Source organism: Rutidosis leptorrhynchoides, chromosome 11 (genome assembly GCF_046630445.1).
Source record: "Rutidosis leptorrhynchoides isolate AG116_Rl617_1_P2 chromosome 11, CSIRO_AGI_Rlap_v1, whole genome shotgun sequence".
In the NCBI taxonomy this organism is placed as follows: domain Eukaryota; kingdom Viridiplantae; phylum Streptophyta; class Magnoliopsida; order Asterales; family Asteraceae; genus Rutidosis; species Rutidosis leptorrhynchoides.
The window spans coordinates 211,477,639-211,549,727 of NC_092343.1; the positions used below are offsets into that span (position 1 = coordinate 211,477,639).

At 34.8% G+C, this 72,089-nt stretch overlaps 1 protein-coding gene across 1 annotated transcript; it reads left to right on the forward strand.

Annotated features, from left to right (window-relative positions):
- The first annotated feature begins 27,461 nt into the window (after positions 1-27,461).
- Positions 27,462-31,437, forward strand: LOC139877629 (serine carboxypeptidase-like 16). Its single transcript, XM_071865055.1, has 14 exons — positions 27,462-27,598; positions 27,697-27,842; positions 28,474-28,550; positions 28,736-28,858; positions 29,100-29,202; positions 29,697-29,734; positions 29,948-30,049; positions 30,134-30,220; positions 30,301-30,375; positions 30,566-30,637; positions 30,731-30,879; positions 30,963-31,076; positions 31,198-31,252; positions 31,342-31,437. Exons 1-14 carry the CDS (start codon positions 27,462-27,464, stop codon positions 31,435-31,437), a joined length of 1,374 nt encoding a protein of 457 aa, XP_071721156.1.
- The last annotated feature ends 40,652 nt before the right edge of the window (positions 31,438-72,089 follow it).

Consider the following 72,089-nt stretch of genomic DNA (forward strand, 5'->3'; position numbering starts at 1 on the left):
GTACATACTTAATCGTTTGTACGTTTGTAACTCGTTAGATATATGTGTGTGTGTGTGTGTATATATATATATATATATATATATATATATATATATATATATATATATATATATATATATATATATATATACTTGTTAATGTGTTCATAAATAAGTCTATAAATGAGTTTCGGTTAGTGTTAAGTCTTGTGAGACTTAGATATGAGATTTAGATGTGTATTGGAAGCTTGAACGAATTAATAGTTGTGTAAAACGATTTTTGGTTTGAGTGTGGCCAAAGTGCCCAGTTCTAGCCTTAGGCCGCGCCGCGACAAATGGGTCCGCGCCGCGGCATTTCAAGCAAACCAGGATCAGAAAGTGAGTTAAAGAGGGGTGATTTTCCCGTTGTATGTCGCGCCGCGACGAACTAGGCCGCGCCGCGACATTTCTGCCAGACTGGTGCCAGTTTTAGCTCAAATTAAATGACTTCAAGGGGCAAATTGGTAATTTGGCGTACAATTCAGATGGGAGCATTAAATCCCAACCACTCATCCATTTCATTTAATTTCTTTTATCTTTTCTTTCATTTTCTCTCCCAAAAACTCTACACCCATTTAGAGTAAAAGTTAGATTTGAGAGGGAAGGATTGAGGGTTGATCTTTGGAGCAAGAATTAAAGTTGTTCCTTGTGTCTCTAGCTACGAGTTGATAGTCTCGGTAAGTTCTAACTCTAAGTTTTGAGTTTTAATTGGTTGTAAGCTAGGGTTTTGCTAATGAAGATCTTGTATGACCCGTTTGAGGGTTTAATGGGTGGGTTTTGGGTTAGAATGGTGAAAGTAAACCCAAATGGCCATAACCTAGAGTTTGGTCTTATGATTTGGGGTAATAAATGTTAAATGGTGTTTTTAGTCACTAAAACACTTGTTAAAGTTGAAAGAGATGTTAATTGGGTCATGTTTGACAAGTTTGGTAATGAAAGGGTTAAATGGATCCAAAATGAGCTAGTTGACCTAGTTTGGGTGAAATGGGTATAAATTACCCTAAGTTGGTGTTAGTTGAAGTTAGTAGACTTTAATTCACTAGCTTTAGTGACTAAAGTCGAGTCTTGGCCATTTAAAGGCGGTTGTGGTGTGTTTGAGTCATTTAATGCGAATTGGGTCATTAAATGCTCAAGTAGGTGTAATGTGGTTAATTCCACTAGTTGTGTATTGAAATTGTACTTAATGTATTAGGTACTTTGCCTTGAAGCTCGGAAGTGCATAATCATCACCGAAGTGCTAAGGTGAGTGGGATAATTATGTGCGTGCATATATGATGTATTTATTTGTGTAGTATGAGTTGTGAAATGTCGAGGTATTAAGACACCACTTCTCATGTGATGGGTGAAGCATCGAGGTGTTAAGATGCCACTCGGGGTGAAGCATCGAGGTGTTAAGATGCCACCTAGGGGTGAAGTGTCGAGGTGTTAAGACACCACTCCGTAGAATAGATGGGTGAAGCATCGAGGTGTTAAGATGCCACTCGGGGTGAAATATCGAAGTGTTAAGATGCCACCCGTGGGGTTAGTGTACGAGGTGTTAAGAGCTCTAACGGTTGTTGCGAACTCCAACGGTCTTTAAACACCGTTCCCTTGTTCGATTGGTTAACCATGGTTGTGTGTGGTTTGTAGCATATTATATTGTTTAAAGTATATGCTATTGTTATGCTAGCTTATGTTGTTGGAGGGTTAGTATTATACTAGCGATGGTATGATTACTTATATTGCTAGCATGTATGCGGAAATGTGTAAGTGATTGCAAGTAAGTAGGTTGTATATGTTGACATATAATTATTGCACTCACTAAGCGTTAGCTTACCCCTCTCGTTGTTTATATTTTTAGATGCAGGTGCGGATAAGGGCAAGGGGGTTGTTGGGCACAAGGTGTCCCTTGTTGACGTTATGTTGAAGTTTTTGGAAGTTGGCCTACGTTTTGGGTAGTTTAGTCCCAAACCATGCTCAAGGGGTCATTTGGATTATAAACTATCATTTGTAGTTGGTCAAACTTGTATCGCATTCGTTAATGGCCTTTGTGCCTTTTTGTAAACATTAAACTCGTAGTATGTTTTAATGAAATGTGTGGGATGGTTTACATATTTAGATGGCGCGTAAATGTGTATCAATTTTTAAAAAAAAAATATTATCATACGGAGTACGGGTTGGGTTGTTACACATACATGAACTATAAAAGTAATATTGAATTATAAACTTGAAAGTAACTAACTAATCAAGATCTTAAGATGTAGAACATAGTTCCTAGTTTGATCTTGAAGATTCAAGACTCAAAAGTCTAGATCTAAAGTTATTAAGTTAAATCCTAAGTAATAATACTTGAATCTTTACTTTAATGAAACCATAAGATACAAAACTTAGATTTTCATCTTGTAAAGTGTATGTAAGCTTACAAGCTTTTGTTAATGACAAAATAAGTAGGCCATAAGCTATAGAACTTAGATCCATTACAAGTATATGAAGTTATAACTAAAGAGTTACACTTCTATGTTCTTGAACTCTTTTAAAGTTAACTTTAGTTCAAGAAAAATGAGATCAAAGTTAACTTGTAACACTTGACCATTAAAACCAACAAACATGAAATTAAAGTACATAATATAAAGAAATAAACTAAGTAAACAAGTAATAAGTTCATGGGTTTCATACTTTTAAAGATTCAAGCCTAAGTCTTTGATCTTTAGAAAGTAAACCTTAAGTTTACTTCATGAACACAAGTATGGTTTTTTTTTTCAACACATGAACTTTAATCCTTTAAAATTTTAAATGTAGAGCATAAACTAGTAAATTTAAGCTCTTATATGTTCTTGTAAATACAAGATAAATGAATAATTAAACTAGGTAGTTTGATTCTTGTAACAAGTAAGTAACAACTACAAGTAAGTAAACACTAATCAAAGACAAGTAACAACAAACAAATGATGATGATGAGAGTGTGTTTGGGTTCGGTTTTGGTCAAGAGAAAGAAAGGAGAAAAGCTCTTGTTACTTACAAGTATTAGAGAAAAAATGAGAGGGAAAGATGAGAGAAAAAGTTGCAAGTAAATGTGTGTTTGGAATGAGAGAATACTAGAGATACGTTAACAAAGTTTGAAACAAAAAAAATACTCCCAAGGCCTACCTAGGCTGACGGTCAAGCAAGGAGAGGGGGGAAGGAGAGTGCCTACTAGTTAATGCATGTAATTGTCTTTAAAGTTGGTTAATGGATGGCATTTGCATGGAAAGTAGATGTAACTAACTAGTAACAAGATTCCATACAACTAAACTAACTAGTTAAGTCCCTAAATGATACTTACATGAAGTAATGGGCTAAATAAGTCCATATAAGATGTAGGGTGGGCTTCCAAGCCCACTAATCACTAATAAAAGTCCAAGTTCCATTAATTAACAAGTAAATCCAATTAAAGCCCAAGTAATTAACTAATAACCTTAGTTAATTAAAATAATTAATAAAACTTAATCATGAATGTAAATAATACTCGAAAATATTATTCGTGTAATCTACGTATGTCACAAAGACGTTTCGGGCATTTAAAGTCAAGTATGATCAATCATGGTAACAAGTAAATGTAATAACATACATTCGTTAAATCACAAGTATTAATAATAAAAATTATTAATAAATAAACGTTGGAAAATCCAGGGTCGTTACATTACCCACCTGTTAAAGAAAATTCCATCCCAAAATTTTAAGCTGAGGTAGATGGAGGAGTCGGGAAAAGGTGAGGATACTTCCGCATCATTTGATCCTCTCGTTCCCAAGTAAACTCAGGTCCTTGTTTGGCATTCCATCGTACTCGGACGATCGGAATCTTGTTGCGTTTCAAAGTTTTGATCTCACGATCCATAATTTCAACAGGCTCTTCCACAAAGTGGAGTTTTTCATCAATCGTAAGTTCCTCAAGTGGTATGATAAGTTCAGGTGCAGCAAGACACTTCTTCAAGTTTGACACGTGGAAGGTAGGATGAACTGAGCTCAATTGAGCTGGAAGATCCAAACGGTAAGCAACGGGTCCAACACGTTCCAAGATTTCAAAAGGACCAATGTATCGTGGGTTTAACTTTCCACGTTTTCCAAAACGGATCACACCTTTCCAAGGTGCAACCTTCAACATTACGCGGTCACCAACGTTGAATTCAAAGTCTTTACGTTTAAGATCGGCATAACTCTTTTGACGATCGCGGGCAGTCTTAAGTCTAGCTTGAATCTGAGCAATCTTCTCCGTTGTTTCGTGTACTACCTCGGGTCCGATGATTTGCTTTTCGCCTACCTCGGCCCATCAAATAGGAGATCGGCACTTGCGGCAATACAACTCTTCAAAAGGTGCGGCATTAATGCTCGAGTGATAACTGTTGTTGTAAGAAAATTCGGCGAGTGGCAAATGCCTTTCCCAGGCCTTTCCAAAATTAATAACACATGCACATAACATGTCCTCCAAGGTCTGAATCGTTCGTTCACTTTGCCCTTCGGTCTGTGGGTGATAAGCAGTACTCATGTCGAGACGGGTTCCCATGGCTTCTTGTAAAGAACGCCAAAATCTGGAAGCAAAACGGGGATCGTGATCTGAGATGATCGATAAAGGTACACCATGATGAGATACAACCTCCTTGATGTATAATTGAGCAAGTCTCTCCATCGTGTCCGTTTCCTTCATCGCTAGGAAGTGTGCAGATTTAGTAAGGCGGTCAACAATAACCCAGATGGTATCGTATCCCACCATCTTTGGTAGCTTGGTGATGAAATCCATAGTTATCCTTTCCCACTTCCATTGCGGGATTTCCAGTTGTTGAAGTAACCCAGAAGGTCTCTGATGCTCGGCCTTAACTTTCGAGCAAGTTAAACACTTACCAACATAGGTTGCAACGTCTTTCTTAAGATTCGGCCACCAATACTGTTCTTTAAGGTCGTGGTACATCTTGCCCGCTCCAGGATGAATCGAATATCTCGATTTGTGTGCTTCATCAAGTATAAGGTTCCGTAGATCTCCATAAAGAGGTACCCAAATTCTTCCGGCATAACATCGGAGTCCAGACTCCCTAACCTCGAATCGAGAGACAAGTATGTTCAAATGTTCGTGAGATATATTCTCCTCCTTGAGAGCCTCATCTTGGGCTACTCGGATCTGACAGTTGAGATTCGAATGAATGGTGATGTTCAGAGTCCTAACATGAAGAGGTGCCGTCCTCTCCTTTTGGCTTAAAGCGTCAGCTACAACATTGGTCTTGCCAAGATGATAACGAAGTTCACAATCGTAGTCGTTCAGCGTCTCGATCCATCGACTCTGTCTCAAATTCAGTTGCTTCTGATCGAAGATGTGCTGGAGGCTCTTGTGGTCGGTGAAGATAGTGCTCTTAGTCCCATACAAATAATGTCTCCACAATTTGAGCGCAAAGACGACGGCTCCCAGTTCGAGATCGTGAGTAGTGTAGTTTCGTTCGTGAATCTTCAGTTGACGGGAAACATAGGCAATAACCTTTGATTGTTGCATCAGTACACAACCAAAACCACTCTTCGATGCATCACAATAAACAACAAAGTCGTCACTGCCCTCATGAAGTGATAGGATAGGTGCGGTGGTTAACTTCTTCTTCAAAGTTTGAAATGTTGATTCGTGTGAGGGTTCCCAAATGAACTTCTTCCCCTTGTGAGTCAGCACGGTCAAAGGACGCGCAATCAGAGAGAAACCTTCAATAAATCTTCGGTAATAACCGACGAGACCTAGGAATTGGCGAATATGAGTTGGAGTGGTGGGAGTCTCCCACTTGCTGATAGCTTCAATCTTGGCGGGATCAACTTTGATACCCTTGTCGCTCAAAACATGACCCAGAAACTGGACTTCCTTCAACCAAAATTCACACTTGGAGAATTTGGCATAAAGCTGCTCTTGTCTCAAGAGTTCAAGCACTAATTGAAGATGTTGCTCATGCTCTTCTTTGCTCTTTGAGTAGATGAGGATATCATCTATGAAGACGATAACGAACTTATCCAGGTATGGCTTGCAGCCACGATTCATGAGGTCCATGAACACGACAGGTGCGTTGGTTAATCCGAATGGCATCACGAGAAACTCATAATGACCATAACGAGTTCTGAATGTAGTTTTCATCACATCACTTTCCTTCACCCTCAACTGGTGATAACCGGACCGCAAATTGATCTTAGAGTAAACACTCGATCCTTGAAGTTGATCAAAAAGATCGTCAATGCGGGGAAGAGGATACCGATTCTTGATTGTCAATTTGTTGAGTTCACGGTAGTCGATACACATATGGAAGGATCCATCCTTCTTCTTCACAAACAACACAGGTGCGCCCTAAGGCGAGAAAATTGGTTAGATAAATCCATAGTCTAACAGCTCTTGTAGTTGACTCTGTAATTCTTGCATCTCGAAAGGTGCGAGTCTATAAGGTGCGCGAGCTACAGGTGCAGCTCATGGCACTAAGTCGATCTGAAACTCTACTGCTCTCGGCGGCGGTAATCCAGGCAATTCTTTAGAAAAGACATCGGAGAATTCGTTCACAATTCAAACGTCGTTCACACTCTTCACCTCGGTTTCTACCGTTTTCATATGTGCTAGGACAGCAAGACGTCCATTCTTCATGATCTTTTGCGCTTTCACGCAACTGATGAGGTTCAGCTTCGAGGTACATCTCTCTCCATAAATGATCAGTGGCTTACCATCTACTTGTGGTATGCGAAGAGCTTTATCTCCACAGATAATATCGGCCTTTACCTTGGTCAACCAATCCATACCGACGATCACATCAAAACTTCCCAATTTGATAGGTATTAAGTCAATTTCGAAATCTGCACCAGCTATGTTGATAATAGCTCCTCGACTAATGTGGTCAACTTTCTCAAGTTTACCTTTGGCGACTTCGACAAGCATACTCTCTTTTAAAGGGACTAATGACCAATTTATATTATCGCAAAAGTGTCTACATACATAACTTCTATCGGCACCAGTATCAAATAGGACAGAAGCTAAAAGATTGTTGATAGTGAATATACCTGTCACCAAGTCGGGGTTTTCGCGTGCATCCCTTGCATTAATGTTGAAAGCTCTACCACGGGGTGGTCCACCGTCTTTTCGCTTGTTTGGACACGCATTTCTGAAATGGCCCGTCTGTCCGCATTCGTAGCACTTTTTTGGTCCATTGGGGTTCGCCTTCACATTCAAAATGGTGACCTTGCAGTCCTTACCGATGTGTCCCGTCCGTTGGCACTTTTCACAAACAATGTTACAAGACCCAGTATGGTGCTTATAGTACCTCTTGCATTGTGGTAAGGTTTCCTTGTAGTTCGGGTTTGAGTTGGTGTTCGGATTGGGGTTTCCACCGTTGTTGTTTCCTTTGAAACCCTCATGTCATTTCGCCGGGTTCTGATCATAGGTCCTTCCCCTGTTGTTATCCCATTTGCGCTTGTCACTACTACCCGCTTCAGACTTAGCCTTCTCTGGTTCATCGATGATAATTTGATTCATTAAAGTATGCGCATCGCTTCCGGGACATTTGGTGGCTTGGACGAGGTGACGTTTCCCTTAATGCTCTTAGGAAGTCCCCAGAAGTACCTTTCCATTCGTTTGAACTCCGGTGTAACCATGGTAGGACACATCAGGGCTAGTTCCAAAAATCTCCGGTTGTAGCTATCAAGGTCGTTCCCAACGGCCTTTAACTGCATAAATTCCATTTCCATCTTCTAGATCTCGGTCCTAGGGCAATATTCCTCAATTAGGGCCCCTTTGAATTCCTCCCATGGAGTAGCAAATGCCTCATCAATACCTTTTGCTTGAGCCAACGTGTTTCACCACGTTAGTGCACCATCAGACAGCGTGCATGAAGCAAACTTGGTCTTATTCTCCTCTGAACAGTTACTAACTCGAAACACAGATTCTAACTTCTAGAACCATCTAGTGAGACCAACCGGCCCCTCTGTTCCACTGAAGTTGTGGGGTTTGCAGCTTTGGAACTCTTTGTACGTACACCCATTACGAACGGGCTGAATAACCGATGGCGGTGGCGATGGAGCTTGGGGTTGCATTTCCGTAATGGCTGCAGCTACCCTTTCGGCAATCATCTCCTCGATTTGGGCTGCGGTAGGTGTTGATGTTGATCGTCCGTTGGCCATGGTGTTCAAACCAAAAATTTTGACTCAAGTCAAAATCCAGTATGCAAATAGTAATAATACAGTATATGTAACCAACATGGAATCAACACATCACATGTTTATTAAGTAACGCATCTAGGTACAAATACCACAGAATCATATAGTAACGTAAATAGAACATCGTGCAAGAATTAAATAACGCAAAGTTCCATTCATTAATAATAATAAGTTGCATACCTCTGTATAAGTCCGTACAATACATAAGTGAAACATAAAACTACAGCTAGATTACATAATGAAATCTACTACAAAAGTCCTATGGTGAAGGTGGGTGTAGGATGTCCAATACGTGGGACATCTGGTCCTCGAGCTCAGTTACCCGAGCACGGAGGATCTCCACATCCCTCATCAGTTCCTCGACAGAGGGAGTGGGTGGGGCAGTCGGAGCAGTCGGTACGGGTGGTGCTGGTGGAGCTGGTGGTGCAGACGGTCCGGCTCCAGAAGTAGAGGCTGCGAGGCCGTAAGGCTTACGGATGAAGGGATCGGCAGGATACGGCACAAGCCGCTTACGGGCGGTAACCCTACGACGCCGTCCAAATGCGTCAGTGAATGCTCGACCTCCGTTGATCCCCAGAATAATGGTGCCATCGAAACGGTACCGCTTCTTCGACGGGGTGGAGGGTGGCTGAACAGGTGCATCATTGGGATCCTCCTCGTCGGAGTCATTGGTGGAATCCTCGCCACTAGAGTCGTCTGAGGATGTGTCGTCAGATGACGGGTCATCTGAATCGTATGGAGGTGGCTGCACGGGTGGCTGTACTGGCTCCCCTCGGGCGGCCATCATCTGTCGGTATCTGAAGGGTGGAATAGGCACGAGACGTCCGTCAGGGGCGCGTCGACACCAATGGCGATACTGGTTACGGAATGGACCCTCCCCAAAATCCGCGGGAATCACAACCTCACTGGAGCGAGGCTGTGACCCCGAGGGTCCTAGGGCAGATGGAGCTGGAATCTCCGGGGGGTCCTGGGCTCCGTCAGAGGTAGCCACTGGGGCAGGAGTATGGCTGCTAGCTCCGGAAGTCAAAGCGCCTGGGTCACTAGAGTGTGTCGCTGACGGGATAGGGGGATCAGCAACAGTGGTAGGTGAAGTGGCTGAAGTGTCTGAACTGCCCAAAATGATAGCAGGTGGAATATCCGACATCTGAACAAGGAAAAATAAATTTTCCATGTCAGTAAGTCATAAAGCAAGCACGTATTAGGCCAAGTAACTACAACAGTCTAAATCATGTGTAACAGTAAGTAGCATGGCAATAACGACAAGTATCATGCAATCAAAAGCAGATAATAGCATGCAGTAGTGAAATCATGTAATAGCATATGGCATATAGGAGTAAAAGTAAGCAGCAGCATGCAGTAAGTTCAACGAAAACAAGTAAATTAGCAAGTTGTAGATTAGTCCTATTAGTGAATCCTACTCGGGTCGGTCTTAGACTCACTAATGCAACCTAATTCCCTACAACCAAAGTTCTGATACCAAATATGATGCCCCGTACAAAACCATCGTGTACGAATCATCAACAACAGGATCATTACAAGGTCAAACACTATATGCGTTATCAAAACAAGTTTGCATTCATGATAAAAGCTGACGTCATAACCAACGTCAATTGTTTTACAACCAAAAGTATGCTTCTATGAACAGAAGCAAAGATAATAGTACGTGACCCTTAGGTCGTTACAAATCATTGTTCAAAAGTATTAAAGTTTATGAATGCAAGATAACGTTCATGCAGTGACATCTCTAAAGCAGCGGGTGTCTACAGCAAGACTAGGACACAGCGGAAGCAACCTCAAGCACCTGAGAAAAACATGCTTAAAAACGTCAACACAAAGGTTGGTGAGCTATAGTTTAAGTATAACAGTATGTAAGGTAGGCCACGAGATTTCAGTGCTACAAAGAGCGTTTCAAAACAGTATGATAAAGTATATGTTAACCGTAGGCACTTGGTAACTAACTTAACGTTTATACCCCATGAAAGTACACTTGGCAAGTGCGTATGTATACAAAGTATTAAACACTCGTTAAATGCTAGCGCGACTAGCCCGAGTGGGGATGTCAAACCCTATGGATCCATATCTAAGATTCACGTTCACTGGTTCAAAAACCAATGACTAAACGTTACCGAGCTAAAGGGAATGTTTATGCCATTGTATAACCCACACATATATAAAGTTTAAGTACACGTGCCTAGTATGTAAAACGTAAAATGTGCATGTATTCTCAGTTCCCAAAATAGTTAAAGTAAAAAGGGATGCTATAACTCACAATGATAAAGTAGCGGTAAAGTATGACTCGGGAAATAAGCAAGTGTGTAGGTCCGGAAAGTCCTCAACCAAAGTCAAATAGTACTAAGTCAGTAAATCATCCCAAAAGGTTTAAATGTATGTAAATTAGGTCTTAAAGGTCATCATCATTCATCATCAAACAAAAGGTGTAAAGTAAGTTTTGTTCATGAAAAGAGTTTAAAACAAAGGCTGAGTTCGATCAGTCACCACGGCCTCTATACCTACTGAAATAAGGTGAGACCAGTGGCCATGGCTCCGTATATGAGTCCTTTAGTTGTGGTAAAAATCCCAGAAGCAAACTCGTCTTCGTTTGACCGTGGCGACGGTCTAAGTACGAGTAGGTCAGAATTTTCAGCACAATGTTAAAAGACATAGTGACGATCGGAGGGCCATAAATCCTAAACCGTAACTCGGATTAAGACTAGTCCTAAATGAAAAGTTATATACTCGAACAGAGCTATCTGAAAATCATCTTTACCATAGCCCAGGTCATAAGGGTCAAACACAGAAACAGTAAAACAGTAGGTTCCGGTGGTTCTTGGTACTCGATGCTTATCACGGTTCTCATTCTTGATGCATATAGCTTCAAGTGTACAACTCGTTAATGTGTTTGCATCATATTAACCAAGGTTTCACCATCATAACACTTGTATAAGTCCAAGACATGTAGCACAACTCATTTAAGTGTTGCAAGTGTTTTGATGAACCAAAGTTACATCAAAGTCTTAGATCCGACACATACATGAACTATAAAAGTAATATTGAATTATAAACTTGAAAGTAACTAACTAATCAAGATCTAAAGATGTAGAACATAGTTCCTAGTTTGATTTTGAAGATCCAAGACTCAAAAGTCTAGATCTAAAGGTATTAAGTTAAATCCTAAGTAATAATACTTGAATCTTTACTTTAATGAAACCATAAGCTACAAAACTTAGATTTTCATCTTGTAAAGTGTATGTAAGCTTACAAGCTTTTGTTAATGACGAAATAAGTAGACCATAAGCTATAGAACTTAGATCCATTACAAGTATATGAAGTTATAACTAAAGAGTTACACTTCTATGTTCTTGAACTCTTTTAAAGTTAACTTTAGTTCAAGAAAAATGAGATCAAAGTTAACTTGTAACACTTGACCATTAAAACCAACAAACATGAAATTAAAGTACATAATATAAAGAAATAAACTAAGTAAACAAGTAATAAGTTCATGGGTTTCATACTTTTAAAGATTCAAGCCTAAGTCTTTGATCTTTAGAAAGTAAACCTTAAGTTTACTTCATGAACACAAGTATGGTTTTTTTTTCAACACATGAACTTTAATCCTTTAAAATTTTAAATGTAGAGCATAAACTAGTAAGTTTAAGCTCTTGTATATTCTTGTAAATACAAGATAAATGAAGAATTAAACTAGGTAGTTTGATTCTTGTAACAAGTAAGTAACAACTACAAGTAAGTAAACACTAATCAAAGAAAAGTAACAACAAACAAATGATGATGATGAGAGTGTGTTTGGGTTCGGTTTTGGTCAAGAGAAAGAAAGGAGAAAAGATCTTGTTACTTAAAAGTATTAGAGAAAAAATGAGAGGGAAAGATGAGAGAAAAAGTTGCAAGTAAATGTGTGTTTGGAATGAGAGAATACTAGAGATAAGTTAACAAAGTTTGAAACAAAAAAAAACACTCCCAAGGCCTACCTAGGCCGACGGTCAAGCAAGGAGAGGGGGGAAGGAGAGTGCCTACTAGTTAATGCATGTAATTGTCTTTAAAGTTGGTTAATGGTTGGCATTTGCATGGAAAGTAGATGTAACTAACTAGTAACAAGATTCCATACAACTAAACTAACTAGTTAAGTCCTTAAATGATACTTACATGAAGTAATGGGCTAAATAAGTCCATATAAGATGTAGGGTGGGCTTCCAAGCTCACTAATCACTAATAAAAGCCAAAGTTTCATTAATTAATAAGTAAATCCAATTAAAGCCCAAGTAATTAACTAATAACCTTAGTTAATTAAAATGATTAATAAAACTTAATCATGAATGTAAATAATACTCAAAAATATTATTCGTGTAATGTACGTATGTCACAAAGACGTTTCGGGCATTTAAAGTCAAGTATGATCAATCATGGTAACAAGTAAATGTAATAACATACATTCGTTAAATCACAAGTATTAATAATAAAAATTATTAATAAATAAATGTTGGAAAATCCAGGGTCGTTACATCAAGGCTCAATTCCTCAAATTGATTGCTAATTTATGAGTCAAACTTTTTTTTTTCGAAAGTCAACAGTTTGGTTCATGGCAAAATTCGTGTTTGTTGTTATGTTTTAGGATAAATTGATGATTTTTAGAGTTTCTAGGAACGATTAAAAATATAATTCATGTAGAAACTTTTGTACAAAACGCCTTAAAATCGAAAATCTATTTTTTTTTAAAAGCTGCGACAGCAGCTGTTCTGTTTCTATATTTTTTTATTTGTTTGATATTATAGAAGAATCCAACACTGGTTAATTAATCTTAGGTCCTAACTTAACTTTGAAATTCGTTATAGTTTTTGGGTTTGAGCTGAATTCGTTTAGTTGGAAGGAAGAAGAAGAAAAGGGAACAAAGCATATTCGGGTTATAATAAATTCTGGGTCATATTATAGCAGAAAAGCAGAATAGCGTGGATGGTTTGGGTGTTGGGTTGGTTAACGGGAGGTCCTGGGTTCGAGACTGGGGAAGGGAAGCTATTTTTTTTGGGACTCCCTCTTTGTGAGGTAGTTTTATATTTTAAGAATCATTACTATTTTTATTATTATTATTGATAATATTATTATTGACAAGTATTATTATTCGATGTTATTATTATCATTATTATTAACTTAGTTATTATAAATGGAATAAGTATTATTATTATTATTATTATTATTATTATTATTATTATTATTATTATTATTATTATTATTATCATTGCTAGTATTATTATTATTATTATTATGATTTCAAGGTTATTAAACAATTCAATAACACAGATATATAATAAAAGTTGGTATGTTAAAGATTATAGAAAATTGTGGTAATTATATGAATACATGTAAAAATTATAATTTTAATACATATTAAGGTTATGAAAAACTATAGTTATTAACTACGAAGATTATGATTTTTATGACCATGAAAATAAAGGTTTTCATAATATTGTTAAAATTAAATATAGAAATTTTGATATAAATATTATTATTATGAAAATGACTAGAATCTTAATCAAGACATGAGTTAATGGCATTAGAAAAATTATTATAACTATTCTTATCATATTTATTATAATAATGATACAATATAATATTAATATCATTATTAATATCATTATTTTTATTAATATTATTATTATTATTATTATTATTATTATTATCACATTTATCATTATTATTATTATAGAATAACATTATTATTACTAATATTGATGTTATCATAATTAATAATTTAACAACCAAATAGAAATATATTTAACACACATACTTAAACTATATTAATATCTTATTTATTAAAATATATAAAATGAATAAACCTAATTAAATAATGAAATATAAAAGTAGTAATATAAAAACTATATCATCAATAATAATATTAAATCTGTTCGATTACGATTATATGTTTTAATATATATATATATATATATATATATATATATATATATATATATATATATATATATATATATATATATATATATATATATATATATATATAAAACTGATATAGGTTCGTGAATCCGAGGCCAACCCTGCATTGTTTAATATAGTCATATGTATTTTTACTACAAAATACATTAGGTGAGTTTCATTTGCTCCCTTTTTAAATGCTTTTGAAATATATATTTTTGGGACTGAGAATTCATGCGCTGCTTTTATAAATATTTTACAAAATAGACACAAGTACTTAAAATTACATTCTATGGTTGGATTATTAACCGAATATTGCCCTTCAAGTCTGGTAACCTAAGAATTTAGGGAAATGGCCCCTGATTGACGCGAATCCTAAAGATATATCTATGGACTTTGACAAGTCCCATTCGTGGTACGAATGCTTTAGTACTTCGAGATTATTATTATATAGACGAGAGGTTCTATTTGGGGATATTCTATGCATTAAGTTAACGTCATTTACCAGGTTTTCAATCCATATGAATGATTTTTGTCTCTATGCATGGGACGTATGTTTATGAGAAATGAAAAATATGAAATCTTGTGGTCTATTAAAATAATGGAAATGATTGTTACGATAAACTAATGAACTCACCAACCTTTTGGTTGACACTTTAAAGCATGTTATTCTCAGGTACGAAAGAAATCTTCCGCTGTGCATTTGCTCATATTAGAGACATTACTTGGAGTCATTCATGACATATTTCAAAAGACGTTGCATTCGAGTCATCGATTTCATCAAGATCATTATTAAGTCAATTATAGTTGGATGTATTATGAAATGGTATGCATGTCATCAACTTTCAATGAAATGAAAGTTTGTCTTTTAAAAACGAATGCAATGTTCGTAAAATGTATCGTATAGAGGTCAAGTACCTCGCGATGTAACCAACTATTGTGAATCATTTATAATCGATGTGGACTTCGTCCGGATGGATTAGGACGGGGTGTTTCATTTGGTATCAGAGCATTGGTCTTAGCGAACCAGGTCTGCATTAGTGTGTCTAACTGATAAGTCGATAGGATGCATTAGTGAGTCTGGACTTCGACCGTGTCTGCATGTCAAAAGTTTTGCTTAACATTTCGTGTCGAAAATTATTTGCTTATCATCCTTAAAGTCTAGACACGTCTTACTACCTCTATTGTATAGACAGTGTATAGATAAATTCATATCTAAGCGTATATGCTAATTCATATTTTAGCGTATCTGTTATTGTTACCTTTGCCTGACAGATTTCGTAGATTCCTCCGTAACTTCTGGGATTTTAGTATTATATATGCATATATAAATTATGTATTGCAGGGTACTAATCTACATCCTATAATCTGTTTCTTATCAAAAATCCTTCATCTGATTGTACGAGATGAATCCCTCAACCAGTTCGAGTCTCTCAGATTTCGATAGCTATTCCGATAGTTATTCCGACAGCTATTTCGACATGGATATTCACCTAAGCTCTGAAAGCGGTGTCACCAGAATGAATCAATCAATCAGCCATCCCCAATTCACCTGATGCATTCGTAGTTGACTTAATCAATGTAGACGCGAAGAAGGCGAACCCTTCTACCAACCGAATTCACCTCTTGACAATGAACCTAAAACGTTTACCGGCGAACCTGTTCGAGACACCATTTTCTCTCTCATTCCAGAGTATCTCGTCACGATCATATACTATCTCAGATTCTAAATCTCATTCATCTGCTCGTCCGAACCGACAATCACCCCGGAATAATAGAAGAAGTCAACAAACTTCGCGCTCGAAAAATAAATTTGGAGAATATGGTGCAAAATGTACCAGCTTCAGCAATATCATCGGCACCAACAGTACCATCAGTAACAGCACCAGTACCATCAACAATCCATGCCTCAACATCTCATTATGTACCTCGAGTATAATCATCGTTCTACGTATCGTTTTACATCGATTATCTTCGTTCTTCATGACGATTAAGTAATCTCTAAATGTTTTAGAGATTATGTATTCTATTTCTAACGGTAAACCAAATGAGTTTAATATTATAGTAACTCAATGAATCCATGATTACATCTGAAGAAAATATATATGCATATATGTTTTCATAAAGATTGTAATTAAAAATTCTTTCGTACAAAGTGGTAATTGTGAAAATATTTTAACGGGTAGGTAATACCCGAGGAATATTCAGATTTCACATTAATAAGTTACAATGTACATTCTTCAAAGCTGATTCAACAGTTGTTTACTATCCTACTTACATCAACCGATATACAAATCCATTCACCAATGAATAACCATATTTATCCAATTTCATATTTGGATTTTGATTTATCAGAATTCAACAAGTGGCATAATGAAGAAAACATTTGACAAAGTAAAATTTGTTAGAAACAAACAAATTAACTATGAGAAATTTTGTTAAGAATCCATGCTAACTGTTCCTAGCTAATTGTTCCTAGCTAACTGATTACATTTTATTTATCGCAATTTAATTATCGCAATTTACATTCTCGCAATTTATTTATCATCAATTTAATTTCTGTTATTTACGTTACGCACTTTATTTATCGTTATTTAATTTATGTTATTTATTTTACGCACTTTAAATATCGGGACACGTATACAAGGTTTTGACATATCATATCGACGTATTTATATATATTATTTGGAATAACCATAGACACTCTATATGCAGTAATGATCGAGTTCTCTATACAGGGTTGAGGTTGATTCTACAATAATATATATATAATTTGAGTTATGATCGAGTCTGAGACATGTACACGGGTCACGATACGTATTAATTAATTCGAATATTATAAATTAAACTATATATGAATAATTGAACTGTTAACTGTGGACTATCGACTGTGGATTATCAAGATTGGACAATTAAAAAAATGAATTAAAATATTGATTATAACATATGAAACTAAACAATTCTTCAAGTTTGCCACTTGATCTCATCTTAAACCTCATTTGTATCTTGACGATTACAATCTGCGTTCATACCTTTCATGATTCTTGAAAACACCTTAATCGAGAGGATGAACAAACTGCACTTCATCTACGGAAGAAAAGATTGATGCATATAGTTCTGCACCTGAAAACACTCAGAACCTGAGTAAACGTTTAACACATATCCGTGCTAACTCTTTGGCATTGTTATTACCGAAAAATAAGTTTGCAATTCCCTTTCAAAGTAGCAAATTTTATCACAGCTCCAACAAACCAACTTCGACTTTTCGTTCGAAACAACCTTATTATAACCTTGATATATATGCGTGCTCTTTTATTGTTACCAGGGAACCTTTTACATTCCATCATATTACCAGCAGACGTACCAGCAACCTCGTTGCTCCTTGGCTTAAATCTCTCCGACAAATCACTATATTTATCTATTGAAGTCTCATCATGTACTCATCCACATCTTGTAACAAGAATTGCCATACCAATTACTGGGAATCAGCAAATCTGTATTGTGAGTCTCTCAACGTTTCCACATTAACAGTTATATGTATCCATATAACATTTATCTCTTCGAACTAGGATCTTTTATACTGAAATTCTGAAAAGCACCCAGTCGGCGAATTAATACTCTGAATTTTGAAAAGTTGAATGAAGCAACAAAAACTGTACACGACCTTAACCGTCAAAGGTTTGATGATAAATAATGGAGTATTGGAAACACTCAATAGAAAATTTAGTACCGAAAAGAGGATTATGCGAAACTATGAAGGAAGCCGTGGACAAATCACAAAGATTAAGTTTGACTTCAAAGAATCCAAATGATTCAATGCCTGCTGAAGTCTTTAGCGAATTCTTGCTCCTTACTCTAAACCCTTGCGGACAATAGTCTCCATCATCCTCTGATCTTAGAAATTCAAAGATATTATCGTATCTTTCATTATAAATATCCTCGATATTTCTAAATATATTTTCATAACTATTCTTATCTGAAATCATTAATCTCTTCGTGATATCAGTGTTACATCATATAGAAACTGTTAGTTTCTATATTATGTAAGCTTTCGAGCTTAAAATATGAATGTTATTGAAATAATGTTGGGAACTGATGCATGAGTTAGTATAATATAATGACACTTGATCAACGTGATTATATTATAGTAAGTCATGCTGAGTTTCTAATGGAACGTGATGATTCACAAATCATAACGTCATTATGTGCCATGTTACATGACTCTTTCATTCTGCTTAACTTCTGAACATATCAAAAATGTACATTCTTGATAGTTCTATTCTCAGTGATTCTGGTAATTTGACAAATCAAATCGTGCTATTACGTTTATTCTTGTTTAGAACATTAAGTTCATTCGAAACTCCATAATTACGAATTCTGGACCATTATTCGCTTGACTTAAAGTCGGGAAGAGAAAACAAAAGCATAGAGCTCCAAAATATAAGAGAAAATATAAAGCCCAATAACAACACGGAAATTACAAACCGTGTATATCAATGTTTATCGCAACATAAAGACACGGGAGAATTAAAAACATTATAACCCGAGGGTGAAGTAGAAGAAAATAGATTCCTCCGGTGGAAGTTGGAAAAGAAGAAGGATTGTTGCAATAGTAAGGATAAGGATAAGGATTAGAACTGGATTAAGCATTTTCACAATCTTTTGGACGTATGAAATAAGAAAGAAAGTATAGGAATGGTGAGAATAATATAATGGAAAAGTTTAATTTATAATGGGAATATCAGACGGAATAATCGAGACAGATCACCGTATTTAATTATAGAGATCTTAATTTCCTTATTCGCTGAAGAATCAAATCTTTTAGATTTCGAAGATTTTCTTTAAATCCTTTGAATTCCGGAATTCAAATGTGACTCCGTCAAAAGCTAAATCTCTATCTCAATTTTCACTTGTACGCTTCACATAATCGAATCGTTTCGTCTATATTAATCAATGATGATAAAACTCTAATTTCTAACTCGTATGCGTCATGAAAACATATTTATTGTTAGCCATGACCACCTCACTCAAATTTCGGGATGAAATTTCTTTAACGGGTAGGTACTGTGACGACCCGGAAATTTCTGACTAAATTTAAACTTAATCTTTACATAAGATCGACACGATAAGCAAAGTCAGTAAAGTTGAGTCTCAAAAAGTTTGAACTATTTCATGTATACATTTACCCTTCAACTATTCCCAACAATTCACGAACAATTGTTTGTAAATAAAAATGTATATATATATATGTATAAATGTAGACATATGTAGTAATTTGAAATTTATAAAATATAATTTAAACATTGGAATTAGATATGTAAAATGATACAAAATAATTAAGTACAATTTAAAATGAATCTATATATAAAGACATATGAAATCTATGTATAATAATATATAAAAAAAATTAAATAATAAAGAATCAATAAGGGTTATTATATAAAATATTATATGATATTACATAATTAATAATATATTAATAAATTGAAACATAGTTGTTATAATAAGATTATTATTACTTTCATTATTATTATACTAATATTAATATTAATAATTAACATCAGTATTAGTTATACTATTATGGATAGTATATAAATAAGAAATTTAATGCATTTAGTTTGTTACCTTTACTAATATTATTATTACTTTCATTACTATTATTAGAATATGTATCTAATATTAATAACAGTGTTACTATTATTATATTGTATAAAAAAATTGATATGGAATTTGATATAATTGATTTGTTATATAACTACTAATTATTATCAGTATTATTAGTATTATTGTTATCATTATTCATATCGTAATTAGTTGTAAGATTACAATTTTAGTTACTACAAATGATTATGTATTATTATTATTATTATCTTTATCAAGATTATTATTATTAATATCATTATTATTATAATTAGTAGTAAAAATTATAATTTTAGTTATTATGTTTATTATTAATGTTATTACTAAATATAATCATTTTTTTTATCATCAATAAATTCATTTCTTATAATTATTATTATCTTTATTATTATCTATTATTATTAATATTATCAACATTATATCTCTAATAATATTGGAATTCTAATTAAAATTACTAATAACATTATATAAATAACTAATAATTACGAAATGTAATAAAATAGATATATACATAAACAGATATATATACATAAATACAATTTTATAAAATACAGTTTTTTTTAAATAAATATAAACAGATATATAAAAGAAAATTCATTTAATTATATATAATACAGATTATATACGCGATATTTCTAGTTACCATATTCTATTATTTATCTTTTTTCTATTTTCTATTTGACCTGTGAACTAATGTCCGACCTTTCCCCCATCTATATCAATTGATCGACTCGTATTATTGATAAAAGAGACTCTTTCCATTTTCCATTTTCCATATTAATTTTAATCATTTTTTTCTATTATCTGTTTTGATTAATTTGTAAGTCAAGAAACTGACCAGTTTTTCTGTTCGCGTCTGGTATGAACAAGGAATTGAAATCGTGCGAATTTTCAAAATTCGTTAATTTAATGATGTTAGAGGTATTTCATTTAAACTCTATGTAAAATTTCAAGGCTCAATTCCTCAAATTGATTGCTAATTTATGAGTCAAACTTTTTTTTTTCAAAAGTTAACAGTTTGGTTCATGGCAAAATTCGTGTTTGTTGTTATGTTTTAGGATAAATTGATGATTCCTAGAGTTTCTAGGAACGATTAAAAATATAATTCATCTAGAAACTTTTGTAAAAAATGCCTTAAAATCGAAAATCTATTTTTTTAAAAAGCTGCGACAGCAGCTGTTTGTTTTTTTCTTTTTCTGTTTCTATATTTTTTTTATTTTTTTTTTATTTTTTTGATATTATAGAAGAATCCAACACTGGTTAATTAATCTTAGGTCCTAAATTAACTTTGAAATTCGTTATAGTTTTTGGGTTTGAGCTGAATTCGTTTAGTTGGAAGGAAGAAGAAGAAAAGGGAACAAAACATATTCGGGTTATAATAAATTCTGGGTCATATTATAACAGAAAAGCAGAATAGCGTGGATGGTTTGGGTGTTGGGTTGGTTAACGGGAGGTCCTGGGTTCGAGACTGGGGAAGGGAAGCTATTTTTTTTGGGACTCCCTCTTTGTGAGGTAGTTTTATATTTTAAGAATCATTACTATTTTTATTATTATTATTGATAGTATTATTATTGACAAGTATTATTATTCGATGTTATTATTATCATTATTATTAACTTAGTTATTATAAATGGAATAAGTATTATTATTATTATTATTATCAGTATTATTATCATTGCTAGTATTATTATTATGATTTCAAGGTTATTAAACAAGTATTATGATTTTTATGACCATGAAAATAAAGGTTTTCATAATATTGTTAAAATTAAATATATAAATTTTGATATAAATATTATTATTATGAAGATGACTAGAATCTTAATCAAGACATGATTTAATGGCATTAGAAAAATTATTATAACTATTCTTATCATATTTATTATAATAATGATACAATATAATATTAATATCATTATTAGTATCATTATTTTTATTAATATTATTATTATTATCACATTTATCATTATTATTATAGAATAACATTATTATTACTAATATTGATGTTATCATAATTAATAATTTAACAACCAAATAGAAATATATTTAACACACATACTTAAACTATATTAATATCTTATTTATTAAAATATATAAAATGAATAAACCTAATTAAATAATGAAATATAAAAGTAGTAATATAAAAACTATATCATCAATAATAATATTAAATCTGTTCGATTACGATTATATGTTTTAATATATATATATATATATAACTGATATAGGTTCGTGAATCCGAGGCCAACCCTGCATTGTTCAATATAGTCATATGTATTTTTACTACAAAAATACATTAGGTGAGTTTCATTTGCTCCCCTTTTAAATGCTTTTGAAATATATATTTTTGGGACTGAGAATTCATGCGCTGCTTTTATAAATGTTTTACGAAATAGACACAAGTACTTAAAATTACATTCTATGGTTGGATTATTAACCGAATATCGCCCTTCAAGTCTGGTAACCTAAGAATTTAGGGAAATGGCCCCTGATTGACGCGAATCCTAAAGATAGATCTATGGACCTTGACAAGTCCCATTCGGGGTACGAATGCTCTAGTACTTCGAGATTATTATTATACAGACGAGAGGTTCTGTTTGGGGATATTCTATGCATTAAGTTAACGTCGGTTACCATGTGTTCAATCCATATGAATGATTTTTGTCTCTATGCATGGGACGTATGTTTATGAGAAATGAAAAATATGAAATCTTGTGGTCTATTAAAATAATGGAAATGATTGTTACGATAAACTAATGAACTCACCAACCTTTTGTTTGACACTTTAAAGCATGTTATTCTCAGGTACGAAAGAAATCTTCCGCTGTGCATTTGCTCATATTAGAGACATTACTTGGAGTCATTCATGACATATTTCAAAAGACGTTGCATTCGAGTCGTCGAGTTCATCAAGATCATTATTAAGTTAATTATAGTTGGATGTATTATGAAATGGTATGCATGTCATCAACTTTCAATGAAATGAAAGTTTGTCTTTTAAAAACGAATGCAATATTTGTAAAATGTATCATATAGAGGTCAAGTACCTCGCGATGTAACCAACTATTGTGAATTGTTTATAATCAATGTGGACTTCGTCCAGATGGATTAGGACGGGGCGTTTCATTCTCACTTTTGGCTTTGGTTGCTAGTTGGGGGTAGATGAGCCGGGAGTCTGGTTTTGCTGCTGGTTGTTATGGGTAACAGCCAGTAGCAGCTGCTCTAGCTTTACGACCAGTAATTGAGTCATGAGTGACTCGGTAGATGATTCCTCACTCTTAGTCATATTAGATTTTCTCTTAAGGGCAGCTTTCTATTTGAAACCAGTACCATCATTGTGGTTGATTGCTGCTTTGCCTTTATCTTTTGGTTTGCTAGTATGGGAAGACTCTGTTGACCCAACAGATGAAATTACATCTGGTTTATCTAGAGATACTAGTCGACCAGTTGGGATTTCAGCAGTAGGCTTAACAATTGTAGAACTTAAAGAAATTAAGGGATTAACCAACTTGGTATTTCTTTTATTATTTTTAGTAATCTTCCTTTGAATCTTACGTTCTTTTAGAGACATGTTGTAAATACTGGAGGGGTCATTAGTCTTATCATTTGAGTTATTGGCTTCTCTAACTTTAACTTCATTCTCCAAGTTTCTTTCATGGACGGTGGTAGGGTCTCTGTAGATCTGACAAATTTATTTGTCAAGACCTTTTACCCTTACATATCTTGGCAAACGTATTTGGCAAGACATCTTCAGGATCAGTTTCAAGAATAGGGTCCATGAATACAACTTCTGCATGAGCAGTAACAACATCATAATCACTAGTAAAGAAAGCTTCTACTTGGGCAGGCCCTTACTCATTGACACATGTAGTAGAACGTCGAGTAGATGTACAAAAAGCTAGTTTTTGACTTCGGTTGCTTCTGAGTGAAGAGATTGAAAGCATAATTTTGATTTTCAAGTTTTGAAATTTCACCAGTTAAGGTTTTAACTTCATCAGTTTTGCTTTTAATTTTTTTCATTTAAAGATTTGATTTCTGTTTTAAAAACTTCTTCACGTTTCTGCCTCTACAGAGATTAGTTCACAGACAGTCAAACATTTCAGCCTTTTCATCATCGCTATAAGTTCGAAAATTTTCAACCTTATACAGCATTTCAGATTTTCATTGAGGTGAATCCCTTCTTTGGTCTGCTTCCTCATATCAACTAGAAATGTACTACCACTATCTTCCTCATCAACTTTCTCATCAATTTCTTTGGCCATTAAACACAAATTTCTTCCAAATGAATAACCAGTGCATTTCTCATCACTTTCACTGTCTGAAGATGAAGATGATGATTGGTTTCATCTCAACCATGATTTTCTGCAACTAAAACCTTCTCTAGTTTCTTATCCTTCTTTTCATCCTTTAAGTTCTCCTTCAGCTGGGCCTTCATAGCTTTGTACTTGTTCTTGTACTTATCAGCTTTTGAAAATGAGTTGGCATGTGTGGAAGGTTTTCTGGACATGCACTCAGATGCAAAGTGTTCTACATTTCCACAATTATAACATTCATATTTGGGGCCAACTACTTACTTGCTTGAATACCTAGAACTGGGCTAATTGGTGATTATGTATGCCATACCCACAGCAAACCCTTCCACATCATCACCATCACTGCTTTCCTCCAACTCATTCAAACTCACTTCATCATCCTCTGCAGCCTCTTCTTCTGCCAACAACTTATGAACTAGTAAGGCTTTCTGTGCCTTCTTTTTGGCAGCAACAATAAGAGCAGCATCTTCCAAATTAGAAGATTTTGAGGTGATTGGGGTAGATTTAAAATTTTCTTTTAGGTTCAAATCAAGTTTTGCTTCTTCCCTCACATAGTTCTAAAGAGTGCCATACAGAGAGGAAATGTCAAAATTTCTTAAAGTCTGGGTTGTCCTAAGAGGGTCAGTGACAAGTTTCCACTTGGCAGACATTGAGTCAATGAAATTGTAGACCTGCTGAAAGTCGGTGTAAGTGACTTTCAAGCAGTTCATGTCAGTTATCAGAGAATTAAATTTGATAAAGGTTTGTTTCAAGGTCTCATTCTTGTAAGTGAAGAAGAGCTTATATTCCCTTTTCAAGGCAATGATTTTATTTTGCCTCACCTCATCTTTCCCATCATAAGTGATGTCAAGATAGTCTAGGATAGCTTTTGCAGTTAGTTTTCTTTTAGTCATTTTAAACACATGATTAGGTAGAGTTATAGCTATCATAGTTTTAATTTTTGGCTCAAGTCCAACACGACGCTTGTTTTCATCATACCATCTTGATGGAGGAAGAATGACCTATCTACTTTAACAGATGGAGAGTCTGCACTTACACGTCTAGCATCAATGGTGGATATGGGAACATATGGGTCATTATTTTCAATGTCAGCATGAGTGGGTCAATTGACTCAAGGTTAAACACGAATCTATCTCTCCAAGTTTCATATTCATCTTATTAACAACCGAAAGTTTGTAAGGGGGTGAATACAATTGTTTTTTGTTAATTAAGATTATTTAATAGTTTAGGTATATAATTAACAATCATTTAAATCAGAGTCATAAGTAATTTTCAACGTTATTCTTATATTGAAATAATCTCAAAGAATCACAGTTATCCTTTAGCTAAATAGATAACCCGTTAATACAGATTACACCTAGATAGCTTTCAAACGAATGAAGCTTTTACAAGGTTTGTACTCTATCGATTTAATACCCACACCACTAATTTATACAATAGTGAATTCAACTATTTATAGAAGCCTTAATAACCGTATAATAGATCTATTGTCCACTGGTACAAAGGATATTTGTACTCAGCCGACAACTATGTCAGGAAGCACGTGACTCCATTTCCTCTTAGGTAGCTATTTGCAGGAACACCCCATTGAACTTCCTATTTGAATAAACAAATGAAATGTTGGATTCCCTAAGCGTTGACAAAGTATTAACCATGAACTACGCATGAGTTAAACTTATGCATTCCATTGTTGTCTTGTAAGATCACTTTGTCAGCCGTCGATGCACGTGCTTTTCGGTTCAACTTCGTCTTCAATGTTAGTTGAATAGTACCCTTTAATGTAGACAACAGATGAAACGATTATCCTTGTAATGGAGCATAAATTGTCGAAGTGTTGTGTGTTGCTCCAGACTCTACTGGTTCTTCTCATGCTAGTTCTTCATAAGATCTTCTTGTTGGTTCTGCATACATCCTATGCTGGTCGTGAAGAACTCTTGAATCTATACCTATCTTGTGCTGATAGTAAAGGCGGCACACCAACTCACTCAGATACAACATTCATTGCTGTTAAACATAGAAATAAATAAGTATACTTATGCTGGCCTGCACATTAATTACACCTACTGTTTATAATCATATTTTTTCATAATTAAATCCTCAATTATGTAGGAGACTCAACAAAGTCTCACACACTTCAATGATGGTGTAGAAATCGAGATGACGCAAGATAGTACCTAAAGATTGGATTATTACTCAGCGGTTTTTTTTTTTTTTGTGTCGAATGACTTTTTTCCCATAGACGGGTAAGCGGTGGAGAAGTGCGGCGTGTCCCGGATAGTTTATCCAGCAGTATCAAAAGGATTCATGGCCAGCCAATCGGGAGTTGTTATGGGTGTTTGACATAATTGACAGTCGAGGCTGATTACGTTTTAGCGAGTGTAGTTGAAGTGATCTTTATCGAAAGCTGCTAGCTTGATCAGTTTGATGGGTTGGAATGTGTGTGTCCCAAGAAGCTTTCTTGACGGTATAGATGTGAAAGTTAAATGAAGTCAAGACAGGTGATCGGTGTAGGGTTTGTTTAATTCTCAAGTGGGAGATTGTTCTGTTTGAAGATTAAACTTAGAGACCGAGTCTTGTTTAAATTAGAAACAAAGTTGAACAACTTGGTGGGCAAGTCGAACTTGGTGGACAAGTATAACTTGGGGGACACGAAAAAAATTCTCTGGTTTGCGTCCGTGGACTAAACTCTTTTCCGTGTTTGAATTTGCGATATAACCACGTTAAATTTCTTGTGTCATTTACATTTATTTTTATCGTTTTATGCTCTAGCTAATTCGTTTGTCGTTCGTGGGTTAGTGATTGTGATCAATCACTTGTCTTGTTTGATTGTCTTGTTTGGGGTCCGCGAATTCCTAACACTTTAAGAATATTATATCCGGGTTCAAATCTACTCGGGGGTTCTCACCGATTTCGGTTGCCTAACGGGACGAGTTGGTTTTCTCTGAAACGTGAGTGTGTTAAATATGAACGAGTTGGTGGTTTCTATTCCGTCAATTATTCTAAAATGGCCGTTTAAAAAAAAAGGAGAATCGGTGCAAGTGGTAATATTTTATAAATTGTACAAACGACTAGAATGCTCTACTTTCAACGTTGAAACATGAGTTTTGATTACTAGGATTAAAAAATAAAGTATATAATCAAGATCCATACCACTACTGATTTTCATCTTATTTTAAATTGCCTAGTTGCATGCTATTAATTGAATATTAGTTCACACCCAACATGCAATAGTTATAGTTATATTATATTTAAATTTAAACCATTATGTTTTACAGATAATAATACAAGTTAAATTAAGTACTTATAAAGAACTCAGAATGCAAGCTTCAAGGCCGGAACTTGAGTTGTTATTACTAGAAATAGAAAAGAAATAAAAACTAGAAAATGGAGTCAAGATACATATCACTACAACTTTCTATATTCATATTTTTTGTATGTTTCACACAGTTTTCAAACTCCAAATCAATTGTAAAAAAGCTTCCTGGCTTCCGTGGTGATCTTCCTTTCACTTTTGAAACTGGGTATGTTAAGTTTTACTTTCTTTTAATATAATTCTTTAAAATAAATAAAATTATATGATAAAAACTTGTTTATGCTTATTTGTTTTAATTTTTAAAAGGTATGTTGGAGTGGGGGAAAACGAAGATGTGCAATTTTTTTATTATTTTATTGAGTCTCAAAGAAACCCATCTCAAGATCCTCTTCTTCTTTATCTTACCGGAGGTCCAGGCACTTCTGGACTCTTTCCTCTGCTCTATCAAATAGGTAAATATTATTAAGATTTTAATGTGTTTTTAATTTTTGTTATAATTATAATTTCAGTGGCAGATGACCCTCAAAAGATTTCAAAATTATTATAATTTTTGTTTGGGTAAATATACTCATAGATGTGACATTTATAAACAATGAGTGAAATAGTTATTGTAACCCATGTATTTGATATTTGATGATAAAAGATAACCATCCTATTGGCCCAGTCTCATGTTAAAACCTGACCGATAGATAAAGTTGAAAAAAAATAGTGGCGAATCTAGGATTAAAATTCAATTGGTCACAAAAAAATTTATGCTAATTGTAGTTGAAGAACTTTTTTATGGCTCTTTACCAAAACAAACTACAAATCATTAAAATATATCATGTCATGTAGTTTTATAGTCGTATTTAGTGGTGTGGTATACAATTTGAAATTACTTTGTTAAAAATATTTCCGAACTAATGATGTCACGAATTGCCCCTGAAAAACACAGTTACGAGATAATCCGAGTAATTAAAGTTACTAGAACGTTTACGAGATAACCCGAGTAATTAAAGTTACTCAGATCGCGCCATCGAAAACCTCATCCCTTTAGGTTCTATTTGATGATGATTATATCAATAAATCTTTATGTTGATGCAGGTCCACTGAGTTTTCATGTCGACAATTCATTGAAGAAAAACGTTACTTTGCAACTGAATCCGTATTCATGGACAAAGGTTGACACTCATTTTATAAGATAATATATATATTTATTTATCAAGTTAACTCGTGCCTTTAAAGTCAAGTTTCTTTAAATAAATAAACACTTTTAGTCGAATTGTGTAGTCGTATACAACGTAACAAATTGCTAAACCAAACATCAATAAGATATGTACCGACAAAGAATGTTTGAATTTTGTAGGAAGCAAATGTTATATTCCTGGATCTACCAGCTGGTGTAGGATTTTCATATGCTAAAACCTTTGAAGCATCACAGAGTAGTGATTCTCTGTTAGCTATACAAAGTTATGAGTTTCTAAGAAAGGTGAGATTTTGGTTGTATTTAACACATTAGATTAATTTTAGGTTTTTGCTGACGACAACTTTAAGGGCTGCTGTTATAATGCATAAATGCTTGTACATGGAGGTTACTTGTGGTTATTGAATTTACAATACTTTAATGCATGTTAACGACGGCCATTACGGGCGTCGTTAGCAAAATCTTTTTTGATTTTATTTGAACAATTTTTTAAGTTTTATGTGATGGGTTTATGTAAATAATGCAGTGGTTTGTGGAGCACCCCAGGTTTCTCAAAAATCCTTTGTACATATCTGGGATTTCATACATGGGCATTCTTGTACCGGTTGTTACTTTCGAAGTATACAAAGGTAAGCTAATCTTGCGATACAAATATGCGAAGTTTAACGCAATGATGGTATGTTAGGCTTTAGGTAACTATCCTCATATAACCTAGTTATTGGCACCTGATTTCCTTACAAGAAGTGTCAGATTCAAACCTTAGTAGCAGCATAACCTCAGTAGCAGCATATCTTGAATGACTATAGAAAAGGGTCTGAAATGGGATAATTCCGGTTTGACCGGAAAAAAAAATACTCCTTTTCTCCGGATAGTTGAACAGGAAACTTGTCCATTTTACTTGTTATAGATGTAGTTGGCATACTCAGTGTAAATTAAAAAAAAAAAAAAAAAAAAAAAGAAAAGAAAAGAAAAAGAAAGATGTTTCGTATACAAATGTAGCCGTAAATCTAATTTAGGTTTAATTGATGATTCAATGAAATCGCTATAAGGACCATGAAAGTCGATTTATTCACATCAGAATTCTATTAGTCGCACTACGTAATATTTCCTGATTTATATGCAGGTAATGAACAAGGAAATCAGCCCCAACTGAATATCAAAGTATATATCTAACTCTGTAAGCTTTATAAAACAATTTTACCATTGATAAGTATTAATTGCTTACTACATTCACATCTCATTTAATTTGTAATTAGTTTACTACAAACTTACTCCTTTGGATTGCAGTTTAAATGACAAAATGACAGAAACATTTAATCAGCTAAGAATTTATTTATAGAATACAAATATAACTATCATTTTTCTATTTTACAGGGATGCCTAATTGTAAGCCCTCTCACGGATAAATTTATCGACTTCAATTCAAGAGTAGAGTTTTCTCACCGGGTAGCACTTATATCAGACGAAATATATGAGGTAACAAAAGAATATCATCATAATATTATGACAAACATAGTGAATTTCTTGTGTCATGAAATTTTTTTGTTTGTTGTATTTCAGTCAATAAAAGCTACATGTGACGGCAACTATGTATACGTCAATCCAAGCAACACCCTATGTTCGGATAATCTTAAGAGGATGGATGATGTAAGCCTCTGCCTTAATAACTTTGATCTGATATGCAGATTTTTATATATTGCTACTCTAATCCGAATTCCCTATTTCAGTGCTTAAGCGATATCAACTTCTCGGATGTATTGGAGCCTGTGTGTGACGATTTAAATCCGGCCCCAGATTGCTCTGTAATTTTTCTATCAGAAATTTTTTTCTGTTCTGTTTTTTTACCCAATATAGTTTTTATTTAAATCTTTTTTATTGCTTTTACCTGTTCTGTTTTTTTTTTTTTTTTTTTTTTTTTTTTTTTTTTTTTTTTAAGTTAGTTTGGTAATGAGGATACTCGGAAAATATGACATTTACAATTTATATTTTTAGGCTGCTACCAAGGTAGTTTTAGATGCGTGGGCAAATGATAAAGATGTCCAGAAAGCTCTACATGTTCGCGAGGTTCGTTGTTTACTTTGTGACGACACAATTACAACTTATAACTTTATTTACTTCAACGCATATAGTTTAAAATGTCGTTTTCTTCTTGTGCAGGGTACGATTGGCTTGTGGGAAAAAACCAACGAAACGATACATTGGACATTAGGAAAAAATGACTCATTAGCTTACTCATATGACGTCTTCAGTGTTGTTTCCTACCATCAGGAACTTGTTAACAGAAAATCCGAAGTGCTAATCATAAGGTACGATTGATATCTAAAGAACATATATATGAGCTTTATTTTTAAAATTAAAACTCTCTTGATTTTTTAAAATATAATTGCAGCGGTGATCATGATCTAACATTCCCATACGTGGGAACAGAGAAATGGATAAAATCGCTCAATCTTTCGGTTGTAAGTCCATGGAGTCCATGGTTTGTTGATACTCAAGTCGCTGGGTGAGTTGGTATTTGACCTTACAATTACCATATTTTCTTTTTAATAAACCATGTTATTTAGTAGTATGCAAAAGCTTCATTGAAAACTAATCAAACTGATTATGGAGTACTATTTTTGCAGATATAAGACCGGATATAAAAAGAATGAGTACTCGCTAACATATGTAACAATCAAGGTATGAAATTAAACATGAAACTTTGGAATGTTAAAAGATTAGTAGACAAGAACTCGGAATAGGAACTGAGTCGTTTATGCGTTATGCAGGGTGCGGGTCATGCTGTGGCGTTGAACAAGCCTAAAGAAGCTTTTGCCATGGTGAATGGGTGGCTCGATTCTCGTATTTATTTAAGTGATTCCTAAGTTTACTAAATTCATCTTTGTTAGCAATGCTCTTAATGATTTTATTAAATTATTGTTGTGAAATAAAAGACGTCATGTAGCAATGTTATCAATGACTTTATGATTTGGTAATCTTTTTTTTTTTTTTTTTTTTTTTTTTTTTTTTTTTTTTTTGATAATTATGGTACAACAAAATAAGATTTACAACTTTAAATTAGACATACCCAATTGAGAGCTATTATATATTTCTACCTAAAAATTGACTTCGAGTAAAACATATAAAAATAGAAATAAACCTATACAATACCATATTTTTGTATTTATAATGTTATTATTCGATCAAAACCTACTATGACACTACTGGTAAAACACAAATATGATATGAGTTGTTGATTTACACCAATGTATGGAAATGATGCATGGAATTAGAGAGCTCCTAATGGTGTTAGCTTAGTCCTTCAAGGCTAGCTCCCACATAAGCACTTTCTTCCCAGGACTACTCAAATAAATTGAAACCCGCTATATTAATTAATTATTTATGTACAAATTTTGGAACACCATATACAAGTGAAGAAAACAACTTGATCCGTCCACAAATCTTACAAGAAAGCACGAGAGAAAGGGCAGACTACCTGGGCGGAAGGGAGGATACCTTGCTACCATTGGTGTCCTCTTGGGCGGACTTGTGGGTGGGCTTGTGGGCGGACGGTTGGGAGTACCCTTGTAAATACATCATTTCCCCACTTAAACAACTGAGCCGTTCATTCTACAGCTACCTTTACCCCTTCCCTCGTAATACACACTTTTACAAAAACACTTTTATCTTGTAACCATTAACCAACACTTCAGATATTTATCTCTGTTACTGAACCTGTTCATCATAATTATACATAGGGAAAATTGTTCAAAATACACTTTTTTTTAAGGCTTCAAACAAAATATATTTTAAAAAAAAAAATTGTCTTTTTACACCATTCAGTAGACGGAATTTCTGTCTACCACATTTATCTGTCGTCTACTACCATTTTTACAAAGTAGTAGACAGTAACAACAAGGTAGTAGACAGTGAGAACAAAACAGTAGACAGCCAATTACAAGGTAGCTGACCGTCTACTGCCTTGTTGTTATTGTCTACTACCTTGTTGTAGGTGTCGACACCAATAATACATATCAGTCGACTCCTACAACAAGGTATGTTGGTGATTTTAGTGTTATCAACAATCATTTTAGTTAATTGGGATTTACTAGAAAGCAAAAGATTATCGAATTAAGCTCAATGACGAGTTTGGAGAGTGCGGAGTGCACGCTCGTTCGAGTTGATTTAATAAGGTCTTGTAAATTACATCTTTTGATGAAAGGTAACCATGAATGGTTACATCATTTCATGAAGAGTGATATCATTATCTAAAAGGTGTAAACGAAGAGTTGCATCTTTTAGTTGAAAGGTTGCATATTTGCATTGAAGGGTTACATTCTTTCGTCGCACCTTTTCACCTCTTATATATAGAGGACTTTGTTTTCATCAACAAACAGAAAATACACACATATTCTCTAACAATTTGATCAGTGATTTCATTGCCAAAAACACTGATTGCGTTCTTGTCTTATCCCTGTAAAGATTTCGTGCAACCGAGGCAATCGTAGGGTCGAAATACTTTATAGAGAAAGTGAATACACGATTCAAGAACGAATCCGGCAGTCAATTCATACCCGATTTCTAACAAATCTATAAAGTAATTTTGTGATAATTTTGTTTCTATGAATCGTATAAGACATATGGGATTTGATATGGACTTTTGTGTGATAAATCTGTTGGGTGTATCATACGTGTGAGATGTGGGATATTAATTTTAAGAACAACATATGGTGTTTTAGGATGTTTGCATGATGCGGTTACCAAGTAATCATTCAGATTGAATGAAAATTTTGACATTCCATTGTTCGATGATTATTTGGGTTGCAAATTGGTTGGAGATCCAGGAGATGTGTATTGGAAGCATATGTTTCAAGAATAACTTGTATGATGGAATAACCAACGATACCGAGTACGCATTTTCTATCTATCTTCTTCACTTTTATGCCATGTTTAACATAAATTGAATGCAAGCATGAAACTTACACGAACGAATTAACAAGATGCCATGATAAAGTACTTTATATGGTGGTGTTTGGTCACCATACAAATTTTGGTTGTAATTTCATGCACGGTAAACAGAAATTTATGTTTATGGTATGACAAATATTATGGGTAGAATTAATTTGCTTTCCCTCGAAATGAAGCCAGTCTATGTTTGAAAGGTTTTCAAACTAATACCAAATATTCAAGGGTGTGTTAAAAGGATTAATTTTTAACGAAATGGTTTTATGAAATTAATTCTTAAAATCATTTAATCTTTGGAATCACGCATATTTAAGATTGTCTGACCCTTGAATGAATTAACTTCGTACAATTAATTCAAATACCTGAGACTTCATGTGGTTTCTGTATTAACAATTTTGATGGGATTTATTCCTTATCATTATTGTTGAGATTAATTAGAAACAAAGACTTGTTAATGGGACCTCTAGTTATTCTGTTGCATTCGTTAGAATGATTATTACAAGATTAATATCCACATCTATAGACAGGCAATTAATGAATGGTGCAATTAACCGTTGATACGTTAGAGCGGTTAACGGGAAAAATTCGCACTTATTGAATTGACACAACTTAGTGTCGGTCACATATTTGCATGATACATCACAGACTTTGCAAATGTAGCATTTATATATCGGGATTGTAAACACAAGTCACTTTCTTGATGAATATTCTAAAATTCATATTATACTAAAACGTAAATATATGAGATATAATTACTCGGACCATTGTGACCATTAGTTGTGGAGGTAGTATATGTATATGTATATATACGTGCATCATGTACGGATACATAGAGTGTCAATAAAAAGAAGGTTGTAATATTTTCTTTGGATGATTGACATGGAAACCCCTCATGGATTGTTGATAATTGTGATCATTTGAAAAGTCACAAAACAATCTTGTATGGTTATGAAATGTCTGTTTGTTACTAAATGAAATGACCATGAAATTTTTATTATTGGTGAGGTATGTCCACAAACTATTTGATGATCTATCAAGTTGGTCTTAGTTAGTAAAAGGAATATGTTTTAATATGGAATGAAGATTAGATGTTGCTTAATTGTTTTCAATTACCGGTATGCTTTGAAAATTGGCGGGATGATGTATGTGATTACATTAAGTGACCAATATAGCATGGTGTTGGAGGGATTAAGAATGGTCTAGAATAATGCATTGTGATGTAGTTTAAGTATTTTAATACTTTAAAGCCAACCATGGTTTATGGTTTAATTCACAATGAGAAACCTTGTAGCATATTTAAAATATATTGAGTTTACTATTGATCATTAAGATGATACATCTACAAGTTGTTGATTTTACAATTGGTATAGATGTGGTATCTTGGATCAAAAGAATGATGTTGAGATTATTGACATTATAAACTTGTCGTCATTACTTCTTGGTTCTATAAGTGGATTGACTAAGGTATGTTTATAATAATAATCTTACCATCTAATGTAATGGTAATAATTGTGTACACAAGGATAACAGGGATACATTATCCAGGGTGTATAAATTATATGTTTACACTGATTACTTGTGGAAAGTGGGCGTATACACGGACTAATCAATCAATTGATTTAAGTACTCACGCGTATCTTATGATATAATAAGAATTTGGTAAGTCCTTGGATCAAAGGATTACTAAAGAAAATTGATTGAAGTCGAAGTGAATGAGAGTAAAGTCCAATTAGATCCCTAGGTATGGGATGTCCTATGACTAAGGCATATAGTTAAATGTACAAGGAAAAGTCTAGACACTTATGCCTTAGACAAATTATGTTTCGTGAGGTTAATCACGAATGAAGTGATGTATGTGGATTTTGTTGGATTACAACAAAGTTTGACTAAATCACTTGACAAAAGCATTAGCCGGAAGCGCGCGAAAGTTGGCTAATGATGTGGGATTGAAGTCCATTAAATCTTCTAAAGTGAGACGCCCAATTCCCTTCTAGTACAACGCTAGGAGCTGAATTCAATGAGGTAAGCTTACTTTCTGAAGATTGAAACACATAAATATACTGATCCCAAAGTATGTGTTTAGACCCGTAAGTGAAGTTAGGTTGAAGTTTAACTTCTTAATAGTTCTTTTGAAAAATTGCAAATGCGGGTGCAAGACTAAAAGAGCTACCTATGTGAACATGAAATTTTGCTGCTTCAATGGAGCTTTGGACTTAGTTGCCAATATGTTCACTGAAGGATTGGGACACATGGCTTGTAATAGTGTCAAGATTGTCTTAGGGATATGTAAGAAACTGATGTGTATAATATTTTATAGTCTTCATATGAGTGGAAGGGTTCAATTTCTGAAACACCCTGATACTCGAATTCTCGTAAATATTATACTAAGTGAAAATTCAATTTCTGAAACATTTTCATTTATGCATTGGTTTGTTCTGTTTGTTTAATTATTTTAGTAAATCAAGGATTACACTAAAATGGGGGGATTTGTTGGTGATTTTAGTGTTATCAACAATCATTTTAGTTAATTGGGATTTACTAGAAAGCAAAGGATTATCGAATTAAGCTCAATGACGAGTTTGGAGAGTGCGGAGTGCACGCTCGTTCGAGTTGATTTAATAAGGTCTTGTAAATTACATCTTTTGATGAAAGGTAACCATGAATGGTTACATCATTTCATGAAGAGTGATATCATTTTCTAAAATGTGTAAACAAAGAGTTGCATCTTTTAGTTGAAAGGTTGCATATTTGCATTGAAGGGTTACATTCTTCCGTCGCACCTTTTCACCTCTTATATATAGAGGACTTTGCTTTCATCAACAAACAGAAAATACACACATATTCTCTAACAATTTGATCAGTGATTTCATTGCCAAAAACACTGATTGCGTTCTTGTCTTATCTCTGTAAAGATTTCGTGCAACCGAGGCAATCGTAGGGTCGAAATACTTTATAGAGAAAGTGAATACACGATTCAAGAACGAATCCGGCAGCCAATTCATACCCGATTTCTAACAAGGTAGTAGACAGTAACAACAAGGCAGTAGACGATCAGCTACCTTGTAATTGGCTATCTACTGCTTTGTTCTCACTGTCTACTACCTTGTTGTTACTGTCTACTACTTTGTAAAAATGGTAGTAGACGACAGATAAAGGTGGTAGACAGAAATCTCGTCTACCGAATGGTGTAAAAAGGCAATTTTTTTAAAAAAAGTGTATTTTATTTGAAGCCTTAAAAAAAGTATATTTTCATCAATTTCCCTTATACATGCATCATTTAAAGAAAATGGGATGGATAGAATGTTGGCTTCGGATTGGGCCTACAGGCCCAAATTTATAGTTCGACTTTGGTTCCGGACCACTATTTGGTCCGTTCCAGAATTTTGGTTTTTTAAAAATCTTCTGTTTTTAAACTGTAAATAAATATAGTTGCATGTGTAACACAAAGCCAAGCTTACTCGGATTGTTGGTGCGTGTGTTTATGGTGTAAAGAACCTATATGTTCTATTCCTGAGCCTTGGTTAATTTTTGATTTATTTTAATTTTAACATTGTGTGTATTGTGCGATTACATAGTTCGTGGTTTTCGTGCAGAAGAGCACGTTAACCACCCACTTAACTTTGTTTAGATCAATACATACACATTATAAACTACTCTTCTATTGAAACAAGTGCATCAATACATGAGTTCTTCTATAACGTCCATTAGAATTGTTATAAATCAAACCAAAATCACCTAAGTTCGACTCTAGCAAAAGTCAAACGATTTAGGTCGGGAGAATAATCTAGCAGTTAACTGAGCCAGATTAAGGATTGATTAGGCTAGAATTAATCATACAAGGATTCTAAAAAGGAACTTGCGGGCATAGCCCAACAGTTCACCCCATGTACTTTGTGTCATGGGATAGGGAGATGTCATGGGTTCGATCCTTAGGGATGACATAATTTTCTTTAAAACAATTGAACACCAATAATGGTGGTATAATATTGACCCTATAGGGAGGTTTTACCGGATTCGTTCACGGACCTCTACCCAGGAACACTGCCCGAATGGATGTGTTCTCGGGTACCGTCGATCGGGTTCGAGTTTCCGCCCGAACGTGTGTGATACGTTCAAATGATGAGGGTCGTTGAAATAAATGATCTAATGATGCCAAAAAAAATCGTCGTTAAAAAAAAAAGACCCTAAAAAGAAAAATAATATATCTAACATAAGTTTTGATAGATCCACATAAATTTTCTATACTACCCTTCCTTAAGGCTGCATTCTTGAGTTTTTTTCTAAGCGGAAAGGAAAGGATTAGGATGGATAAAGTACTAATCAATCATTCTCGAGTTTTTTTTAGTAAAGAAAGGACCGGAGAGGAGTGAATTTGGAAGAAGAATATATGGGCTTTTTACATAGATCACAATCACCTCAATTTTGAGATGATTGGAGTGGAAAACAAATCTCATATAGATATAAGGATCATTATACCTATAACCCTATTACTCATATTATTTTTATTTCTCTAATAAGCCGTCTTCTACATAACTACGACCATACTCAATGACACAAAATTGTAGCGGAGCTCGTCACAGCTTATATGTTAACGTTTATATGTCAAAATCTATCGTCTTAAAGCTTGTATATAATATACGTATCACCAAAGTCTCAAAAGAACTTGCATATACAATAAGTAAAATACTGTATTATATTTGATTGTTAATTCTTGTCTTAGGATTAAAAGTAAACATATTATGATACATGACTTAATTAGTAAAGAGGTTTTGTATGCATCGAAATACCATTTTTTTTAATCTTGACTTAATTTGATATTTACAATTCAGTTTTCACCTAATTTGCATTCATTAAAAAGGAGAATTGTAAAATCATATATTCTAATTACATTTTCTTTTCCATTCTATTCAACTCAACTCAAGAATATACCTAACAAATTTAATATTACATTATATTCCATCATTTTTCTCCCCTTCTCTTTCCATCCTATTCTTTTCCATTGAAAAAAAACTCGAGAACACATTGTAAATGATGTCTTACACAACTTTTTTGTTAAAGTTTTTTGAAAGATATTTTTAGAAAAAACATCAAATGATGGTGATATACTTGAATGTTAGATATATCATCTTCCTTCTAGAAAGTTACATAAATCAATTACTCTCTTTACTAAAACTCATACTCAACTACAGTTCATTTTGGGACAATGTTCAGTCACATTTATATAACTTCGCATTCATGGAATATTCAGGTGTTGAACCTCACTCTGAAACAAAAGGAGGTTCGGGATATTGTTAATTCTAATAAGTTGTGTGTATGTGTGGTTCTTGAGTCTCACGTGGCTATTAATAACATGAATAATATTTGCTCATAGATGTTTCCGTCTTGGAACTGGTCGTTTAATAATGGTGTGTAATCACGACACGAGAATAATTATTGGTTGGGACCCGGGGATTGTTCAGCTCGTGATTATTAATGTGACATATCATTTGATAAATTGCTTGGTTTGGTCTATTAATAATGATTGGCATGTCTTTGTTTCGTTTATGTATGCGGACAATGGTCATATTAGAAGACGATTGTTATGGAACGACTTAGAGCATGCATAGTGGTTTTGTTGGGAATGAGCCTTGGTTATTAATGGGTTATTTCAATGTGTCTCTTCCTTCAGACAAATCGACTGTTGGTAGTTCTTCATGTACTCTTGCTATGAGAGAGTTTCAGGAGTGTGTCGATCGTTTATGTATGACGGATATTTGAAACCAACGTCCTCGTGTGTTGTTGAGTACTTTGAAGAAAATTGATCGGGTAATGGGTAATGATTTTTTCATCGATAAATATACTAATGCATATGATGTTTTTAGTCCTTATAGGATTTCTGATTATTGCCCGGTTGTGATTAAAATCCCATTAGACAGAAACTCTAAGCCAAAACCTATTAGGTTTTCTAACTTTGTTACTCATCATGAGGATTTTAAACAGACTGTGTGTAATACTTAGAAGCAGGAGATTACCGGTCACGCATTATTTAGACTAGTAAAAAATTTGCGGTTACTTAAGAAGCCTATGCGTAAGCTAATGTGGTCTAGAGGTAATATTCACAAAAAGGTGGAGTTTCGAGCTAAGCTGGATGTAGCACAACAACAGCTTGATTCGGTTCCTTTCTCTCTTGAAAAACGTGAGATGGAGAGGGATGCATTGAAAGAATATAATGAAGTTGTGATTCATGAGGAGAGTTTTTTGATACAAAAGTCGAAGAATGAATGTCTTCGAGTCGGAGATTTTAAATCTGGTTTTTTCAATAAAGTTGTCAAGATATAGCGAACAAGAGTAGGATTCAGTCCGTATGTGATGGTAATGGAAATTTTGTTGAAGGGTCTGATGTCCCAAAGGTTTTTGTTGAGCATTATGAGTTGTTTTTGGGCTCAACGAATACGTGCAATGAATCACTGATCCAGCAGTTTGTGTTCGAAAAGAATTAGTGACCAACATAATATTTTTTAAAAATTAAAATAGAATTATTTGATGATATATTACAAAAATAGAAATTCAAACTCGATTTTTATAAAAAAAATAGGGAAACCGATCATTTGATTGCCGGTTTGCAAGATTTGGTGTGACGCCCCGTACAAAACCATCGTGTACGAATCATCAACAACAGGATCATTACAAAGTCAAACACTGTATGCTATTTCAAAACAAGTTTGCATTCATAATAAAAGGGTGACGTCGTAACCAACGTCAAATGTTTAACAACCCAAAAGTATGCTTCTACGAATAGTAAACATATGTAATAGTACGTGACCCATAGGTCGTTACAAATATATCGTTTCAGAAGTTTCATGTTTGAATGCAAAATAACGTTTCATGCGGTGACATCTCTAATAAGCGCAGCGGGTGTCTACAAAGCATGACTAGTACAGCGGAAGCACGCAAACCTTAAGCACCTGAGAAATACATGCTTAAAAACGTCAGCACGAATGTTGGTGAGCTATAGTTTAAGTATAACAGTAATATAAGGTAGGCCACGAGATTTCAGTGCTACAAAGAGCGTTTCAAAACAGTAATCCAAATCAGTATGTTTAAGTATATGCTCAACCGTGGGCACTCGGTAACTAACTTAACGTTTATACCCCCTGAAAGTACACTTGGCAAGTGCGTATGTTTACGAAGTATTAAACACCCGTTAAATGCTAGCGCTACTAGCCCGAGTGGGGATGTCAAACTGTATGGATCAATATCTAAGATTCGCGTTCACCGGTTCAAAAACCAATGACTAAACGTTACCGAGCTAAAGGGAATGTTTATGCCGTTGTATAACCCACACATATATAAGTTTAAGTACTCGTGCCTAGTATGTAAAACGTAAAATGCGCATGTATTCTCAGTTCCCAAAATAGTTAAAGTAAAAAGGGAATGCTATAACTCACAATGATAAAGTAGCGGTAAGGTCGAGTCGCGAAATAAGCAAGTACGTAGGTCCGGAAAGTCCTCAACCTAAGTCAAATAGTACTAAGTCAGTAAATCGTCCGAATAGGTTTAAAAGTATGTAAATAAGGTCTTAAGGGTCATCATCATTCATCATTTAACAAAATGTGTAAAGTAAGTTTCGTTCGTGAAAAGAGTTTAAAACAAAGGCTGAGTTCGGTCATGCACCACGGCCTCTATACCTACTGAAATAAGGTGAGACCAGTGGCCATGGCTCCGTATATGAGTCCTTTAGTTGTGGTAAAAATACCAGAAGTAAACTCGTCTTCGTTTGACCGTGGCGACTGTATAAGTGCGAGTAGGTCAGAATTTTTCAGCACAACGTTAAAAGGACATAGGGACGATCGGACGGCCATAAATCCTAAACCGTAACTCGGATTAAGACGAGTCCTAAATGAAAAATTATATACTAGAAAAGAGCTATCTGAAAATCATCTTTACAGTAGTCCAGGTCGTACGGGTCAAACACAGAAACAGTAAAACAGTAGGGTCAGTAGGTTCTGGTGGTTCTTGGTGCTCGATGCTTATCATGGTTCTCATCCTTGATGCATATAGCTTCAAGTGTACAACTCGTTGATGTGTTTGCATCATTTTCACCAAGGTTTGACCATCATAATCCAAGTGTGAGACTAAGACATGAAGCACAACTCACTTAAGTGTTGCAAGTGTTTTGATGAACCAAAGTTACATCAAAGTCTTAGATTTAACACATACATGAAATATAAAAGAAATGTAGAACTTCAAACTTGAAAATAAACTAACTAATCAAGATCTTAAGATGTAGAACATAGTTCTTAGTTTGATCTTGAAGATCCAAGACTCAAAAGTCTAGATCTAACATAAGTGTACACAGTTATAATTAAAGAAAGCTTACTTACATGTTCTTGAACTTTTAAAGTTAACTTTTGTTCGAGATAAATGAGATCAAAGTTAACTAGTAACACTTGATCAATTTTAACCAACATACATGAATTTAAAGTGCATAATATAAGGAAATAAACTAAGTAAACTAGTAACTAGTTCATGGGTTGTTCATACTTTAAAGATTCAAACCAAAGTTTGATCTTTAAGAAAGTAAACTTTAAAGTTTACTAACATGAATTACAAGTATGCTTTCAACTCATGAACTTTCTTTCTTTTGAAACAATAAATGTAGAACATAACTAGAAAGTTAGTTCTTGTATGTTCTTGTTATGAACAAGATAAATGAAGAATGAAACTAGGTAGTTTGATTCTTGTAACTTGTAAGTAACAACAACTAGCAACTACAAGTAATTAAACATTTAAGCAAGAACAACAAACAAAAGAATGATGATGATGAATGTGTTGCTACGGTTTTTAAGACAAGAAATGAGGAAGAAAATGTTCATGTTACTTACACTATTTTGAGAGAAAAGTAAGAGGAAAAGTAGAGAGAAAAATGCAAGTAACTTTGTGTGTGTGAAGAGGTGAAGAATACAAGTGAGTGAAGTAGTCAAAAAAAAAAAAAAAAGAAACCAAACTCCACAAAAGGCCTTCTTGGCCGTCGGTCTTGCAAGGGTAAGGGGGGAGGGTTTAGTCCACTAGTCTCTTGTATGTTAAAGCTTAAAAGGTGGTTAATCAAAGGTGTATGCATGGGAACATGGGGTAACTAAACTAGTAACTAGATTCTTATGTAATAATCAAACTAGTTGTAACTTAATGGACTACTTACATGTGTAATGGGCTAACAAATCCATTTAGTTAAGTAGAGTGGGCTAACAAGTCCATTAAGGAAGTAGGGTGGGCTTCTTAAGTCCATTAACACTAATAAAGGCCCAAGTTCAAGTAACTAACAAGTTAGTCCAATAAAAGCCCAAGTAACTAACTAGTAACCATAGTTAATTAAAATGATTAATAAACTTAATCATGAATCTAAATAATATCTAGAAATATTATTTGTGAAAGTTTCGTGTGTCACAAAGACGTTTCGGGCATTTAAAGTCAAGTATGGTGTACCATGGTAACAAGTAAATGTAATCACATACATTTGTTTAATCACAAGTATTAATAATAACCATTATTAATTAAAGATGGAAAAGTCAGGGTCGTTACATTACCCACCTGTTAAAGAAAATTTCGTCCCGAAATTTTAAGGAGTGACCAAACAATGGTACCGTATTCGAATAAGAAGGAGCGTATCAAAGTTCCGTGAGTCTCGTGGGCTCAGAAGTAAGTTATTTACCCTGAAAGGTATTTCGGTGTATGAAAGTAAGAATAGGTATATGCCATTAATTAAGTCTCTTGTCCTAAGAGATCAACAAATTGATTTCGTTTTCGATTAACATGAGTATGTCATCTGAATGTATATCCACAAAAGGGAAAGATGGTGTGTTTAGCCTTACAGGCACCTTCAGTAAGCTGGATGCGTGAAATGCATCCTGAATATTTCTAAGCTCATCTAAAACATCGAGCGCTTATGTCGTAATACAAAGCTGACAGATAGAATGGAAAACATGGTGATCATAACCATGCGACTTGATGTCTGGATAGTGTTAGCCACGGATTTTACTAACCCCTTGATTTCAGAAGGAGGCCATAGGCATAAGAGACCCGATATTTAAGAACGTTTCATTTGAATAAGTGAATTGAAATTTAGCTAAAAGTGATCAATCGGACTGGCAAGCCATAATTATTTATAGTGTCTTCAGAACGGTCCGAACGAACAATGAGGGATATCACCTAGTTTACCATACTGCAGGTGAACCTATCCTTGGATGAAATGAAAACACAGTTCCGCGATGTAATTTCATCCTTTTAGTTACATGTTGAAGTTAGGGTTAACGTTAACTAGAGCAACATACAGTTGCAACCCATGAAGGAAGAAATATATAGAGTATCCACCTGAGTGTCGTAGATGTTTTAAGCGGTCTCTTCCCAAAAGGGATAACGAGATTCATAGGTTCTCAAAGTATCTTATATTATATTTCCAAAAGAAAGTCGCACGAAAGGCGTGAGAGTAAACTCTTCGAGTGGTTCGTTCTGAATTTATCTGTGTACTTAAGGGGACGAGCGGATGAGAAGATACGTGAACTCTTGGTCCTAAAGAATGGTTTATTTCGAGTGAAAAGAATCTCCAAAATGATTCTTGTATCTCAACATACTGATTCATAGAGATGATGTTTACGAGGGTGTTGCGTTTAGCCGTGAAATTTTGAGAGTAGGAACTCACCTAGTGCCTGTCCTACGATGGGGTGACTACTGAGTGTACCCTGGAAAACTGGTTTATCGGCCCGCGTTTTTATCATGTCTAACTTTAAAAAGAACATTTTATGGGTGCAGAGATTTTTTTTAACAAATTTTATAAAACCGCCATCCAAAGTGGCTCAAGATTTTTTAACAAAGATCTTAATAGTAAGTTTCATCCCTATCAGGGGCGAGAAAAAGTGTGATCCATACATGGTGTAGTCTAATACGAAAACCTTTAATAAAATCAACCAAGGGAGTGTTGAAAATCAAACCTTTGAACGCTTGTTGTGACAACGTAAACGGAACGAAGTTCCTAGTAAATTTAGAAGTAGGTACAACGTGTACCATTTTGCTCAAAACTTTTTGACTTAAGTTAAATAACTCGGTAAAGGAGCGGTTTTTAAATAATTTGAAGATATAACTTAGTATCAAAATAAGTAAGTATAAATTTATACATATATGATTTTATAAATCGTTTAAGTGACCGAAAAGTTTTTAGTACTTTCATTGTCTGTAAATCTTGTGAGGACCGCACAAATAAACAACGTGTAAAATTTTTAAAAAAATCATAGCTTTTCGTATTTCAGAGGTTACGATTTGAAAAAGGTTGAGTGGAAAATCTTTGAATCATCGGGTGACCGGTTACCAGGTAATGAAAACTAATGACATAAATGTAGTTTTGGTAATTATCAGGACACAAGTCTTTGGGCCAAAATATTCACGTGCGAAGCCGTACGAAGGATAGAGCACGAGGATGAGAAGTTAATTGCTTCTTGAATTTGCAAAATGCCAAATAGGTCGTGACTAAAAATAAAGTCGGAATACTGATGGTGTTAATATTACTAAATGAGAGTTTCTTGGAATGAGTTAGGACTTAGTGTTATGTAAGAAAGAGCATTGTTCCAACAGGTGTGGTGAAATAAATCCATGGGGTAACGCAATAGTTTTGAATGGTTTATGTGGATGTCCGAAGGCCTTGCATGACGTGGTAGTCAGTGCCTTTATCACATACACATGAATCTCTTGATTTCGACGGTTATAAAGCCTTTATGATGACTTGGATACGAATAACACGAAAAGTTTTATATAATAAGCAACGAAAGTTTTATAGAAATTGTTTATGGTGACAATGTAAGAGAAGAAACGAAGTTCTTGGTAAATTTGGGTTAAGTACAACACGTACCGTTCAAAGTATAATATCCGTTTGAATGAAAGATTTGATTTGTAAGAGTGAAAGTAAAGTTTCATATGTATTTGTCAAAAATAAGTAATCATTTACTTTATTTTATATAACGGGTACGATTTCAAAATTTTGCATGAATGGCAAGCAAAATAAATTTATTTTTATAAAGATTTGAGAGGATAGCTCAGTAAAATAATGTGTGTAAAATTGTGGCAAACAAAATTTTTCATATTTCAGAGGTTACAAGTTAGAAAAGATTGGTGAGAATCAAGTAAAAGACTTTTGAAAATTCGAGTGATATTTGAGGTAATAAAAACCATTGAATTTATATGTGTTTGACGACTATTAGTAGGGCATAAGTCCTTTGACAAAAAAATGCTTAAGTGTGAAGTTGTTGCTTATAAGTGAGATACAAATGGGAGAGTATGAGGATGAGAGTTAACCACTCATTGATTTTAGGAAAATTTCGAACTGGTATGACTAATATCGAAGTAAGAAGGATGATGTTGTGGTTATCATTGAATAAAAAGTTACTCGTAATAAGTTAGGATTTAGAGTTGCGTAAGAATGAGTGTCATATGAGATTCTTGGGTAACCTTTAATATAGAATTTGAATTGCCGAAGTAACGGAATAAAATTTCCTTTAAGTATCGTTGTGCTAGTTTGTCCATTGTATCGGTTTCTTTCATGGATAGAAAGTGAGCAGTTTTGGCGAGATGGTCAATAATAACCCATATGATGTCCTAACCACCTTACCGTCTTTAGTAGCTTAGTGATGAATTTCTTTCCATTTCCATTGTGGGATTTCGGGTTGTTGTCATGTAACTAATAAGGTCCAGTTTTCGGGCTACATCTCTTCCCATAATAGTTTCACCCTTCATGCGAGGTATACGAATAAATTTTCCTCATTAAAAATAAATTCCGCTTTCGTCCTTGAAGTCAGTTCGTTCCAACTATTTCATCAAGTTTCCTAACTTGATGAGTATTAAGTTAATCTTAAAGTTCATCCCCACTATTGCATCAAATTTCCCAAATTGATGGGTGTTAGGTTAATCTTAAGGTTCATTCCAACCAATCTTATTATACTGATGTGAAAATTTTATCAATCTTCTCAAATAACATATGCATGTACGTAGGTAACTAATCCTTTTCAACTACTACATTAAATCTCCCAAGTTTGGTTAATATGAGGTCATCTCCAAATAACCCACCTGTTAATCTTAAAGTACTACCTTAAATTATTCCTCTATCTCTGCCAGCTTACCATTTGCTGGTCCTATAGAATACTTAACTCTCATGGTTGTTAATGGCTTATTATTCATAACGCTAAGGTTCTTAGATATAAGGTTTCTATCATTCTAGTATTAAACAACTCCGAAACAGTAAAACATTGTGACGTAACGTACCCTAACAAGAATCAGGATCCATGCAAGTTTCCATAACGATTGCTTTACCGCAGGTAAGTTTAAAGTTTTTCCTATATGAGAACTTTCTCCTTAAATGTCCAGGGTGTCGATATCTATAACAATTTTTTTTTGGGTTATCAGTTCTGCAATCAAAGCCCTTCTTGTATAGTATATAGGCTACGCGGTTATTCTTTTCCTACCTTTAACAGGCTACAATGTGTATGCTCAAGTGATTCTTGACAAAATTTTCCCTGGATCACCTCATATTCCTCATGTAGTAACATTGGAACTTCTGCATGATTTACTTCAATATAATCATGCTAGCCTGGCGTCATTATATTGTACTAAATCGTACGTTCATTCCAATATCACTTCATATGGGCAATGTAACGTGATCACTTCAAGTTCTACTCAATTTCATCTAACGGTGCTTTATCTATGCCATCTCAAACAGAATCTACATAACTAATCTCACAGTTTCTCGATGTGGGTGCGTAGGTTCCGTAGATCATGCATTAATGCCTAAATGTCCTGAAGTTTCTTCAAAGGTTCGGATTTAGGTAACGTTGTTAGGTTCCTTCTAGATATTCAATCCGGGTCTCGCGTTGGGTTGTACGTGTAGCAAGTAGTAATACGATGTGTTTGAGCATAAGTAGAAGATACTATGACCTTGTGAAAGGAGATGTCCTCCCGACTTATCCAATGTCTAGGAGTGTTAGGGACCTAAGTCCAGCAGTGTCGTTAGATCGTCGAGTAGTGGTAAAGAATGAAAGATTTAAGTGACGGTCATAAAAGCGTACAGGGTATGTGTCAACTTGAACAATTTTCTAGATCGCGTGAAGTAATGTTTCGATCTCTGGAATGGTGGAGCAGTAGTAATAGGTGGATTACACTACTAGTTCTTAGGATTAGACGAGTGGGAAAGTAGTTCAAGAAAACATCTGAATCGGGAAAGATAAGTTCTCCAAGTCGGTATAGCGAATAGTAGACATGTAGCAAGAGTGTAATCAGGCATAACAACTACAGCAGCCTAGATCGTCTACAACAGCTCGTAGCATGGCAATAGTAACAGTATCATACCGAAGTAATATGTTAAAGGCAGATAGTAGCATGAAGTAGCGAGAGTAAGCAAAAGCGTACAACGAGTTTACATAGCAGTAAAAGGTAATCAGTAGCATGCAACAACTTCATACAGCAGTAGAAGTAGGTAGTGGCATGCAGTAGTACTAAGCAGTAACATGCAGTAATATAACAAAGTAGCATGCAATCGAAAGCAAATAGTAGCATGCCGTAGTGAAAAAATGTAGTAGCATACGACATATAGTAGTAAAAGTAAGCAGCAGCATGCAATAAGTTCAGCGAAAACAAGTAAACTAGCAAGTTGTAGATTAGTCCTATTAGTGAATCCTACTCAGGTTGGTCTTAGACTCACTAATGCAACCTAATTCCCTACAACCAATGCTCTGATACCAAATGTGATGCCACGTACAAAACCATCGTGTACGAATCATCAACAACAGGATCATTACAAGGTCAAACACTGTATGCTATTTCAAAACAAGTTTGCATTCATAATAAAAGGGTGACGTCGTAACCAACGTCAAATATTTAACAACCCAAAAGTATGCTTCTACGAATAGCAAGCATATGTAATAGTATGTAACCCATAGTTCGTTACAAATATATCGTTTCAGAAGTTTCATGTTTGAATGCAAAATAACGTTTCATGCGGTGACATCTCTAATAAGAGTAGCGGGTGTCTACAAAGCATGACTAGTACAGCGGAAGCAAGCAAACCTTAAGCACCTGAGAAATACATGCTTAAAAACGTCAACACGAATGTTGGTGAGCTATAATTTAAGCATAACAGTAATATAAGGTAGGCCACGAGATTTCAGTGCTACAAAGAGCGTTTCAAAACAGTAATCCAAATCAGTATGTTTAAGTATATGCTCAACCGTGGGCACTCGGTAACTAACTTAACGTTTATACCCCCTGAAAGTACACTTGGCAAGTGCGTATGTTTACGAAGTATTAAACACCCGTTAAATGCTAGCGCTACTATGTAACATCCTGAATTTTATACATCAGAAGTGCCATCAGAAAGTGCCATTAAAAGTGAACCTAACACTTATGCATTTTCAGAATTTACATCAGAATCAGAATTTGTCAATTTCAGTCCCTGAACTTCTAAAAGCTGGTAACATCGCGTTTTGAGTGTGTTTATCGCGTCCCAGCACGTCGCAGAACGCGACAGGTATGTTTGAAACGCGACAACATGAAAACCCCATGACCTGAGCTATCCATCGCGTATTAGGTGTATGTGTCGCGTACTGGGCGTCGCGAAACGCGACAGGAGGTCGCGAAATGTGACATTTACGCAGAACTGACCAAATTGACCCGTTTTTAAGGGTATCTTTTGGGGTATTTTAGTCTTTTCACATTGTGGACGGTTTGAGGCCTTAAGAACTGATCCAAAGCTCAACCCTATCTCATTTCTCACTCTCTCTACTACACACATTCAATTTAGAGAGAGAAAGAGAGTCTAGAGAGAGAGAGCTTGGTTTGAGGAAGAAGAAGGGTGAATCGGGTCAAGTCGCGAGCATTAAAGTTGTTCATCTCATTCTTGGCTACGTTTTGGTAGTATTGGTAAGCTCTAACTCCGAATTTCATTATTTGATTTTGATATTCAAATTAGGGTTTGAGCTTGATTTTGTTAGAAACCCTTTAATGGTTGTGAAATGGGTTTGTTGTGGTTAGTAGATGGGTTTTGACCCGTTATTGGTGGGTTAGGGTTTGGTGACGAATTTGGTCATGATTTTGGGTGTAATCACTAGATTATAAATGTGTTTGTGTATAGATGTTCATAAGAACATGTTAGTTGGTCAAAAATGGGTGTTGACTTTGGTTTAGTGTCAAACTAAGATTTGAGTCAAGTTTTGGTAAATAAAGTAGGTAAATGCTTGATGTAAGTGTTAGTGGTTGTCTTGGAAATATAATCACTAGTTGTTAGTGATTTTGGGGCGTTTTATGACTTTGGTCAAAATGAGCAATTTGAATTGGGTCAAAATTGAGGATGATACTAATTTAGATTAATTGGATATTAAACGCATTTGTTAAGTGTTAAATGATGCTTTTGATGTAATTACTCGCGAGAAGTGATTTTAGGTTAAAATTTGGTGTTTTAGCAATAAAGTCAAACTTGGTCAACCATGGAATGGGTTTTGTGTAAAATACGAGCTAGTATGCGTTTAGAGGTTAAAGTTGACATATTTGGGTATTTCGGGAACGCGGGAACTAGTCTCGTTAGTTTTGGACCTTCGGGTAGCGTTAAAAGTGCAAAAGGGTGTATTTTGCACTTGTTGTTCATTTGGGCGGGTCTGAAATGTCCCGTTCTTATTGATTAAAAACGTTCCATATTAATTGATTTCGTTGCGAGGTTTTGACCTCTATATGAGACGTTTTTCAAAGACTGCATTCATTTTTAAAACAAACCATAACCTTTATTTCATAGATAAAGGTTTTAAAAAGCTTTACGTAGATTATCAAATAATGATAATCTAAAATATCCTGTTTACACACGACCATTACATAATGGTTTACAATACAAATATGTTACAACAAAATAAGTTTCTTGAATGCAGTTTTTACACAATATCATACAAGCATGGACTCCAAATCTCGTCCTTATTTAAGTATGCGATAGCGGAAGCTCTTAATAATCACCTGAGAATAAACATGCTTATAACGTCAACAAAAATGTTGGTGAGTTATAGGTTTAACCTATATATATCAAATCGTAACAATAGACCACAAGATTTCATATTTCAATACACATCCCATACATAGAGATAAAAATCATTCATATGGTGAACACCTGGTAACCGACATTAACAAGATGCATATATAAGAATATCCCCATCATTCCGGGACACCCTTCGGATATGATATAAATTTCGAAGTACTAAAGCATCCGGTACTTTGGATGGGGTTTGTTAGGCCCAATAGATCTATCTTTAGGATTCGCGTCAATTAGGGTGTCTGTTCCCTAATTCTTAGATTACCAGACTTAATAAAAAGGGGCATATTCGATTTCGATAATTCATCCATAGAATTTAGTTTCACGTACTTGTGTCTATTTTGTAAATCATTTATAAAACCTGCATGTATTCTCATCCCAAAAATATTAGATTTTAAAAGTGGGACTATAACTCACTTTCACAGATTTTTAATTCGTCGGGAAGTAAGACTTGGCCACTGGTTGATTCACGAACCTATAACAATATATACATATATATCAAAGTATGTTCAAAATATATTTACAACACTTTTAATATATTTTGATGTTTTAAGTTTATTAAGTCAGCTGTCCTCGTTAGTAACCTACAACTAGTTGTCCACAGTTAGATGTACAGAAATAAATCGATAAATATTATCTTGAATCTATCCACGACCCAGTGTATACGTATCTCAGTATTGATCACAACTCAAACTATATATATTTTGGAATCAACCTCAACCCTGTATAGCTAACTCCAACATTCACATATAGAGTGTCTATGGTTGTTCCGAAATATATATAGATGTGTCGACATGATAGGTCGAAACATTGTATACGTGTCTATGGTATCTCAAGATTACATAATATACAATACAAGTTGATTAAGTTATGGTTGGAATAGATTTGTTACCAATTTTCACGTAGCTAAAATGAGAAAAATTATCCAATCTTGTTTTACCCATAACTTCTTCATTTTAAATCCGTTTTGAGTGAATCAAATTGCTATGGTTTCATATTGAACTCTATTTTATGAATCTAAACAGAAAAAGTATAGGTTTATAGTCGGAAAAATAAGTTACAAGTCATTTTTGTAAAGGTAGTCATTTCAGTCGAAAGAACGACGTCTAGATGACCATTTTAGAAAACATACTTCCACTTTGAGTTTAACCATAATTTTTGGATATAGTTTCATGTTCATAATAAAAATCATTTTCTCAGAATAACAACTTTTAAATCAAAGTTTATCATAGTTTTTAATTAACTAACCCAAAACAGCCCGCGGTGTTACTACGACGGCGTAAATCCGGTTTTACGGTGTTTTTCGTGTTTCCTGGTTTTAAATCAATAAGTTAGCATATCATATAGATATAGAACATGTGTTTATTTGATTTTAAAATTCAAGTTAGAAGGATTAACTTTTGTTTGCGAACAAGTTTAGAATTAACTAAACTATGTTCTAGTGATTACAAGTTTAAAACTTCGAATAAGATAGCTTTATATGTATGAATCGAATGATGTTATGAACATCATTACTACCTTAAGTTCCTTGGATAAACCTACTGGAAAAGAGAAAATTGGATCTAGCTTCAACGGATCCTTGGATGGCTCGAAGTTCTTGAAGCAGAATCATGACACGAAAACAAGTTCAAGTAAGATCATCACTTGAAATAAGATTGTTATAGTTATAGAAATTGAACCAAAGTTTGAATATGATTATTACCTTGTATTAGAATGATAACCTACTGTAAGAAACAAAGATTTCTTGAGGTTGGATGATCACCTTACAAGATTGGAAGTGAGCTAGCAAACTTGAAAGTATTCTTGATTTTATGTAACTAGAACTTGTAAAATATATGAAGAACACTTAGAACTTGAAGATAGAACTTGAGAGAGATCAATTAGATGAAGAAAATTGAAGAATGAAAGTGTTTGTAGGTGTTTTTGGTCGTTGGTGGATGGATTAGATATAAAGGATATGTAATTTTGTTTTCATGTAAATAAGTCATGAATGATTACTCATATTTTTGTAATTTTATGAGATATTTCATGCTAGTTGCCAAATGATGGTTCCCACATGTCTTAGGTGACTCACATGGGCTGCTAAGAGCTGATCATTGGAGTGTATATACCAATAGTACATACATCTAAAAGCTGTGTATTGTACGAGTACGAATACGGGTGCATACGAGTAGAATTGTTGATGAAACTGAATGAGGATGTAATTGTAAGCATTTTTGTTAAGTAGAAGTATTTTGATAAGTGTATTGAAGTCTTTCAAAAGTGTATAAATACATATTAAAACACTACATGTATATACATTTTAACTGAGTCGTTAAGTCATCGTTAGTCGTTACATGTAAGTGTTGTTTTGAAACCTTTAGGTTAACGATCTTGTTAAATGTTGTTAACCCAATGTTTAAAATATCAAATGAGATTTTAAATTATTATAGTATCATGATATTATCATGTATGAATATCTCTTAATATGATATATATACATTAAATGTCTTTACAACGATAATCGTTACATATATGTCTCGTTTAAAAATCATTAAGTTAGTAGTCTTGTTTTTATATATGTAGTTCATTGTTAATATACTTAATGATATGTTTACTTATCATAGTATCATGTTAACTATGTATATATCCATATATATGTCATCATATAGTTTTTACAAGTTTTAACGTTCGTGAATCACCGGTGAACTTGGGTGGTCAATTGTCTATATGAAACATATTTCAATTAATCAAGTCTTAACAAGTTTGATTGCTTAACATGTTGGAAACATTTAATCATGTAAATATCAATCTCAATTAATATATATAAACATGGAAAAGTTCGGGTCACTACAGTACCTACCCGTTAAATAAATTTCGTCCCGAAATTTTAAGCTGTTGAAGGTGTTGACGAATCTTCTGGAAATAGATGCGGGTATTTCTTCTTCATCTGATCTTCACGCTCCCAGGTGAACTCGGGTCCTCTACGAGCATTCCATCGAACCTTAACAATCGGTATCTTGTTTTGCTTAAGTCTTTTAACCTCACGATCCATTATTTTGACTGGTTCTTCGATGAATTGAAGTTTTTCGTTGATTTAGATTTCATCTAACGGAATAGTGAGATCTTCTTTAGCAAAACATTTCTTCAAATTCGAGACGTGGAAAGTGTTATGTACAGCCGCGAGTTGTTGAGGTAACTCAAGTCGGTAAGCTACTGGTCCGACACGATCAATAATCTTGAATGGTCCAATATACCTTGGATTTAATTTCCCTCGTTTTCCAAATCGAACAACGCCTTTCCAAGGTGCAACTTTAAGCATAACCATCTCTCCAATTTCAAATTCTATATCTTTTCTTTTAATGTCAGCGTAGCTCTTTTGTCGACTTTGGGCGGTTTTCAACCGTTGTTGAATTTGGATGATCTTCTCGGTAGTTTCTTGTATAATCTCCGGACCCGTAATCTGTCTATCCCCCACTTCACTCCAACAAATCGGAGACCTGCACTTTCTACCATAAAGTGCTTCAAACGGCGCCATCTCAATGCTTGAATGGTAGCTGTTGTTGTAGGAAAATTCTGCTAACGATAGATGTCGATCCCAACTGTTTCCGAAATCAATAACACATGCTCGTAGCATGTCTTCAAGCGTTTGTATCGTCCTTTCACTTTGCCCATCAGTTTGCGGATGATAGGCAGTACTCATGTCTAGACGATTCCCTAATGCTTGCTGTAATGTCTGCCAGAATCTTGAAATAAATCTTCCATCCCTATCAGAGATAATAGAGATTGGTATTCCATGTCTGGAGACGACTTCCTTCAAATACAGTCGTGCTAACTTCTCCATCTTGTCATCTTCTCTTATTGGCAGGAAGTGTGCTGATTTGGTGAGACGATCAACTATTACCCAAATAGTATCAAAACCACTTGCAGTCCTTGGCAATTTAGTGATGAAATCCATGGTAATGTTTTCCCATTTCCATTCCGGGATTTTGGGTTGTTGAAGTAGACCTGATGGTTTCTGATGCTCAGCTTTTACCTTAGAACACGTCAAACATTCTCCTACGTATTTAGCAACATCGGCTTTCATACCCGGCCACCAAAAATGTTTCTTGAGATCCTTGTACATCTTCCCCGTTCCAGGATGTATTGAGTATCTGGTTTTATGAGCTTCTCTAAGTACCATTTCTCTCATATCTCCAAATTTTGGTACCCAAATCCTTTCAGCCCTATACCGGGTTCCGTCTTCCCGAATATTAAGATGCTTCTCCGATCCTTTGGGTATTTCATCCTTTAAATTTCCCTCTTTTAAAACTCCTTGTTGCGCCTCCTTTATTTGAGTAGTAAGGTTATTATGAATCATTATATTCATAGATTTTACTCGAATGGGTTCTCTGTCCTTCCTGCTCAAGGCATCAGCTACCACATTTGCCTTCCCCGGGTGGTAACGAATCTCAAAGTCGTAATCATTCAACAATTCAATCCACCTACGCTGCCTCATATTCAGTTGTTTATGATTAAATATGTGTTGAAGACTTTTGTGGTCGGTATATATAATACTTTTGACTCCATATAAGTAGTGCCTCCAAGTCTTTAATGCAAAAACAACCGCGCCTAATTCCAAATCATGTGTCGTATAATTTTGCTCGTGAATCTTCAATTGTCTAGACGCATAAGCAATCACCTTCGTTCATTGCATTAATACACAACCGAGTCCTTGCTTTGATGCGTCTCAATAAATCACAAAATCATCATTCCCTTCAGGCAATGACAATATAGGTGCCGTAGTTAGCTTTTTTTTCAATAACTGAAACGCTTTCTCTTGTTCATCATTCCATTCAAATTTCTTCCCTTTATGCGTTAATACAGCAAGGGTTTTGCTATTCTGGAAAAGTCTTGGATAAACCTTCTGTAGTAACCAGCTAGTTCTAAAAACTGGCGTATGTGTTTCGGAGTTTTCGGGGTTTCCCACTTTTCAACAGTTTCTATCTTTGCCGGATCCACCTTAATACCTTCTTTGTTCACTATGTGACCGAGAAATTGAACTTCTTCCAACCAAAATGCACACTTTGAAAACTTAGCGTACAATTCTTCCTTCCTCAATACTTCTAACACCTTTCTCAAATGTTCACCGTGTTCTTGGTCATTCTTTGAGTAAATAAGTATGTCATCAATGAAAACAATGACAAACTTGTCAAGGTATGGTCCACACACTCGGTTCATAAGGTCCATGAACATAGCTGGTGCATTAGTTAAACCAAACGGCATGACCATAAACTCGTAATGACCGTAACGTGTTTTGAAAGCAGTCTTTGGAATATCATCTTCTTTCACCCGCATTTGATGATACCCGGAACGTAAGTCAATCTTTGAATAAACAGACGAGCCTTGTAGTTGATCAAATAAGTCGTCGATTCTCGGTAGTGGGTAGCGGTTCTTGATGGTAAGTTTGTTCAACTCTCGGTAGTCGATACACAACCTGAATGTACCATCTTTCTTCTTGACAAACAAAACAGGAGCTCCCCACGGTGATGTGCTTGGTCGAATGAAACCACGCTCTAAAAGTTCTTGTAATTGGCTTTGCAGTTCTTTCATCTCGCTGGGTGCAAGTCTGTAAGGAGCACGAGCTATTGGTGCAGCTCCTGGTACAAGATCTATTTGAAATTCAACGGATCGATGTGGGGGTAATCCCGGTAATTCTTTCGGAAATACATCGGGAAATTCTTTTGCAATGGGAACATCATTGATGCTCTTTTCTTCAGTTTGTACTTTCTCGACGTGTGCTAGAACAGCATAGCAACCTTTTCTTATTAGTTTTTGTGCCTTCAAATTACTAATAAGATGTAGCTTCGTGTTGCCCTTTTCTCCGTACACCATTAAGGGTTTTCCTTTTTCTCGTATAATGCGAATTGCATTTTTGTAACAAACGATCTCTGCTTTCACTTCTTTCAACCAGTCCATACCGATTATCACATCAAAACTCCCTAACTCTACTGGTATTAAATCAATCTTAAATGTTTCGCTAACCAGTTTAATTTCTCGATTCCGACATATATTATCTGCTGAAATTAATTTACCATTTGCTAATTCGAGTAAAAATTTACTATCCAAAGGCGTCAATGGACAACTTAATTTAGCACAAAAATCTCTACTCATATAGCTTCTATCCGCACCCGAATCAAATAAAACGTAAGCAGATTTATTGTCAATAAGAAACGTACCCGTAATAAGCTCTGGGTCTTCCTGTGCCTCTGCTGCATTAATATTGAAAACTCTTCCGTGGCCTTGTCCATTCGTGTTCTCCTGGTTCGGGAAATTTCTAATAATGTGGCCCGGTTTTCCACATTTATAACAAACTACATTGGCATAACTTGCTCCGACACTACTTGCTCCACCATTACTCGTTCCGACACCATTTATTCCTTTCGTTCTATTAACCCCTGGTCCATAGACCTCACACTTCGCCACGCTATGACCATTTCTTTTACACTTGTTGCAAAATTTGGTGCAGAACCCCGAGTGATACTTTTCACACCTTTGGCATAGCTGCTTCTGATTGTTGTTGTTGTTGCGGTTATTATTGTTGTTGGGATGATTGTTGTAGTTGCTGTTGTTGTTGTTGTTGTTGTTGTTGGGTCGTTTGTTGTAGTTGCGATTGATGTTGCGATTGTTGGGATAATTGTTGCGATTATTATTGTAATTGCTGTTGTTGTTGTATTGGTGATTCTTATCACCGTTTTCCTCCCACTTTCTTTTGACTTGCTTCACATTGGCCTCTTCAGCAGTCTGTTCTTTAATTCTTTCTTCAATCTGGTTCACTAGTTTGTGAGCCATTCTACATGCCTGTTGTATTGAGGCGGGCTCGTGTGAACTTATATCTTCTTGGATTCTTTCCGGTAATCCTTTCACAAACGCGTCGATCTTCTCTTCCTCATCTTCGAATGCTCCCGGACACAATAGGCACAATTCTGTGAATCGTCTTTCGTATGTGGTAATATCAAATCCTTGGGTTCGTAACCCTCTAAGTTCTGTCTTGAGCTTATTGACCTCGGTTCTGGGACGGTATTTCTCGTTCATCAAGTGCTTGAATGCTGACCACGGTAGTGCGTACGCATCGTCTTGTCCCACTTGCTCTAGATAGGTATTCCACCATGTTAACGCAGAACCTGTGAAGGTATGCGTAGCGTACTTCACTTTGTCCTCTTCAGTACACTTACTTATGGCAAACACCGATTCGACCTTCTCGGTCCACCGTTTCAATCCGATCGGTCCTTCGGTTCCATTAAATTCCAAAGGTTTGCAGGCAGTGAATTCTTTGTAGGTGCATCCTACACGATTTCCTGTACTGCTAGATCCAAGGTTATTGTTGGTATGTAGCGCAGCCTGTACTGCGGCTATGTTTGAAGCTAGAAAAGTACGGAATTCCTCTTCATTCATATTCACGGTGTGTCGAGTAGTCGGTGCCATTTTCTTTAAAATAGTCAAATGGAACAAGTTAATCATACAGAATATTAAGAGTAGTTAATAGTATTTCGTAGCATAATATGAACTCATTTATAAAAGCTTTTTTCTTCATATTAGCATTTTATAAATTTAAATTCGGGTAGTACCTACCCGTTAAGTTCATACTTAGTAGCTAATATACAATTCAACTACTACAATTCTATATGAAAAACTGATTATAATAATATTTCGCGTTCAAACTTTTACACAATATTTTACAAACTTACAATACCGCTTATTTTACATATAGCATGAAATATAGCACACAATAAATTTGATACAAGATGGTTGTGAAGATAATTCTAGCTAGTACACAAGTCGTTCAGCAAAGGCAATAAAGACACGTAATTCATACGTCCAGAAACAAGTCATGCATTCTGGTTTTACTAGGATTACTTCCCATCCTTGGTCTTGTGGAACATAACCGTTATGGCAGTTGATAAGACAGCATGTTGTAACGTCGTCAAAGGGACGAGGGTTACGTAATGTCCAACAGTCCCGTAACAATCTAAAAACCTCATTTCTTACCCCAATTACCGACTCCGTCACTTGTGGAAACGTTTTGTTTAATAGTTGTAGCCCGATGTTCTTGTTCTCACTTTGGTGAGAAGCGAACATTACTAATCCGTAAGCATAACATGCTTCTTTATGTTGCATGTTAGCCGCTTTTTCTAAATCACGAAGTCCAATATTCGGATATATTGAGTCAAAATAATTTCTTAACCCGTTGCGTAAAATAGCATTTGGGTTCCCCGCAATATATGCGTCAAAGTAAACACATCGTAACTTATGGATTTCCCAATGTGATATCCCCCATCTTTCGAACGAAAGCCTTTTATAAACCAAGGCATTCTTGGAACGTTCTTCGAATGTCTTACAAACTGATCTCGCCTTAAGTAGTTGTGCCGAAGAATTCTGACCGACTCTAGACAAGATTTCATCAATCATGTCTCCGGGTAGGTCTCTTAAAATATTGGGTTGTCTATCCATTTTGTGTTTTTATACTGTAAAATAGACAAGAGTTAGATTCATAAAAAAAAACACTTATTAATACAAGCAATTTTTACATATATCATAAAGCATAAGCACACTATATTACATATATTACACCACACGAATACAACTATCTTATTCCGACTCGCTTGTTTCTTCTTCTTCGGTTTTGGTTCGTTTTGCCAAGTTTCTAGGGATATATGATGTTCCCCTAATACGAGCCGTCGTTTTCCACATTGGTTTAGAAAAACCTGGTGGTTTAGAGGTTCCCGGGTCATTGTTACAACTTAAGGACTTCGGGGGTTGACGATACATATAAAGTTCATCGGGGTTGGAATTAGATTTCTCTATTTTTATGCCCTTTCCCTTATTATTTTCTTTTGCCTTTTTAAATTCAGTTGGGGTAATTTCTATAACATCATCGGAATTCTCGTCGGAATCCGATTCATCAGAGAATTAGTAATCCTCCCAATATTTTGCTTCCTTGGCGGAAACACCATTGACCATAATTAACCTTGGTCGGTTGGTTGAGGATTTTCTTTTACTTAACCGTTTTATTATTTCCCCCACCGGTTCTATTTCTTCATCCGGTTCCGATTCTTCTTCTGGTTCCGATTCTTCTTCCGGTTCCGACTCTTCTTCCGGTTCCTCTTCGGGAACTTGTGAATCAGTCCACGAATCATTCCAATTTACATTTGACTCTTCATTATTATTAGGTGAGTCAATGGGACTTTTTCTAGAGGTAGACATCTATCACATAATATCAAATGCGTTAAGAGATTAATATATCACATAATATTCACATGTTAAAAATATATAGTTTCCAACAAAATTTGTTAAGCAATCATTTTTCAAGTAAACACGGTCGAAGTCCAGACTCACTAATGCATCCTAACAAACTTGATAAGACACACTAATGCAAAATTCTGGTTCTCTAAGACCAACGCTCGGATACCAACTGAAATGTCCCGTTCTTATTGATTAAAAACGTTCCATATTAATTGATTTCGTTGCGAGGTTTTGACCTCTATATGAGACGTTTTTCAAAGACTGCATTCATTTTTAAAACAAACCATAACCTTTATTTCATAGATAAAGGTTTTAAAAAGCTTTACGTAGATTATCAAATAATGATAATCTAAAATATCCTGTTTACACACGACCATTACATAATGGTTTACAATACAAATATGTTACAACAAAATAAGTTTCTTGAATGCAGTTTTTACACAATATCATACAAGCATGGACTCCAAATCTCGTCCTTATTTAAGTATGCGACAGCGGAAGCTCTTAATAATCACCTGAGAATAAACATGCTTATAACGTCAACAAAAATGTTGGTGAGTTATAGGTTTAACCTATATATATCAAATCGTAACAATAGACCACAAGATTTCATATTTCAATACACATCCCATACATAGAGATAAAAATCATTCATATGGTGAACACCTGGTAACCGACATTAACAAGATGCATATATAAGAATATCCCCATCATTCCGGGACACCCTTCGGATATGATATAAATTTTGAAGTACTAAAGCATCCGGTACTTTGGATGGGGTTTGTTAGGCCCAATAGATCTATCTTTAGGATTCGCGTCAATTAGGGTGTCTGTTCCCTAATTCTTAGATTACCAGACTTAATAAAAAGGGGCATATTCGATTTCGATAATTCAACCATAGAATGTAGTTTCACGTACTTGTGTCTATTTTGTAAATCATTTATAAAACCTGCATGTATTCTCATCCCAAAAATATTAGATTTTAAAAGTGGGACTATAACTCACTTTCACAGATTTTTACTTCGTCGGGAAGTAAGACTTGGCCACTGGTTGATTCACGAACCTATAACAATATATACATATATATCAAAGTATGTTCAAAATATATTTACAACACTTTTAATATATTTTGATGTTTTAAGTTTATTAAGTCAGCTGTCCTCGTTAGTAACCTACAACTAGTTGTCCACAGTTAGATGTACAGAAATAAATCGATAAATATTATCTTGAATCTATCCACGACCCAGTGTATACGTATCTCAGTATTGATCACAACTCAAACTATATATATTTTGGAATCAACCTCAACCCTGTATAGCTAACTCCAACATTCACATATAGAGTGTCTATGGTTGTTCCGAAATATATATAGATGTGTCGACATGATAGGTCGAAACATTGTATACGTGTCTATGGTATCTCAAGATTACATAATATACAATACAAGTTGATTAAGTTATGGTTGGAATAGATTTGTTACCAATTTTCACGTAGCTAAAATGAGAAAAATTATCCAATCTTGTTTTACCCATAACTTCTTCATTTTAAATCCGTTTTGAGTGAATCAAATTGCTATGGTTTCATATTGAACTCTATTTTATGAATCTAAACAGAAAAAGTATAGGTTTATAGTCTGAAAAATAAGTTACAAGTCGTTTATGTAAAGGTAGTCATTTCAGTCGAAAGAACGACGTCTAGATGACCATTTTAGAAAACATACTTCCACTTTGAGTTTAACCATAATTTTTGGATATAGTTTCATGTTCATAATAAAAATCATTTTCTCAGAATAACAACTTTTAAATCAAAGTTTATCATAGTTTTTAAATAACTAACCCAAAACAGCCCGCGGTGTTACTACGACGGCGTAAATCCGGTTTTACGGTGTTTTTCGTGTTTCCTGGTTTTAAATCATTAAGTTAGCATATCATATAGATATAGAACATGTGTTTAGTTGATTTTAAAATTCAAGTTAGAAGGATTAACTTTTGTTTGCGAACAAGTTTAGAATTAACTAAACTATGTTCTAGTGATTACAAGTTTAAAACTTCGAATAAGATAGCTTTATATGTATGAATCGAATGATGTTATGAACATCATTACTACCTTAAGTTCCTTGGATAAACCTACTGGAAAAGAGAAAATTGGATCTAGCTTCAACGGATCCTTGGATGGCTCGAAGTTCTTGAAGCAGAATCATGACACGAAAACAAGTTCAAGTAAGATCATCACTTGAAATAAGATTGTTATAGTTATAGAAATTGAACCAAAGTTTGAATATGATTATTACCTTGTATTAGAATGATAACCTACTGTAAGAAACAAAGATTTCTTGAGGTTGGATGATCACCTTACAAGATTGGAAGTGAGCTAGCAAACTTGAAAGTATTCTTGATTTTATGTAACTAGAACTTGTAAAATATATGAAGAACACTTAGAACTTGAAGATAGAACTTGAGAGAGATCAATTAGATGAAGAAAATTGAAGAATGAAAGTGTTTGTAGGTGTTTTTGGTCGTTGGTGGATGGATTAGATATAAAGGATATGTAATTTTGTTTTCATGTAAATAAGTCATGAATGATTACTCATATTTTTGTAATTTTATGAGATATTTCATGCTAGTTGCCAAATGATGGTTCCCACATGTGTTAGGTGACTCACATGGGCTGCTAAGAGCTGATCATTGGAGTGTATATACCAATAGTACATACATCTAAAAGCTGTGTATTGTACGAGTACGAATACGGGTGCATACGAGTAGAATTGTTGATGAAACTGAACGAGGATGTAATTGTAAGCATTTTTGTTAAGTAAAAGTATTTTGATAAGTGTATTGAAGTCTTTCAAAAGTGTATAAATACATATTAAAACACTACATGTATATACATTTTAACTGAGTCGTTAAGTCATCGTTAGTCGTTACATGTAAGTGTTGTTTTGAAACCTTTAGGTTAACGATCTTGTTAAATGTTGTTAACCCAATGTTTAAAATATCAAATGAGATTTTAAATTATTATAGTATCATGATATTATCATGTATGAATATCTCTTAATATGATATATATACATTAAATGTCTTTACAACGATAATCGTTACATATATGTCTCGTTTAAAAATCATTAAGTCAGTAGTCTTGTTTTTACATAAGTAGTTCATTGTTAATATACTTAATGATATGTTTACTTATCATAGTATCATGTTAACTATGTATATATCCATATATATGTCATCATATAGTTTTTACAAGTTTTAACGTTCGTGAATCACCGGTGAACTTGGGTGGTCAATTGTCTATATGAAACATATTTCAATTAATCAAGTATTAACAAGTTTGATTGCTTAACATGTTGGAAACATTTAATCATGTAAATATCAATCTCAATTAATATATATAAACATGGAAAAGTTCGGGTCACTACAGGGTCGAGAGTCCAAATGGGGTTGTATGTTGATTATGTGGATACCTATATGCGTATTATAGGTAAAATCTTGCTCGGTTGCGTGTGGTGAAGATTTCGTGCATGGTTTGTAATGCTCGAGTTCACGAGGTGAGTGGAATGATTATACATGTGTGTATATAATGTATCTATTTGTAGGGTGGGGAATGGGGCCGGGGTATACGGGTCTATACCACCGAGAGTTAGTGATATATTTCATTGTACACTAACGATGGATATTTCATTGTCCAAAATGCCCAAGAGTTAGTGATATATTTCGTTGTACACTAACAATGGATATTTCATTGTCCAAATTGCCCAAGAGTTAGTGATATATTTCGTTGTACACTAACGATTGCTTGAACGGATATTTCGTTGTCCGTGTCGCCTAGGGGTTAGTGATATATTTCGTTGTACACTAACGGTTGTTACGAACACCGATGGGAAATTCAAAGTACCATTCCCTTGTGTTATTGGTTAACCATGGTTATGTGTTGTAGTGTAACATATTATATTGTTCGAGTTATATATGCTATTGTTTGTGCTAGCTTATGGTCTTGGAGATTTAGCGTTATACTTTGCGATGGTATGCCATGTAAATTGCTAGCATGTATGAGGTATTTGTGCAAGTGTTTGCCAGTAGGTATATTATATATGTATATGTATAATTATTGCATTCACTAAGCTTTATGCTTACCCCTCTCGTTGTTTACCTTTTTACAGGTATTGTGATTATGAAGCTAGCTAGTTGTAGACTAGATGCTTAGGAGCGCTTGGGCTTGACGGGGTAGCTTTTGGATATTTGGATGCGTATGGGGGATTTGGTAGTCCCCGAGATTATGCTCTTGGTATTGGGTTGGGTTATTGAGTCTTAACCCGTATTTCTCGTGATCGGGTCATTATTACAAATGATTTTGTAAAGTGTAATTTATGTGCCAAGGGTCATGATAGATTGTTAAACGTATCATTACGATGTTATGTTTAGATTAAAATAGAATTGAAAATGTATTGTATTAATGGGACCTAACTAATAAAAAAAAATGTACTCCGTTTTTGGTTAAACGGATTGGGGTTGTTACAAGTGGTATCAGAGCATGGTCTAAGGGAATTAGGTGACCTTGGAATAGGTGCCTAGTCTTAGATTATTGACAGTGGTGCGTTAATAGCGGGACTTGTAGGATTACGGGTCAAATTGAGATTTGTTACTGCCTTAGAGTAGGTGACTAACTAGGACTTGTGTTTGTTCAATGTGGAATTTTGTGGGGCCTTATTTCGTGTGTAAATTAGTGCCTTAGATTGCTAGTGCCTAATGTAAGTAGGCGAACTTGGACGTTGTTTAGTGATAGTCACCTAGGTTGTAGGTTGACTTGTGTTGCGGTGTACTTGTGTATATTTATTATTATATTGTATATATGTGTATATATATACAGGTATCTAATTGTGCGGTGTCTTAGGAACGAATCTATTGGAGAGATTCGAATAATTGGCGGTTTTGAGTGATCAAGTTCGAGGTAAGGACTTTGGTCATTCGGGTACTAGGAGTTATCGCGTGTTATCTTGTGTGAATGTTGCGTCAGTTCAGGTAAAGTACTTTGCGTGACCATGCGAAAATGGTAAGGTACGCATTTGTAATAGTGATTGATCACCATTATTACGAAAGTGTATCTTGACACCAAGCATGACATGACAAGTACCGAACGGAGGAAACGTGGCATGGTTGGGGTAGAACGGGAGGAATTAGGAATCTTTTATTGGTTCCTAGGATATAGTGGTCTCGAGTGATGTGCTTGTTGTCACGTCGAGTTCTTTGCGAGTCGGGAAGTGTTACTGTGGATTCGTTTAGTTAAGTGAGTGAGCCAACTCACGAGTTTGGTGCATGCTTAGTCACACTAAGTAGTGGGTGCATTTTGAGATTTGTCATTCGTTGAAGTTACTCATCGTAACTACGATGACTGATTTACGTGTGCGTGTGTGCGACGAGGACTTGAATTCCGTAATTGAATGCGACAAGTCTAATGATTGTGGTTTGAGTTACACTCGGTAGAGTGTGTGGTTAGAGAATCGTGTTAGGATTCTTGTTGTGAGTCGTCTTGGAATTGGCGAATCGGGAGTCTTTGGGTCATTAAACTCATGGGAGTGGGACCCGTACGACGATGGTTGCGTTAGTGTGTTGTGGATTATCGGGTAACATTCCTAATGGAATACCCCTTGTAGTAGTGGTTTTATCGAGGTGTGGAAGGATGTAAGACTTGGTGTTTCCAAGCATCTCCTTAGTGTTGGATGAAAGGTTTCGTTAGGCTATATCATTTTGGCCTTGTGGAAATTGTGGGTAGCGTGTGATCGCTAGGAACTTTCGAGAAGACAATAAACCGTAAGGTTTGTCGATTAGGTATGACTTCGGGTTATTATTGTGGTGAGATGGGTGACATTGGGTGTATGGAACCTAAAGATCGAGTTTCTAAAATTTGGTAGATTGTGGTGGGAGTCTACATGACACTGCGTCAGGTGCCTCTTTATACCTGCTAGTGTAATGTCCAACCCCAGTAGTGGTGTGATCACTTTGTGCTTAGGGTGACCTTGAAATACCCTTGGAAGCATCGGAGATTACGAAAGTGATCGATGGGTGAAAGTAATTCGACGGTTGCGAAAGTCGAAGTTTAAGAGCATTGTGGTAAATACTTCTTATGAAGTGGCGGATGAGCGAATCTGGTTGCTCTTAAGTGATAGACGGGTAAGATGACCGGTGAGCCGGTGACAGACTTAATGGTCGGATATGCATAAGGTTATGATGAAGTGTTGATATTGTGGTCAACGAAATTATTGTATCGGATTGGTCACTCTTCTCCATGAGAGTGAGCAATTGCGAAGACTGGTTCGTTGAGTGGAAGGTCGGGTGATCTCCCTTGAGATACACGGATGATTTATCGGAGTGACGTATGCTTAGGCATAGAGACGTATGTGGGACTTTGGTGGAGTTCGCTTTGCGAACGGTTAAGGCAGTCGATTGTGATTTGTGGTATGAAGGTGCAAAGTCATCGCGTGTACGACATCCCTGGTAATTTTGTACGACGGCTCTGAGAGCCTATAGTGAATTTGCAGTGATTCGGTGTTTATGATCAGTGATGAGAATGATCATGTGTGTTGTGGAATGGTAATTCCGCGGGATGTTATCATCTTTGTGGTAAGAATGTCGAGCTAAATCCAAAGTGGGGGAGTTTTACTGCCGCCCGAGGGGGCTCATGTGGTGTTATGTATAGTGAAGTGTCAGAGTGTACCGTGCTAAGCCTCAATAGGTATTCGGAGTTTCTAACAAGGAAGAGTGATGAGTTGTTGATGTTGACTCGAGATCGTGCATTACGATTGTGAGTTACATTTTCGAAATGTTATGTGTGAAGATTGTGATGATGGGATCGAATGAAGTGTAAGTCTTCTTATGTAAGGTGGTCATGTAGTACCAGAGTGCGGTATGAGACCAAATGTGAAGTGTGAGATCTCGGAATGAGAGAATGTAACTATCCTTTCGGGTGCTCTCGTGATGTAATTTTGGGTTGGTGTGAAACCCGGATAGTACTGTTGAGTAGGTACGGGTTCGATTTAGGGATGTATATTGTATTTTCCCTTTCGGGAAACGTGGTCGTGAAAATTGTCAGTGGATTATTCCACTTTATGAATGATTGTGAGGCGGGGAGTGTCGGCTCCGATTGTCTCACATCGAGGTACGCGGATGTTGTTTGTTTGAAAGAGTGTGTTCCCTAGTGATGTGACCCGTTGGTTTCATGGAAATGTCAAGGCCATCCTTAATGGACGGTCTAGGTAGAAGGATTCACCCGGTGTTGGTGAATAGTTTGTGGGTCGTGTGGCGAATTGCGAATTTGTTGTGATGATAATTCACTGTTGACGGGATTAGAGTACACGAAGAGTTTCCATGCTAGTACTAGGGGGCCGTCTTGTGTGGATGTGTTGTGGGGTTTGGAGGAGAAACTCTGTGTCGAGTGTTGATGATTTGTTTAGCACATGGTGTAGTATTATCATCCTGGATTATTTCAAAGACTGATGGTCGTGTGCGGATCGACCAATGGGAAAGTTGTGTTCCCAATATTTTTATTTGGCGATACCGAGATTTCTTCGTTGAGGGAATGACCTGGTGGTGCAGACAGGGGAAGTTGGTTCTTGATTCGGGGAACATTCGTGATTGACCGGTTGAGTGATGTGGTTATGAACCGACGAAGTACGAAGTTTTAATGAGGCATGTTTCATTCTCGATTTGGATTAATGCAAGACTTAGTTCACGGCGTAGTGAATTTGGTAGATCGCGTTCGGTGATATAGTTGTGGATGTAGCTTTTTGTGAGTTATATGTAGTGACCCGAACTTTTTCATGTTTATATATATATATTAAATGAAATTGTTATTTACATGATTAAGTGTTTCCAACATGTTAAGCAATCAAACTTGTTAAGACTTGATTAATTAAAATATGTTTCATATACACAATTGACCACCCAAGTTGACCAGTGATTCACGAACGTTAAAACTTGTAAAAACTATATGATGACATATATATGGATATATATATAGTTAACATGATACTATGATAAGTAAACATATCATTAAGTATATTAACAATGAACTACATATGTAAAAACAAGACTACTAACTTAATGATTTTTAAACGAGACATATATGTAACGATTATCGTTGTAAAGACATTTAATGTATATATATCATATTAAGAGATATTCATACATGATAATATCATGATAATATAATAATTTAAAATCTCATTTGATATTATAAACATTGGGTTAACAACATTTAACAAGATCGTTAACCTAAAGGTTTCAAAACAACACTTACATGTAACGACTAACGATGACTTAACGACTCAGTTAAAATGTATATAAATGTAGTGTTTTAATATGTATTTATACACTTTTGAAAGACTTCAATACACTTATCAAAATACTTCTACTTAACAAAAATGCTTACAATTACATCCTCGTTCAGTTTCATCAACAATTCTACTCGTATGCACCTGTATTCGTACTCGTACAATACAGAGCTTTTAGATGTATGTACTATTGGTATATACACTCCAATGATCAGCTCTTAGCAGCCCATGTGAGTCACCTAACACATGTGGGAACCATCATTTGGCAACTAGCATGAAATATCTCATAAAATTACAAAAATATGAGTAATCATTCATGACTTATTTACATGAAAACAAAATTACATATCCTTTATATCTAATCCATACACCAACGACCAAAAACACCTACAAACACTTTCATTCTTCAATTTTCTTCATCTAATTGATCTCTCTCAAGTTCTATCTTCAAGTTCTAAGTGTTCTTCATAAATTCCAAAAGTTCTAGTTTCATAAAATCAAGAATACTTCCAAGATTGCAAGTTTACTTCCAAGTTTTCTAAATTCATTCCAAGTAATCATCCAAGATCAAGAAACCTTTGTTACTTATAGTAGGTTATCTTTCTAATACAAGGTAATAATCATATTCAAACTTTAATTCAATTTCTATAACTATAACAATCTTATTTCGAGTGGAAATCTTACTTGAAATTGTTTTCGTGTCATGATTCTGCTTCAAGAACTTTCAAGCCATCCAAGGATCCTTTGAAGCTAGATCTATTTTTCTTATATCCAGTAGGTTTATCCAAGGAACTTGAGGTAGTAATGATGTTCATAACATCATTCTATTCATACATATAAAGCTATCCTATTCGAAGGTTTAAACTTGTAATCACTAAAACATTGTTTAGTTAATTCTAAACTTTTTCGCAAATAAAAGTTAATCCTTCTAACTTGACTTTTAAAATCAACTAAACACATGTTCTATATCTATATGATATGCTAACTTAATGATTTAAAACCTGGAAACACGAAAAATACCGTAAAACCGGATTTACGCCGTCGTAGTAACACCGCGGGCTGTTTTGGGTTAGTTAATTAAAAACTATGATAAACATTGATTTAAAAGTTGTTATTCTGGGAAAATGATTTTTATTATGAACATGAAACTATATCCAAAAATTATGGTTAAACTCAAAGTGGAAGTATGTTTTCTAAAATGGTCATCTAGACGTCGTTCTTTCGACTGAAATGACTACCTTTACAAAAATGACTTGTAACTTATTTTTCTGACTATAAACCTATACTTTTTCTATTTAGATTCATAAAATAGAGTTCAATATGAAACCATAGCAATTTGATTCACTCAAAACGGATTTAAAATGAAGAAGTTATGGGTAAAACAAGATTGGATAATTTTTCTCATTTTAGCTACGTGAAAATTGGTAACAAATCTATTCAAACCATAACTTAATCAACTTGTATTGTATATTATGTAATCTTGAGATACCATAGACATGTATACAATGTTTCGACCTATCGTGTCGACACATCTATATATATTTCGGAACAACCATAGACACTCTATATGTGAATGTTGGAGTTAGCTATACAGGGTTGAGGTTGATTCCAAAATATATATAGTTTGAGTTGTGATCAATACTGAGATACGTATACACTGGATCATGGATTGATTCAAGATAATATTTATCGATTTATTTCTGTACATCTAACTGTGGACAACTAGTTGTAGGTTACTAACGAGGACATCTGACTTAATAAACTTAAAACATCAAAATATATTAAAAGTATTGTAAATATATTTTGAACATACTTTGATATATATGTATATATTGTTATAGGTTCGTGAATCAACCAGTGGCCAAGTCTGACTTCCCGACGAAGTAAAAATCTGTGAAAGTGAGTTATAGTCCCACTTTTAAAATCTAATATTTTTGGGATGAGAATACATGCAGGTTTTATAAATGATTTACAAAATAGACACAAGTACGTGAAACTACATTCTATGGTTGAATTATCGAAATCGAATATGCCCCTTTTTAATTAAGTCTGGTAATCTAAGAATTAGGGAACAGACACCCTAATTGACGCGAATCCTAAAGATAGATCTATCGGGCCCAACAAGCCCCATCCAAAGTACCGGATGCTTTAGTACTTTGAAATTTATATCATATCCGAAGGGTGTCCCGGAATGATGGGGATATTCTTATATATGCATCTTTTTAATGTCGATTACCAGGTGTTCACCATATGAATAATTTTTATCTCTATGTATGGGATGTATAATGAAATATGAAATCTTGTGGTCTATTGTTACGCTTTGATATATATAGGTTAAACCTATAACTCACCAACATTTTTGTTGACGTTTTAAGCATGTTTATTCTCAGGTGATTATTAAGAGCTTCCGCTGTCGCATACTTAAATAAGGACGAGATTTGGAGTCCATGCTTGTATGATATTGTGTAAAAACTGCATTCAAGAAACTTATTTTGTTGTAACATATTTGTATTGTAAACCATTATGTAATGGTCGTGTGTAAACAGGATATTTTAGATTATCATTATTTGATAATCTACGTAAAGCTTTTTAAACCTTTTTTGATGAAATAAAGGTTATGGTTTGTTTTAAAATGAATGCAGTCTTTGAAAAACGTCTCATATAGAGGTCAAAACCTCGCAACGAAATCAATTAATATGGAACGTTTTTAATCAATAATAACGGGACATTTCAGTTGGTATCCGAGCATTGGTCTTAGAGAACCAGAATTTTGCATTAGTGTGTCTTATCGAGTTTGTTAGGATGCATTAGTGAGTCTGGACTTCGACCGTGTTTACTTGAAAAATGATTGCTTAACAAATTTTGTTGGAAACTATATATTTTTAACATGTGAATATTATGTGATATATTAATCTCTTAACGCGTTTGATATTATGTGATGGATGTCTACCTCTAGAACAAGTCCCATTGACTCACCTAATAATAATGAAGAGTCAAATGTAAATTGGAATGATTCGTGGACTGATTCACAAGTTCCCGAAGAGGAACCGGAAGAAGAGTCGGAACTGAAAGAAGAATCAGAACCGAAAGAAGAATCGGAACCGGATGAAGAAATAGAACCGGTGGGGGAAATAATAAAACGGTTAAGTAAAAGAAAATCCTCAGCAACCGACCAAGGTTAATTATGGTCAATGGTGTTTCCGCCAAGGAAGCAAAATATTGGGAGGATTACCAATTCTCCGATGAATCGGATTCCGACGAGAATTCCGATGATGTTATAGAAATTACCCCAACTGAATTTAAAAAGGCAAAAGAAAATAATAAGGGAAAGGGCATAAAAATAAAGAAATCTAATTCCAACCCCGATGAACTTTATATGTATCGTCAACCCCCGAAGTCCTTAAGTTGTAACAATGATCCGGGAACCTCTAAACCACCAGGTTTTTCTAAACCAATGTGGAAAACGACGGCTCGTATTAGGGGAACATCGTATATCCCTTGAAACTTGGCAAAACGAACCAAAACCGAAGAAGAAGAAACAAGTGAGTCCGAATAAGATAGTTGTATTCGTGTGGTGTAATATATGTAATATAGTGTGCTTATGCTTTATGATATATGTAAAAATTGCTTGTATTAATAAGTATTTTTTTTATAAATCTAACTCTTGTCTATTTTACAGTATAAAAACACAAAATGGATAGACAACCCAATATTTTAAGAGACCTACCCGGAGACATGATTGATGAAATCTTGTCTAGAGTCGGTCAGAATTCCTCGGCACAACTATTTAAGGCGAGATCAGTTTGTAAGACATTCGAAGAACGTTCCAAGAATGTCTTGGTTTATAAGAGACTTTCGTTTGAAAGATGGGGGATATCACATTGGGAAACCCATAATTTACG

Excerpts from the sequence above, each read along its gene's own strand:
- LOC139877629 (XM_071865055.1), top strand. The coding sequence starts at position 27,462 with ATGGAGTCAAGATACATATCACTACAACTTTCTATATTCATATTTTTT. Across the intron at positions 28,551-28,735 it reads ATCCGTATTCATGGACAAAG|GAAGCAAATGTTATATTCCT; the intron begins GTTGACACTCAT and ends TGAATTTTGTAG. Across the intron at positions 28,859-29,099 it reads GTTATGAGTTTCTAAGAAAG|TGGTTTGTGGAGCACCCCAG; the intron begins GTGAGATTTTGG and ends TAAATAATGCAG.